The sequence below is a fragment of the Ranitomeya imitator genome, chromosome 3 (assembly GCF_032444005.1).
Source record: "Ranitomeya imitator isolate aRanImi1 chromosome 3, aRanImi1.pri, whole genome shotgun sequence".
In the NCBI taxonomy this organism is placed as follows: Eukaryota; Metazoa; Chordata; class Amphibia; order Anura; family Dendrobatidae; genus Ranitomeya; species Ranitomeya imitator.
In genome coordinates, this window is record NC_091284.1 from 384,041,963 (window position 1) to 384,114,051 (window position 72,089).

Genomic DNA, 72,089 nt, shown 5'->3' on the forward strand with positions numbered 1-72,089 from the left:
GACTGCCATACAGCTCAGTGAGGCTACAGTAAATGAAGTTATCAAAGCATCAGTAATTTTGCACAACTATATCCACATACATGATTGCTTCTCAGATTGTAATGATGAACACATGTTGCGTAGTGTAATTAGGCCAACACCACATGGCCCTCCTCCGCGCCGTCCCCTTTCTGGCCTAAAAGTTAGGGATGTTTTGACCAATTTTTTTGTTTCTCCTCAGGGTTCTACTCCCTGGCAAGATTATGCTGTTTCTCAGTTGTGATTTCATTATTTTCTAGATATCTTTGAGAAATATACTATTTTCATCCACTGAAACAGTACTGTGTGTGTTGTGTTTCCTCAATGACCATATGTTTATGTTTTCTGAATATGTGTGTGATGCAAAAATGATTTATCCACAAACATCAATTGGCTTTTGTGAAACATTTTTAGTAACATACCAAGCAACTTTAAACCATATTTTGGTCATATGGTATTTTTTAACTTTTTTTTTTTTTTTTTGAAACAAGTAACCACGACAAAGTGGAAATGGTGCCCAAACAAATAACGAACATGGTAGGCAGCTCCCAAAAAACAAGATAATGAAGCAAAACAAAAAACACATTACAGATCCCTGTAAGTTGGCGGTGGAGATGGTGGCAGCTCAGGGTCCTGGTCAGGGGGCCTTTGTTGGGCCAATGGGACTTCATCCTGTGAGGATGCAGTGGCTTGTGGGCCAGAATACTGGCCTTGTTCATATTGGCCAGTTGTGTGGTGTCCATAAACCAATTGTCTCTGTGCCTCATGCTGACGGACATATTGGCTTACATCATACCCAACCCCAAAATGGCCATGTTGTCCAAACCCAGGTTGGGACCAGCCTACATCACTGGGTCTGGAAAAGTGGCCATATTGGGATTGGGGGTTGTAGCCTGCCATATGGTAGACTGATGGCCTTTGTACATTTTGTGGTGGGAGGGGTTGAGGTGTAGGCATACGTGGAGTAGGTGCTGCAAATCCTGATTGATCCTGCTCCTGTTGAGGGAATTGAAGGCGCAAGAGGTTGGTTTGGGCAAGCTGCCTTCGCTCCCGATATTCAAACACCTCATAGGGGTTATTTGGAGGGGTGCTTAAATCAATCAGGATTTGCATACATCCTCTCACACATAGCTTCACCTCATGGGGAAGGGGTCTAAAGTAACGGGCAAGGCTGCGGGCAAAGACCTCCTCTCCATCATCTGTGGCTGCCCTGGCCAAATAATTGAGGACCCCAGCATCAACATCAGTTCTTGTGGCTTGCAGCTCTCTCCTCCGGTGGGATCTCCGTAAAGGCCCAGCTGCCTGTGGGGATGACACCAGTGGGCCTGTAGGGCTGCTGCTCTTGCCATGTTCCTCATGCCTTTCCGCATCATGTGCTGCTGAGGGTGGTGGTGCTGCATCTTCCTCACTTGCTGCTGCCTGCAGTGATGATGATGCTGATGGGTCCTCAAGGATGGATGCTGAAGATTCCAAAGATGGGCCTGCCACCTCTTCATCCACACTTACAGGATCTATCACAGCCTTCGATTCCGACCCTGTCTCCCTCTCTGTGAGGTTAGACTGTGTTCTGTTAATAAAAACAAAAAAAAAAAGGTAATTTATTTGTGGCCATTGTTTAATTACACATCTGTGAGCTATATTCACAAAAAAACATACACACAACCTCAGATCAGCACATCTCTTTCTCTACTCCCCTCTTATCTCATATTCCCACAAGAATATACAAGATTTGTCTTGGGGATCACCACAAATGTTACAAACACTAATACAACACATCATAATGTCGCGTACCATTTCAAGCTACAAAGAAACCAGGAAGACCCACCTCTTAAAACAATCAGATAACCTGCAGTAACAACCCATCCAACAAACCAATGCATGAACATCTCTAAACTCACATACTACATTCTCACCCATCCCTTGTTGTAGCTTGGGATGCTTTGCGGGCAGGGTCCTCTCTCCTCCAGGACCCTTTGGTAATTTAAGCTTGTTTACATTATTGTTTGCACTATATTGACACATCCTTACATGTAATTTGCAATGTAATAACCATAATCAACAAAACAGACTAAGAATTAGTTTCATTACAAATGTGTTTAGTGGTTTTTACTTACTGCCTAAGATCCATACTGACTGTTGTGAATTCTGTGGCTGAGTTCACTTCTGTGGTCACAAGTGGTATTGCAGTCTCTGGGCTTCCTCCCTCAGGTGTTTTGGTGAGCTCGTTGGCTGCCTTGCTATTTAGCTCCACCTGAGTCTGTCTTCCTTGCTCCTTGTCAATGTTCCAGTGTTGGATCTGAGCTACTGCATCTTTCCTTGGGCCTGCTGCTCTGCTAGATAAGTGCTTCTAGTTTGTCTTCTGTTTTTTCTGTCCAGCTTGCTATTAACTTTTGCTGGAAGCTCTGAGAAGCAAAGGGGTGCACCGCCGTGCTGTTAGTTCGGCACGGTGGGTCTTTTTGCCCCTTTGCGTGGTTTTCGTTTTAGGGTTTTTGTAGACTGCATAGTTCTCTTTGCTATCCTCGCTCTGTCTAGAATATCGGGCCTCACTTTGCTGAATCTATTTCATTCCTACGTTTGTCTTTTCATCTTGCTAACAGTCATTATATGTGGGGGGCTGCCTATTCCTTTGGGGTATTTCTCTGAGGTAAGTCAGGCTTGTATTTCTATCTTCAGGCTAGTCAGCTCCTCAGGCAGTGCCGAGTTGCATAGGTAGTGATAGGCGCAATCCACTGCTGCTTATAGTTGTGTGAGGATAGATCAGGTACTGCAGTCTACAGAGATTCCACGTCTCAGAGCTCGTCCTATTGTTTTTGGTTATTGCCAGATCTTTGTATGTGCGCTGATTACTGCACACTGTGTTGCCTGATTGCCAGCCATAACAGTACAAGGAGCCACACCAATGATTCCCAATAGAGGGAAAAAAGAAATCCTGACATCATTTTTTTTTCTTAGCTCTGTCTTCAGTCTTTTTTTTCCCCTAGACATTAGAGTGCTTCAGGACACAGCTGTGGACATGGATATTCAGGCTCTGTGCTCCTCAATGGATAATCTCGTTGTAAATGTACAAAAGATTCTAGATACTATTGATCAGAAATCGATGCTAGAACCAAGAATTCCGATTCCTGATTTGTTTTTTGGTGACAGAACTAAGTTCCTGAGCTTCAGAAATAATTGTAAGCTATTTTTGGCCTTGAAACCTCATTCTTCTGGTAATCCTATTCAACAGGTTTTGATTATTATTTCTTTTTTGCGCGGCGACCCACAGGACTGGGCGTTTTCTCTTGCACCAGGAGATTCTGCATTGAGTAATGTTGATGCATTTTTCCAGGCGCTGGGATTGCTTTACGATGAGCCTAATTCAGTGGATCAGGCTGAGAAAAATCTGCTGGCTTTATGCCAGGGTCAGGATGATGTAGAAGTATATTGTCAGAAATTTAGGAAGTGGTCAGTACTCACTCAGTGGAATGAATCTGCACTAGCGGCTTTGTTCAGAAAGGGTCTCTCTGAAGCTCTTAAGGATGTAATGGTGGGATTTCCTATGCCTGCTGGTTTGAATGAGTCTATGTCCTTGGCCATTCAGATCGGTCGTCGCTTGCGCGAGCGTAAATCTGTGCACCATCTGGCGGTATTGTCTGAGAGTAAACCTGAGCCTATGCAGTGCGACAGGACTATGACTAAAGTAGAACGGCAAGAACACAGACGTCTGAACAGACTGTGTTTCTATTGTGGTGATTCTACTCATGCTATTTCTAATTGTCCTAAACGCACTAGGCGGTTCGATAGCTCTGCCGTTATTGGTACTGTACAGTCCAAATTCCTTTTGTCCATTACCTTAATGTGCTCTTTGTCATTGTATTCTGTCATGGCGTTTGTGGATTCAGGCGCTGCCCTGAATCTGATGGATTTGGATTATGCTAAATGTTGTGGATTTTTCTTGGAGCCTTTGCGGTGTCCTATTCCGTTGAGAGGAATTGATGCTACACCTTTGGCCAAGAATAAGCCTCAGTACTGGGCCCAGCTGACCATGTGCATGGCTCCTGCACATCAGGAAGTTATTCGCTTTCTGGTACTGCATAATTTGCATGATGTGGTCGTGTTGGGGTTGCCATGGCTACAAACCCATAATCCAGTATTGGATTGGAACTCTATGTCGGTAACCAGCTGGGGTTGTCAGGGAGTACATGGTGATGTTCCATTTTTGTCTATTTCGTCATCCATTCCTTCTGACATCCCAGAGTTCTTGTCGGACTTTCAGGATGTATTTGAAGAGTCCAAGTCTGATGCCCTACCTCCGCATAGGAATTGTGATTGTGCTATCGATTTGATTCCTGGTAGTAAATTCCCTAAGGGTCGTTTATTTAATTTGTCCGTACCTGAACACACCGCTATGCGCAGTTATGTGAAGGAGTCCCTGGAGAAGGGACATATTCGCCCATCGTCGTCACCATTGGGAGCAGGGTTCTTTTTTGTAGCCAAGAAGGATGGTTCGCTAAGACCGTGTATTGATTACCGCCTTCTTAATAAGATCACTGTTAAGTTTCAGTATCCCTTGCCATTGATTTCTGACTTGTTTGCTCGGATTAAGGGGGCTAGTTGGTTTACTAAGATTGATCTTCGTGGTGCGTATAATCTGGTGAGAATCAGGCAGGGAGATGAATGGAAAACGGCATTTAATACGCCCGAGGGTCATTTTGAGTATCTGGTGATGCCGTTCGGACTTGCCAATGCTCCATCTGTTTTTCAGTCTTTTATGCATGACATTTTCCATGAGTATCTGGATAAATTCTTGATTGTTTACTTGGATGACATTTTGATCTTCTCAGATGATTGGGAGTCTCATGTGAAGCAAGTCAGAATGGTTTTCCAGGTACTGCGTGCTAATTCCTTGTTCGTGAAGGGATCAAAGTGTCTCTTCGGTGTGCAGAAAGTTTCATTTTTGGGGTTCATCTTTTCCCCTTCTACTATCGAGATGGATCCGGTTAAGGTTCAGGCCATCCAGGATTGGACTCAGCCGACATCTCTAAAAAGTCTGCAGAAATTCCTGGGCTTTGCTAATTTTTATCGTCGCTTCATCTGTAATTTTTCTAGCATTGCCAGACCATTGACCGATTTGACCAAGAAGGGTGCTGATTTGGTTAATTGGTCTTCTGCTGCCGTGGAAGCTTTTCAGGAGTTGAAGCGTCGTTTTTGCTGTGCCCCTGTGTTGTGTCAACCTGATGTTTCTCTTCCGTTCCAGGTCGAGGTTGATGCTTCTGAGATTGGTGCAGGGGCGGTTTTGTCACAGAGAGGTTCTGGTTGCTCAGTGTTCAAACCATGTGCTTTCTTTTCCAGGAAATTTTCTGCTGCTGAGCGTAATTATGATGTGGGCAACCGAGAGTTGCTGGCCATGGAGTGGGCATTCGAGGAGTGGCGTCATTGGCTTGAGGGTGCTAAGCATCGCGTGGTGGTTTTGACTGATCATAAGAACCTTACTTATCTTGAGTCTGCCAAGCGCTTGAATCCTAGACAGGCCCGTTGGTCGTTATTTTTTGCTCGTTTTGATTTTGTGATTTCATACCTTCCGGGCTCTAAAAATGTGAAGGCGGATGCTCTGTCTAGGAGTTTTGTGCCCGACTCTCCGGGGTTATCTGAGCCGGCGAGTATCCTCAAGGAAGGAGTCATTGTGTCTGCCATCTCCCCTGATTTGCGGAGAGTGTTGCAGAAATTTCAGGCTAATAAACCTGATCATTGTCCGGCCGAGAAACTGTTCGTCCCTGATAGGTGGACTAGTAAAGTTATCTCTGAACTTCATTGTTCGGTGCTGGCCGGTCATCCAGGAATCTTTGGTACCAGGGAGTTGGTTGCTAGATCCTTCTGGTGGCCGTCTCCGTCACGGGATGTGCGTGCTTTTGTGCAGTCCTGTGGAATTTGTGCTAGGGCTAAGCCCTGCTGTTCACGTGCCAGTGGGTTGCTTTTGCCCTTGCCGGTCCCGAAGAGGCCTTGGACACATATTTCGATGGATTTCATTTCTGACCTTCCCGTTTCTCAAAAAATGTCGGTCATTTGGGTGGTCTGTGATCGCTTTTCTAAAATGGTCCATCTGGTGCCCTTGGTTAAATTGCCTTCCTCCTCTGATTTGGTGCCTTTGTTCTTCCAGCATGTGGTTCGTTTACATGGCATTCCTGAGAATATTGTTTCTGACAGAGGTTCCCAGTTTGTCTCGAGGTTCTGGCGAGCCTTTTGTGGTAGGATGGGCATTGACCTATCTTTCTCCTCGGCCTTCCATCCTCAGACTAATGGCCAGACCGAACGAACCAATCAGACCTTGGAAACATATCTGAGATGTTTTGTTTCCGCTGACCAGGATGATTGGGTGTCATTTTTGCCGTTGGCTGAGTTCGCCCTTAATAATCGGGCCAGCTCGGCTACCTTGGTCTCTCCATTTTTCTGCAATTCTGGGTTCCATCCTCGTTTCTCTTCAGGACAGGTTGAGTCTTCGGACTGTCCTGGTGTGGATTCTGTGGTGGACAGGTTGCAGCAGATCTGGACTCAGGTAGTGGACAATTTGACCTTGTCCCAGGAGAAGGCTCAGCTTTTCGCTAATCGCAGACGCCATGTGGGACCCCGACTTCGTGTTGGGGATCTGGTTTGGTTATCTTCTCGTCATATTCCTATGAAGGTTTCCTCTCCTAAATTTAAACCTCGTTTTATTGGTCCGTATAGGATTTCTGAGATTCTCAATCCGGTGTCTTTTCGTCTGACCCTCCCAGACTCCTTTTCCATACATAATGTATTCCATAGGTCGTTGTTGAGGAGATACGTGGCACCTATGGTTCCATCTGTGGAGCCTCCTGCCCCTGTTTTGGTGGAGGGGGAATTGGAGTATATTGTGGAGAAGATTTTGGATTCTCGTGTCTCTAGACGGAAACTCCAGTATCTGGTCAAATGGAAGGGTTATGCTCAGGAAGATAATTCCTGGGTTTTTGCCTCTGATGTCCATGCCCCAGATCTTGTTCGTGCCTTTCATGTGGCTCATCCTGGTCAGCCTGGGGGTTCTGGTGAGGGTTCGGTGACCCCTCCTCAAGGGGGGGTACTGTTGTGAATTCTGTGGCTGAGTTCACTTCTGTGGTCACAAGTGGTATTGTAGTCTCTGGGCTTCCTCCCTCAGGTGTTTTGGTGAGCTCGTTGGCTGCCTTGCTATTTAGCTCCACCTGAGTCTGTCTTCCTTGCTCCTTGTCAATGTTCCAGTGTGTGATCTGAGCTACTGCATCTTTCCTTGGGCCTGCTGCTCTGCTAGATAAGTGCTTCTAGTTTGTCTTCTGTTTTTTCTGTCCAGCTTGCTATTAACTTTTGCTGGAAGCTCTGAGAAGCAAAGGGGTGCACCGCCGTGCTGTTAGTTCGGCACGGTGGGTCTTTTTGCCCCTTTGCGTGGTTTTCGTTTTAGGGTTTTTGTAGACTGCATAGTTCTCTTTGCTATCCTCGCTCTGTCTAGAATATCGGGCCTCACTTTGCTGAATCTATTTCATTCCTACGTTTGTCTTTTCATCTTGCTAACAGTCATTATATGTGGGGGGCTGCCTATTCCTTTGGGGTATTTCTCTGAGGTAAGTCAGGCTTGTATTTCTATCTTCAGGCTAGTCAGCTCCTCAGGCAGTGCCGAGTTGCATAGGTAGTGATAGGCGCAATCCACTGCTGCTTATAGTTGTGTGAGGATAGATCAGGTACTGCAGTCTACAGAGATTCCACGTCTCAGAGCTCGTCCTATTGTTTTTGGTTATTGCCAGATCTCTGTATGTGCGCTGATTACTGCACGCTGTGTTGCCTGATTGCCAGCCATAACAACTGACATCCAAAAAGGAAAGACGGTCATAATATATGTATTTGCGCTTCTTCAGTGGGACTGCTGACCCACTTCTAGCCCGCTGCTGTCTTTCCCGCAGGTATTGGTCCCGGATGCTGCGCCATCGTGTCATAACATCATCCACTGCAATTACATGGTCAAAAATATTGTTCACTATCATTCTGAACATAGCTTATTACAGTTGTCAGTGATATATTATTCCTATTTTTTATTTTTTTTCTTGCACCATTATTTCCATGGTGCTGCAGATGATAAAGGGGTTACATGCAGAGGTCTATATATCGGTCACAGTTAAAAACTTTTCAGTCACAGACTGGTAGAGAAGGGAGAGAGCCCTGTTCTTGCAAACACACATTAGGTAAGATTTTGGATAGGAAAAGAAAATGCCTTGTGCAATAATTAGCCTAATGTGCGAAATTAGGGTCAACACCCCTCTGGACGAGGTATGAGTCCAAATAAATCTTTAGCAGGGCAAGATCAAGATTACCTATGTACAGAAACACTTTTGCATGTTAATCAGCTTTTGAAATTGCCAAAAATGGCCATAAATGACATAGAAAGATAAAAATGATTGTTCAAGTAATCATGTAGGGAAAGCATCTTGTAAAGTTCAATCTTGTGAATACATGAGTGTACTTACATAGACTTGTCTGCTCCGTACGTGGCCGTTGGGCATAATCGGGGAATAGGAGCCCACAGATGGCCCTCCAAGCTGCCTCTTTCCTGGCCCGGTTGGAGTAGTTGGGATCCCGCTGGTCCCATATTTCTGGCCTTTCTTGGACCAGGATGAGGAGCATGTCGACGTTGATTATACAGGCCAAGATGCTTGCAACTCTGTGGAGGCGAGCACCAGACTTCCGGGATGTCTGTGTGGCTTTTTGAGCTAATTAGCATGTCTGAGATTCATGATTGAGGGATTGGCTCAATTCCTTGCACCTGGCGATGTCTGGAGATGTCTGGCGTATTTCACGCAAGTCACACTGTTGGTCCGTGTGTAATCCGTATTTTTCTGGCCCCCATAGACTTTCATTGGCAATTTTTTTGCGCAATACGGTGACAAACGCAGCATGCTGCGATTTTCTACGGCCGTAGAAGCCCATATAATACGGATCGGTAAAATACGGCAGATAGAAGCTTGGCCATAGAGATGTATTGTACCGTATGCAATCCGTATTTTCTGCACCTCTCTTGCATCCGTAAAACTCGCTAGTGTGAGGCCGGCATAATAGATATAGCTTTTCTGGGCGTCTGTGGGCTTCTATTTTTAGGCTGGGGTGCCAATATCCATAGCTCCTTACCAGACTGAGAACACCAGCCCCCAGTTGTCAGCTTTAGCTTGGCTGTGAAAAATGGGGGGGCCTCACGATGTGTTTTAAATTATTGCTTCAATTATTTATTTAAATTTAAAAAAAACAGCGCGGAGATCCCACTAATTTTGATAACCAGTCTTGCTAACACTGACAGCTGAGGGATGCCTGGCTGGTTATCAAAAATGCAGGGGAACCCTGTATTTTTTATTATTATTTATTGAGAGCGCAGGCGCCTGTTTTCGCTGTTAATATTGGCAGCAGGCATAGGCTGATGGGAGCAGTAGTCCTCCTATTAGCTGATTCCAGTCACCAGAGGTAAACTTTTTACTGCTGATCTAAGCTGCGGTCTCACGCTGTCATTTGATAGCCTGGGAACTGTAACTGTCTGACCAGGGGTAATGATTTTACCAACAATCAGAAGCAGAGTTTGACGCACCGTTATACACATGATTATGCAAGAAACACCCAGTGTTTGGGTTGCTAAACTCAAACAGTAACACTGACTTCCTGGTAAAATATATGTTCAGTGTCAGTTCCTGAACAGCAGGTGTTTGGTTTGGATGCTGAACTTTACTGTTTGGATTTGCCCATCTCTGCTCACAACTTCCTCTCTCCCCCTATCTGACCACCAGATGTTTCCTGGATGAAAACCTCTTCCAGAGTGCTCTCGACCTCAGATAGCAAAAACTCACAGTCAACAACAACACACAGCAAACCTCCTCTTCAGAGGAGCCGGAATTCTAATGTCTTGATGCCAGCCTTGAACTCACATAGCCAATATCCTCTCCGGAGTTGCCAGAATTCTAATGACACAGGGCCAGCCCTGAACACTTGCTGTCACAAATCACTGACATCCCACTGGTAATTGATGCAGTGCAAAACATGCAAAACGGAGAGACAGAGCGGTATCGAATCCACCCACACTCACTCACCAAGCACAAGTGATGCTATCACGCCTGCCCTTTATGCACCAGGCTACACACCAAACACTAACGCCCAGTCAGTGTTAAAACAGGAATTAATATCAATTTAAGCCTTTTCTATAATATAAACATTATTTATATTATATAAATACAGTATATACTGTAAATATATACTGTGCATACACACACACATGTAAAGAGAGAGAGCAGATATATGTAGTTGATGTGGTAATTATACCGAAATGTATGCATGTAAAATATTTTATATTTTATAGGTGAGAAGTGTTAGATTTTTGCAAGTATTCTGCCTATATTAAGTCGGTATTCAACTGATAAATGCAAAACAGATTACAGATTGAAAGCCTTTTTTTCAGAGTTAATCACGAAGATCCCACTGTACTATTTCATGACAGAAAAAGAATTGAAGCTTTGAACATTTTTTATCAGATAGTTTTGAAGGAAAGGCAAAAATCTCATTAAGACTTGGAGTTTCAGTCCTGCCCTCTCTCGAGTTGATAATGCCATTGACTTGCGATTTACAACCCTGGAAAATAAATTTTACCCTTGTGCTCCTCCCTTGCTTATCAGATAATCTGTTTTAGCAATGATCATTGGTAATCATGGTTATTTGATGAAACATGGAAGGTTATTCATTGAATCGCTGTACTGCTGACCGCGAGTCAATAAATTTTGCAGTTGCAAAATCAAAGTTCATTATAGCATATATAATTTAGAAGGGATATTATATTCAAACAGATTTTTTTTTCAAAATAATCCTTTCCCGTACTACACCAAAATACACTGTATGGAGAATAATTAGGAAAGTGAGTATTTTGACCATATTATCGAGACCCCTCAGCATAATAAACAATTTATGTAAGGCTACGTTCACATTGGCGTTCCGCCAATGTGCGTCGCTGTTGCGCCGGCGACGCGCCGGCGACGCAGCGGCGACGCGCCCCTATGTTTAACATAGGGGACGCGTGCGTCGTTTTGGTGGCGTTTTTCGCCACGTGCGTCGTTTCCGACGCTAGCGTCGGACGCAAGAAAACGCTACATTGTAGCATTTTCTGTGCGTCCGATTTTCGTCAAAAACGACGCACGCGTCGCAAAACGCGCGCGTTTTTGCGCGCGTTTGCGCGCGTTTTTACGTGCGTCGCGCGTTGCGTCGCCGACGCAGGGCGGCGCAACGCTAGTGTGAACCTAGCCTTACAAATAATAAAAGTTCTTAGCACTCATCTCACTGCTCACCCCATGTTCTGTTTTCTTACAGGTTCTCATGTGTGTAATGTAACATGCAGCATAACCATTCTCTGCCTTCCAAAATAAGCAGACCGTTCTGATTAGTCTAACTTGTTTATTGGTCAACAGGTTTATGTATATCAATCAAAATATATATGGATGGTTGATAAGACTGCAAGAATACAATTAACAAGTATAAATATTGAGCTTAGAATATCACATAACTATGACAATAAACAATGAAAGCACAAAGCAGGATGGAGCTTGTACATGTGAACACATGACTTAGTATTAATCAACGTCTGATTTAACGACTTGCTGACAGAGCTAATTTGGTACTTAATGACCAAGAACATTTTTACAATTCTGACCGTCATTTTATGAGGTTATTGCTTTGGAATGCTTCAACGTGTCCCACTGATTTTTAATTTGTTTTTGTTCATGACATATTGTCCTCATGTTAGTGGTAAAATGTCTTTGATATGACTTGCGTTTATTTATGAAAAACACAAAATTTGGCCAAAATTTTGAACATTTAGCAATTTTAACATTTTAATTTTTGTACCCTTAAATCAGAGAGTGGTGTCACACAAAATAGTTAATAAATAACATTTCCCATATGTCAGCTTTACCTCAGCACAAGGATGGTGGATCCTAGGATGTTATAAAGGTTAAAAGTTGACCAGCAATTTCCAACAAAATTTACAAAACCATTGTTTTTAGGGACCACCTCCCATTTGAAGCGAGTTTGGGGGTCAATATAACAGGAAATACACAAAAATGACACCATTCTAAAAACTTCACCCCTCAAGGTGCGCAAAACCACATTCAAGAAGTATGTTAAAGGGACTCTGTCACCTGAATTTGGCGGGACTGGTTTTGGGTCATATGGGCGGAGTTTTCGAGTGTTTGATTCACCCTTTCCTTACCCGCTGGCTGCATGCTGGCTGCAATATTGGATTGAAGTTCATTCTCTGTCCTCCATAGTACATGCCTGCGCAAAGCAATCTTGCCTTGTGCAGGCATGTACTATGGAGGACAGAGAATGAACTTCAATCCAATATTGCAGCCAGCATGCAGCCAGCGGGTAAGGAAAGGGTGAATCAAACACCCGAAAACTCCCCCATATGACCCAAAACCAGTCCCGCCAAATTCAGGTGACAGGTTCCCTTTAACCCTTCATGTGCTTCACAAGAAATAAAGCAATGTGGAAAGAAAAAATAAATTTAGTTTGGAAATTGTTTTATTTTCACAAGGGTAACAGGAGAAAATGGACCATAAAATTTGTTGTGCAATTTCTCCTGAATACGCCAATACCCTATATGTGGGGGAAAGCCATTATTTTAGTGAATGGCAGGGCTCAGAAGGGATTGAGCAAAGTTTGACTTTTTGCACGCAAAATTGTCTGGAATCAATGGTGGCACCATGTCAGGTTTGGAGACCCCCTGATGTACCTAAACAGTGGAACTCCCCAATTCTAACTTCAACCCTAACCCTAACTCACCCCTAACCCTAATCCCAACCCTAATCATAGGCCTAACCACAAACCTAACCCTAACATACCTGGAACCTTTATCCCAACCTTAACCATAATCTCAACCATTACCACAACCCTAATCCTAGCCCAACCCTAACATTTGACCAACCCTAACCCTAGCGCCAACCCCAACCCTAGCCCCAACCCTTACCCTAGCTCAACCCTAATAATAGCCCAACTCTAACCCTACCTTTAGCCCAACCCTAACTTTAGCCAAATCCATTAACTTTAGCCCAACCCTAACTTTAGCCCCTAGCCTAACTTTTGCCCAACCCTAACTCTAATAGAAAAATGGATATAAAGACTTTTTTTATTTTGTTATTTTTACGTAACTAAGGGGGTGATAACTGGGGGTTTGATTTATAATTTTTTATTTTGATCACTGTGATAGGGTCTATCAAAATGAACCAATAGAAGAAGTTCTTTTACTGGCCTGAGGAATAGTTAACTCTCAACAGACTTCCACACTTTGACTTCATCTTTGAGCATATTCCCATCCTTACTTTGGAACGTTTTGGTGACGAAGCCTAGTGGCCACTCAATGCGGTGGCTGTATTACATAAGCTATACATCACCAGGATTGATGTTCTGTTTGTAGCTCTGTCAATTTTTCCTTGGTTGTAAGGTAGAGAGATGCAGCTTCTTCATCTGTCCCAGAAAACATTAGATATCTTTTGCACCTGCCTCTATTTCTGACAGTAGAGGTCTTTGTCTTTAAATTCTTCAAGCGGAGAACTCAGAGTGCTGATTTTCTGAGTAACATGGCGGGATTGAGAATAGTCATATCTCTTGAGTCACTAGAAAGTGCAATCAATGGTCTGATATTCATGATAGCTGAATCTTCTTCCAAAAACGTAGTCAGATTTTCATATCTGAGACTAGCAATTCCTGCTTGCATGAAGATTGAGTCTATGACTGTGAATGTTATTCCTATAATTCTCTCCCAAGCACCTACCATGTGAGAATAACACAGTATATTGAAAGTTCATGTGCATCCTTACTCAATTAAGAATCTTTTCACATTGGGAGTGTCTAAGTTTGAAGGAATTTTAAGTTTATTTAATGCTCCAACAAAATTTGTGCCTCTACCAGAGCGAATGTGCTTCACTCTACCTCTGATGGCAACTTGATGTGTCCATGGATTCAATTACTTCAACATGTACAGCACTGATGGATATGCAAGTAAACATGACCGCCTAGAATTTTCGTTGGTATGAATCTCTCTAGTGTGCCATGCAACCACTGACCAAGGGCCAAATTCATCCAGATCTATGTCTACCAAATGGGAGATTGGCCATTTTCGGGTACTGAAAAACAACACAATATTTGCATCAGGTAACGCAGAAGATGAATTTACTCACATATCTCTTGGCTCTGATCATCCACAATTCAAAAGCTTGTAGATTCAGTAAACAATCAATCCTTGTGTTCAACTAATACTTTGTGATCTTGCACGAGCAGAGTCATAATGTGATGATGTCCTGGAATTATTACAGGATGTTTTTTCATGAATTAAACTTTGGCTTCAAGAAGACAGCCTTCTATTCTTAACATCTCATGCTCATTTTTATCATCTTTGGGTGAACCGTCACCCACTTTGTTTGAGTTACCTTCATAACTCTCAACAGGTTTATCATCTACTTGTATTTTAGCTGTAGAATCTTCTTTTTATCAGATGTTTGTTCTGTCTTCCTGTGCCTATGGTGTTAGAGGCCAGGACATCCCTTCCAGGTGGGTTGTATTGCAGGCACTGTTTGTTGCTCTGGTCTCCCGATCAGGTACAACCGCTGGGTCTGCTGCTTAGCGCAGACGTTGGTCCCAGTATCTTGCTCAGGCTCCTGTTATATGTGTGGTAACTGCTAGTTCTCCAGCTAAAGTGTATGATAAACAGTGGTTTACAGAGGCAACCCCACTCTCTGGAGTCTAAGTCCAGAAATCACCTTGCTGAGCATGTCCGTGATGTGGCGCCTGGTCATTGGTGCGCGGATGCTTTCTTCTCTGGTGATGTGACAGTACCGGACTGGCCCACGGGCGATGCCCTTTAAGAAAAGGCTTAAATTGATATTAATTCCTGTTTTAACACACAGTGAAATTTCTTTCTTACCCATCTATTTAACTCTATTTTTTATTTTTGGAAGCTCAGTTTTGTATGTCTGATAGTGTAAGTGAATTATTTAGTTGGACCTGCACGGATTTCCATAGCAGTACAGATAGTAGTTTAATGGGAACCTGTCATCTGGATTTTGCTGCCTCACCTGAGAACAGCATGATGTAGGAAAATAGACCTTGATTCCAATGATTTATCGCTTAGATTACTGGGTGCAGCAGTTGTGATGCAATCTGAGTTATTAGATTCGTCATGAAGCAGAGCTGAAAAAGCTAACCCTGCCCACACCAGGCTCTCTATGTACATTGTCTATGGACAGGGAGCTGCTTATCACGGGAAAGAGTGTGGTCTGTCCAGCAGGCATGTGAGAGCTAGCCCCTGCAATGATAATCACTTGTTGATAAAACCCTAATTGTAAGTAAACAATAACACACAGCCTGATAAGTGACATATCAGAGTTTTGTGTTTTAACGCCTACCTCCTGCTGTCCTCAGATTACATTGCAAAAATCTGCTGAAAAATTCCCTTTTGTCAGGGGAGCTGTACATTTCACACTTTTGTACTGTAAAGGGGACATTTGTGTTGACATCTGTATGCATTAATTGACTTTGGGTAAATTTAACCTATGTTTGAATTTGTGTAGTATTGTATGTAGTATATGTAGTATATGTAGTATATATAGACCGGTCCAAAGTGGTCTATATTTTTTCTTTGTTATCTGATGTTTTGGCATGGACTGCAACATTTTGCGAGTGGAATGATCCTATGATGCTTTCTCCACCATCCATTCTTCCTCACTTCCATGAAGTGTTTGATGAACCAGGTCTATTTCATCCAGTTGCTGATTAAATAAAGCAGCTCAGACAAGGAACATTATGACATCTAATTCCATGTCCTGTCTGCTGAAATGGAATAATAACACTCTCCTAGCTGTTTCATACGCTGGACTAACCAGTTGGATGAAAAATATACTTGCTGCTAGAAATTTGCATTCCCCTCTTGATGATTTGATTTGCACTAATAAGCAAAAGGGTAATAATGATTTAAACTTTTTACTTTCAGGCTCCATATGTCACCATCCACTACAGCTTTGAACTTGAGACTACTATCATTTTATAGTCAATTATATTGGCTATCTCACACATAAATTTGAATTGCAGCTATTTTGCATATGATTAGCTATGCAGATTCCTGTCCTATCACTGCATTGTTACTGTGTTTCTCCTGGTGGTGGAAAAATCATTTTCTTCCTGTATACTACCAATTACAACAAGTTCTCATATTTCCTAATTGCTCTGAGTGTTATTAGGTAGACTCTCAAGCGAAAGGTCAAAAGGTCACTGGTTCAAAATTAGGAGCAGCCATGAAGAAGATTTCCCAAGAAAAGAGAAACCACATAATCCAGCTCTTCAATAGCGGTCTCTCAGCCAAGAAAATTGCCAAACTGCATCATGCGAGTGTCATGACAGTTGAAAGAATACTAAATGATGTTCATCCATCCATTCAAAAGCCAAGAGGTGGTGGAGGTGGTTCATATGCTTTGTAATATTGAGATCACAGATGTCCATGCAACCAACGTGCGACACACGTTACACAAGTCTGGAATGGTGTAAAAAAAAAGTGAGGAAGCCTCAACTTAAATATTGTCATTAGAAGCATTGGCTCAAGCTTGTAAAAAAGTGCAAAAAGTGAATGGTAGAAGATTGGAAAAAGGTGATTTGAAGGAGCAGTCACGGCAAGGTTGCAAGATATCTCTGGTTTTTGCTCCTTCCCTATCCCTAATAGTAGAGACGTCATGGCTATCGCTGCTCCTTGGATAACTTCTGAAGACACCAGAGCTAGATACGCTCTTAACCCTCCGTCACATACAATATTCGGACTAACTAGTTCACATACAATGTGCCTGTCAGGCGCCTGCTGGAAAAATACCTATAATATCTAATGTTTGCAATTTCAGTGCTCTAAAAGTGATCAGTGACCTTCATAGGGATGTAATAAAAGAGACTACACATAATCAGTTGCAAAAAAAAACATTTACTTAACATAAAACTAATAACTATGAAATACAAACTTTTCAAAACTCCCGCCAAATAGTCCCCAGTTCGACTCTCTCAAAACAATGTACAAAGAAAATTTTTGAACACAAACTTAATTTTAAGGTACCTTAAGTACTATTAAAAACATATTCAATCAGAAGTAGATGCTGAGGTTTCCCCAGAAAAGTCACACTTGCAGAGCAAATAGCAAGAATTACACACCATTTTTGCATGTGTCAGGCAAATTGCTTTATGACATTTGAGACATTCATAATTTGAAAGCCTTCTCGTTCCGCTTTCCGTTTGGCAGGTGGTGCATCTCCTTCTTTTGTGAGGTGGTGCAGATGGTGACTTTTCACCATCATCTTCTGGGCGGAACCTTTTGAGCTGAACTTGAAGGCGAGAGGGGATACCGATTGTTTTCACGCTTCTCCTGCGTAGCTCTCCAAGTACTAGTTCATGGGCCAATTTTTTCAGATACAATCGTCTACGGAGTGGTTCAAGCTTGTTTTCAAGATAAATTGTCACCATCTTGCTCTGTTTCAGAATCCAGGACACATTCTTCCACCTCATCATGAGAATCAATCTCACTTTCCTCTCCTAAATCCTCATTCAGTGTGAGGTCTCTATCATCTAACAGCATGTTTGTTACTTCCTCAACATCAAGTTGTTTGGATAAATTGTACATTTTCCTCTCCATTTCAGCAGATAATCTGAAGCAAGAGAAGGAATATGTTAGGGAACTACTGTATATGCCTGAGCAGCACACTTTCTTTTATAAAATCTCCCTTATTTCTATGAAATATCCTCACATTTTGTGCTATACATTCATAAAACAAGCTAAATAAACTATTGTGATGAATAAAAACATAAAATACCAACCTTACTGAATGTGACGTATTCACATACAATGAGCCTGAGAGATCTGTGCAGCTATATCCTCTCCCCTGAAGCTCTGAAATCCAACTGTGATATCAGGTTTCACAGACCTTCAAGAGACAGGAGACTACCTGGAGGGAGGGGGTTTCCTCACAATCTGGTGAGGAAGGAGAAATGAAAGTAAAAGAGAAGCGCCTGTCAGATCAGTTGTATGTGACGGAGGGTTAAGTCAGCTCTTATCTGTCCCCTCCCCCAGCCAATGAAGTGGGGAGTTGTTGTGTATATGCAGGGCTGGCTTTTTGCACAGGCAGACCAGGCAGACGCCTGGGGCCCCCACCTACAAAATCCCTCCAGTGGCTCCCAATTCCCCAACGAATTCAGTTCAAGCTACTAACACTGATCTACAAAGCCATCCACAACCTGTCCCCTCCCTATATCTCTGAACTAAACTCGCACTAACTTTCCTCACGTAATCTTCGATCCTCCCAAGACCTCCTTCTCTCCTTCACACTTATTCGTTCCTCACACAACCGCCTCCAAGATTTCTCCCGAATATCCCCCATCCTCTGGAGTTCTACGCCTCAACACGTCCGATTATCCACCACCCTCGGATTCTTCAGACGGAACCAGAAAACCCATATTTTCAGGAAAGTCTACAGCCTGCAATAACCATTCTGCCGCCTCGCCAACTGCCCGAGCTGCCGCTACGTCACCGACCACCCGAGCTGCCGCCATGTCACCGACCACCCGAGCTGCCGCCATGTCACCGACCACCCGAGCTGCCACCACGTCACCGACCACCTGAGCTGCCACCACGTCACTGACCACCCGAGCTGCCGCCACCACCACCACCAGTGCTGCAGCACACCAACCTCCTGTCTCTTCCCCACTATCCTGAAGAATGTAAGTCCGCAGGGACAGGGTCCTCTTCCCTCTGTACCAGTCTGTCACTGTAAATTTGTTTACTGTTAACGATATCTGTAACCCTGTATGTAACCCCTTTTCACATGTACAGCACCATGGAATTAATGGTGCTATATAAATAATAATAATAATGATAATCTGCAACCCCTGTATGAAGTGCCCAGAGGGTGTTCAGCAGTGATTAATGCTGTGCATTGCTCTGTAGTCCCAGAGCGTCTCTCCCAAACCCCCCTTGAGACCCCCTCAGTGCAGTGATTTTCTCACTGTGGTCCCAGAGCTCTATGATGATTGCTGCAGGATCAGGTTTCACAGTCACATACAGCAGCCATCAGCATTGGCTCTGACCAGTCACTAAATCACTGCTTTTAATCTGACAGGGCGACCTCCTGTCACTACTGTCTGGATGACACAAGACAGGAATATTGTCTGCTGAATCAGGGCATTTATTATATAGAAATAAATGAATTCCCACGTGAAATAATAAGGGTAAACCATACACATATATAGTACAGGTGTGCATAGGAATCAGCGTTTTTGGTGCATTTTTTTTTTGCAGCCAAAACCTACTCTCTTGGCAGTAAAAAGTCTGCTTTCAAAGAACCCATTTTCTAGGGTATGTGCAGAGAATCCGGAAATGGCAGCCCTTTGGACGCAATGGATATGTGCTGCATCCAAAGTGCTTCCATGTTTTGAATACAGGTGATTCCGCACGTGTTCATTGAACCGAGCGGAATCACCGCGTCCTATACATTGGACGGGTGAGATTTCTCTTGTGGAGACTTGCGTCTATGCCAGATAAATTGGCATGCTGGGGTCTGGAGAGACGCACCGCATGTCCGCCTCCGCAGGTGAGGTGCCGGTGTCAGTGCACGCCTAGTAGAGATGGAATTTCTTGAAATACCATCCACTATACTGTAACATCTGGCCGCTGTGGGTTGGACGCTGTACAAGTACACAGAAGCCGACCCTTAGAGCTTTTGCTGTTTGCTTTTTACAGTATGCATTTTGTCTACAGTACATGTTTAATAAAGTTAGTTTTATTCACCAAAAATGCAGTGAAAAATAACATTGCAACATTTGCAGCATTTTTAAAACTTTTTCATTGCTTTCTACGGGTGAAAAAAAATTGCTGAAGTGACATGCTGCAGATTTAATAAAGGCTGCAGTTGTGAAATTCAGTCAGGAGAAAATAAACATATGAACATGGCAAAAAGCTGCTTTTCAAAGTGCCAGCAAAACATAGGAGATTTCCAAAATCTCCTGCAGGCGCTTGTTTGTTTCTGACTGGATTTCAGAACTGTAGGGCTTTATAAATCTGTAGCGTGTCACTTCTTTCAGTGTGTTTTCACCCGTAGAAAGCAATGAAAGAATAAAAAAGCTGCAGATATTGCAACGGCATTTTTCACTGCAATTTTTTAAGTGGTTTTGGTGAATTAAACTATTAGGTCTTGTTCACATGTTCAGTATTTCACATCAGTATTTGTAATGCAGAAACAGCAGTGGAACAATGAGGTTATGTGCACACGTTGTGGAATCTGCCGTGGATTTTTCCACCCAGATTCCTAAAAATCTGCAGGTAAAACGCAGATTTACGGCGGAATTACGGCATTTTTTGTGCGGTTTTCAACAGCGTATTTACCGCTGCGGATTCCTATTATGGAGCAGGTGTAAAACGTTGAGGAATCCGCACAAAGAATTGACATGTTCCAGAAAATACAACGCAGCGTTTCTGCGCGGTATTTTCCGCAGCATGTGTACGGCGGATTTTGTTTTCCATACAATTACATGGTACTGTACAATGCATGGAAAACTGCTGCAGATCCACAGCAAAATCCGCAGCTTGTGCACATACCCTGAGAAACACGTCACCACTTCTGTATTTCTCACCCTCCTGGTTTTGGCTTACACATACTGATGTGAAATACTGACCAAATACTGATCGTATGAATGTGGTCTTAAACATACTGTAGACAAAGCAAACATCCTCACTCCAAAAAAAGCTGAAAAAAGTGTGACGAACACCACAAAACAAGCTGAAAAACAGGTGTTTTGAACGCAACATTTTTACTGCTAAAAGGTTTTGGCTACTGAAAAAAATGCTGCATGTGAACATAGTCTTACTCTGAAACGCTATGTCTATCTGTGGTGTTACATAGGACTGCAGGTGACATCTACTACATTATCTGTACTCAGAGAGTTAGCACTCTATTATCTGTGGTGTTAAAAAAAAATAAGAGGGGGTTGGGGGCAACTCTTTGTTTTGGGGCTTGGGCCCTCAATCTTTTCTGACCCTAGCAACGCCCCTGCATACAGCTAATAGTGGCAGACCTGTTGACCGATATAAGGCCCCTAAATATGGGGGCCGCAGTGTGAGCACTGGCTCCAGGCCACTCCATCAACTGTATCGGCATCCTGCTCATGTAATGTAACCTAAATCTTTGTGTGATTTTACAATGTTAGCATTTGGGGCCCCCCTTTAATTTTTTGCCTGAGCCCCACTTTGACTAAAACCGGCCCTGTATATATGAATACACTACAGGCAAAAATGAAAATACCAGTCATACAAATATGCACTCAAAAACAACATAGTAAAACAACGGGAAGGAAAGGAAGTGAAAACCAAATAGGAGAGGATGAGGATATGCCCACAGACAAATCACCAAGCAACTGTCTCCTGAACAACTCTCCAAAACACCTCCTCAAACAACCAACACCTCCAGCTACAGAACCAGGCAGCATCAAATTAACTCTGGCAATGCCTGCTTGCCAAAGGCGAGTATATATAGCAGAATGGCCAACACTGAACAGCTGAGATCAGGAAATCTTCCATGAGTATTCAGCTAAACTGATTATCCCTGCACTGATAGCAGAAAAAAATAAAAATGTCCAGCTCCACCGAGTCCGTTAAGACAAAATTTCTTTATTCACAAACTTGTAGCATAGAGGATACAAACCTCAGCACAAACCATTTGGATGTGAATCTGAACACATTTCTGGAGACTAAGCTCCCTTAAACAAGCTGGACATTTTTCTTTTTTTGGACTTCACAAGTTTGGACACAGCGGGTCTGTGCTCCCGAAGTTCAACTAATGCATCACGGGTGAGCTGGTTTATTTCTCTTTTCCTCAAAACTGCTAGCAGAAACCTGCAATGTTTAATATGTAGGTGAAGTGCGTCTAATCGGGGCAATAGCATGAAAAATCAGAAAGCGCGATCCTCTGATTCTTCTCTGCAGTTTTTTGCAGTGTTTTTATATCAAGCAGGTCCTTCTTGTGGGTCAACTGATCTAGTCCAGCACATGAAGTCGCTCCTTCTTCAAATCTTCTAGTACAATTTGGTTCCGCTTGAATTCATTTGGCAAGCAGATGGCAGTCTCTCCTCATTTATGGCGCATCCTGGAAGAGTTCTTCAGAGATATCACAACTTCTCATTGCAGCTACACAGGCGCTTGGAAGGAGGGGTTTCTGAGCATCAGAAAGCTTCATAAATATGTCTCCTCAGATTGAAAGCAGACATTATTTGGACAATCAGTTTCTAAGAGCCATAGCACAGTATTCTGCTTTCTATGAACTAGGTCCTTATCACTAGAAGATGTCAGAACTAAGATAAAAGGGAAGTTTCAATGTTTGTAGAGACAGTCACGACAAGTTTGGTAAGCTCTCGTTGTATTCCTCTCCTTTTTTTGGGCTCTATACCTATTCTTGCCATTCTGTGACTTTTACATCTGGGGGATGGGAGAGAGTTGTAAAGACTCTTGCTGCTACAGAAAGCTTCATGAGTGAATGCACATATTGGTGTGTATATGTGTATAAACTGAGTACATTATGCGTGTTTTTTAGGATGTAAATGATTGCATCTGAATATTATATGCATTCTGTTGCATGTTTGATATTGTTTGGGTTTATTGTTTCATTGTGGGTTTGAAGAAAATGCTTAGGCTGCAGTTTTGTGTTAATGGTACATGTAGATACCAGATCGATTTTTAATATTAAACAGGAAAAAGATGTTTTCATTATTTGAAACAGTTTATTTGACTATGAAACTTCATAGGTGGAATGATCAGGACTTAAAACAGAAGAAGCAACAGTTTAGTGAAGACTGAACAACACTTTAGGATTGAATGACAGACATAACAAGAAGGTAGGATAATTAGATTAGAATTCATTTTTGAAGGATGCTTGGAGTGTTTGTGAAGAGGGCACTTCACTAATATGTTGGGACAAATTCAGTCATCCATATATCATAGTTTGATGGCAGACACAGACTTCAAGTCTGACCGCAAGTCTCCTCACCCAAACTCAACAGCCTCACATACTCGAATATTTAGTTACACACTTCACATTGAGAACAGAGAGATCTTTAGACATTCTAATGATTGACCAGATTCTAATGTTGCCAAATATTGATAGGGCAGTGACACAGAGGGGAGAAGACCATATACCTATAGGAAAACTCTTCTGATAAGCCTTCTTAGACAAGACAAGCTAGGAATTAGCAAATGGTCGCCAAAAGGAAAAAAAGGCTTATCTGTTCAACAGAGTGTCTAAATGAAAAAAAAAAACACGTTCGGAGGAGCACAGAAATTTTGGCAAGGTCACAAATTCATTTTTGTAGACACATGACAGGTCCTTTTTAAATGGCAAATTAATCAAATTAATTAAATTAATTGCCCAACCCTAGTGACATGTCACTTATTGTGGTGAATTCTAAGTAGGAAAAAAAGCAGATTCAACATGCCAGATCAACCTCATTGAATATGGATAATCCTCATGCACCCGTAGCATAACAAACAGCATATCTGAGAATTTGTCACGTTAGCAATTAGTGGCTCAGTAAAAATGTGTGTTTTGAAATTGAGCACTGGAATGCATGGAAGATGAATGGTCCCATAGAAAAAATCAAGAGATTAAGATTCTGAACAGAGGAATCTGAGAAAAACGTGGTCAAATTCCCTTTTATGGCAAGTGTGGCACAAAGTGTGGCTGAACAGAAAGAAAATATTGTAACATTAGAGCTTTAGTGGTTTAGCATTTTGTTGATGCTGCATGCATAAATGCACTAATCAGTAGCTTAGCTACCAGGGGGGCAGAGGGTGCAGTTGCCCCGGGCCCACCACTCACAGGGGCCCACCCAGATCTACACTACATTTAATTATATCAGTGTGCACAGCTCGCCAATATAGTTAAGCTCGATGGTAGAGAATGGAGACATGATCTCCCTGTACTACCATGGGCAGTGACCGAAAAGAGACAGGGGAACATACCCCGCCCCTGGGGATGCTGGATACAAGCTGGGTGCCAGGACTGTACCTAACAGCTGCCTCCAGTATACCGGAGACACATCCACATTGCACGCTGAGGGGGCGCATCTGCTGCAGAGCAGTCAGGAAGGCGCTGCTTTTTCCAGCCAGAGAGGAGCAGGACATGGGGACACAGTGGTGTAAGTAACAGCTCACACGTCTACTCTACTCTGCTGCTCCCCTGATAACACCCTGCCAGATTCTTGTCCTGTATCTGCAGTCTCTAAGGTACTGTAGATTTATGGCACCTGATTGAACTTTTGTACAGATCAGGTCACTGTCAATGCAAATTGCCCAAGCATCACCCGATCTGTAAAAAACTTCAAAGCAGCAGCCATAAATCTCAAGGTGCCTCAGATAGAGAGACAAGACTGGGCAGTAATAGGCACTGATAGACGTGTCCCCAGCTGCAGGACCTCAAAAATGAAGATATATGTCTCTTTCCCATTTATATACTGTATATGGGAAAGAGTCAAATATAGTCATCTGTGGGGTCCTGCAGCCGGGGTCACGTCTATCAGTGCACATTACTGACAATTCTTTTCAATGTGTGTATATATATATATATATATATATATATAATATATATATAATATATATATATTTACACACAAAGACACTGGTCTGACAGGACCACGACCTTGGCTATAGGATAGATTTTATATATAAATACAGTTAGGTCCATATATATTTGGACAGAGACAACATTTTTATAATTTTGGTTATAGACATTACCACAATGAATTTTAAACAAAACAATTCAGATGCAGTTGAAGTTAAGATTTTCAGATTTCATTTGACGGTATCCACATTAAAATTGAATGAAGGGTTTAGGAGTTTCAGCTCCTTAACATGTGCCACCCTGTTTTTAAAGGGACCAAAGTAATTGGACAATTGACTCCAAGGCTATTTCATGGACAGGTGTGGGCAATCCCTTCGTTATGTCATTCTCAATTAAGCAGATAAAAGGCCTGGAGTTGATTTGAGGTGTGGTGCTTGCATTTGGAAGGTTTTGCTGTAAAATAAACATGCGGTCAAAGGAGCTCTCCATGCAGGTGAAACAAGCCATCCTTAAGCTGCGAAAACAGAAAAAACCCATCCGAGAAATTGCTACAATATTAGGAGTGGCAAAATCTACAGTTTGGTACATCCTGAGAAAGAAAGAAAGCACTGGTGAACTCATCAATGCAAAAAGACCCGGGTGCCCACGGAAGACAACAGTGGTGGATGATGGCAGAATAATCCCCATGGTGAAGAGAAACGCCTTCACAACTGCCAACCAAGTGAACAACACTCTCCAGGAGGTAGGCGTATCAATATCCAAAGCTACCATAAAGAGAAGACTGCATGAAAGTAAATACAGAGGGTTTACTGCACAGTGCAAGCCACTCATAAGCATCAAGAATAAAAAGGCTAGACTGGACTTTGCTAAAAAACATCTAAAAAAGCCAGCACAGTTCTGGAAGAACATTCTTTGGACAGATGAAACCAACATCAACCTCTACTAGAATGATGGAAAGAGAAAAGTATGGCGAAGGCATGGTACAGCTCATGATCCAAAGCATACCACATCATCTGTAAAATACGGTGGAGGCAGTGTGATGGCTTGGGCATGCATGGCCGCTAGTGGCACTGGGTCACTAGTGTTTATTGATGATGTGACACAGGGCAGAAGCAGCCAAATTAATTCTGAGGTATTCAGAGCCATACTGTGTGCTCAGATCCAGCCAAATGCAACCAAACTGATTGGTCGTCGCTTCATACTTCAGATGGACAATGACCCAAAACATAAAGCCAAAGCAACCCAGGAGTTTATTAAAGCAAAGAAGTGGAATATTCTTGAATGGCCAAGTCAGTCACCTGATCTAAACCCAATTGAGCATGCATTTCACTTGTTAAAGACTAAACTTCAGACAGAAAGGCTCACAAACAAACAGCAACTGAAAACCACCGCAGTGAAGGCCTGGCAGAGCATCAAAAAGGAGGAAATACAGCGTCTGGTGATGTCCATGAGTTCAAGACTTCAGGCAGTCATTGCCAACAAAGGGTTTTCAACCAAGTACTAGAAATGAACATTTTACTAAAAAATTTTTAATCTGCCCAATTACTTTTGGTCCCTTTAAAAACAGGGTGGCACATGTTAAGGAGCTGAAACTCATAAACCCTTCATCCAATTTTAATGTGGATACCCTCAAATGAAAGCTGAAAGTCTGAACTTCAACTGCATCTGAATTGTTTTGTTTAAAATTCATTGTGGCAATGTCTATAACCAAAATTAGAAAAATGTTGTCTCTGTCCAAATATATATGGACCTAACTGTATATCAGAGCTGTGCAAGTAACAGTGTAACACCCCATTTAACCGGTTGTTACAGTGGCATTACTTTCCTCATGGGGAGAGTGATGTCATGCTTGGAAGTGAGGAAGGATCCCTTTTTCAAGTTTCACAAACATGCAACATGCTCTTACTCCAGGTCAGAAGGGGGAGCTCTGATCCAGTTTGTGGGTGGCTCTCCTATTTATATTCTGGCTGGAGGGAGAGTTAGTCAGTCTGTCAGAGACAAAGAAAGAGATCAGTCTCCCAGAGGGAGTAGACAGAGAGAGTCTGTGAGAGGAGAGGAGTAAGGAAGACTGAGGGGCCGTGCAGCCACGTGAGGTGCTGCAGCTCCTGGAAATGAAAGAAAGAATGTAACAGTTTGAGCATGAAGGAGGAAGTAGCAAAGTAGAGCAAAGAGCTGGAGATAGAAGCTACGACTGAGCTTCCTCCACGCTGAAGAGCAGAATACCGGTAGTCGGAAGACCAAGGTTGTAGGGGTAACTTCACGCCCCACGGCAAAAACTGGTGGACAGCTGGATTTCAAATCACCTGTCCACCATTAACACCCGAAGGCACAGTAACACAAAGAGCCTGGGTCATGATAGAGACTCTGTAAAAAGGCTTGGGTTACCTGCCATGCAGGTTAGGCCGGGTTCACATTGCGTTAGTGCAGTCCGTTCAATGCATATGTTAAACAGACTGCGCTAACGCAAGTGCCAACTTTGGCACATCGCTAGCGCAGATAGAGCATCTGCTAGCTCTATCTGCACTAGCGGTGACGGACCCGGAAATGTTGCAGCCCGCGTCTCGGGGTCCATCACTCAATGACGGCACATCGCTAGCGCACTGGGCGTGCGCTAGCGATGCGTCTGCCATAGGAAGTAATGGCGGCATTAACAGACCACGTTACACCGCGTTATGCCACGGTGTAATGTAGTCCATCTAACGGATCACACTAATGCAGTGTAAACCCGGCCTTAGTGTCGTACCTAAAGGGGGACACAGAGAAAGTGAGGACCTTGTGTGAGTTCTAAGGCAGTAAGAGACTACAACACTGCACTTGAAGGATGGCTTCCAACCCCACCTGGTTAGGAGATTCCAGGCTCACTTCAATGCCAGCTGGACCATACCAACACCTGTGATCTAGTACCCTGGACTGTGGCTGCCTGAATTCTACAGTAAAGAGGTAAAGAGACTGCAACTTGTGTACTCTGTTTCTTTCTACACCATCTTCCATCTTTATCTACTACACCAGGAACCCTGGGGACCCAGATTTACCTGTGGGAAGCCATACCATTCCAGCTGCCATAGCATCACTCCAGCAGAACCTTTTAAGCAGTGTTAGTCATCCCTGACTGAATAAAACAGGTGGCGTCACGAACATTTCTTATTTCACAAACCACTTTAAAGACCTTTCCTTTAACTTGGGTGCCCAGGGCCACAGACCAGGTCACCGCCGCTGAGTACCCCACGGACCTGGCTGACGTTCAATTTTGGCATCACAAACAGGATGGACCGACCCAGCAAACAGGTTCTTGTGCGCCTAAGAGACTGTGCTTTATTGAGAGACTATTGAACTGTTAATTTGTGGCCAAAACTGCTGCCATTATAGCACTATGTGTTGTGCAGGAGGAGAAGGGTGTTTTGTCAAGGGTGGAGACTGTAGAAACAGAGCAAGAGCCATGGTCGCCCCTCACCAATACTACTATCTGAGAGAAGTATGCCCATCAATGAATGGTCCACCTCCTGGTCTGGGATGGCAGGAAGAAAAAGAGGACCAGCCCACGAAGACAGGCGTGGTGGAGTGAAACCATGGGAAATCAGACCGAGGAGGAAATGCCGGAAAGCAGTATGGCAGAGGGAGGTGAGCAAGAAACGGAGCTTGGGGTGGAGCAAGAGGACTCCCCCAGCCAGAACCTGCAAGAACTGAACTGACCAGCCACCAATGTTGGATCCAGACCTCCTGCGGAAAGAAGTGGAGGAACTTCCTCGGGAGCTCATGCAGATTCAGCTGAAGGCTGTGACCGAGTGGAAGGAGGCCTTCCTCGGGAACCTTACCGGATGACTGCCTAGACACTGACTAGTCTAGACACTGCTTGTGTCGGCGATTCACACGTTACCTCCAGCTGCGGACTATGTAACCCCGGACCGTGCCTCCACTGCATCACCTATGACTGCACATATGTCTTTACTAAGGTGACAGACACGGCATGAAGGAAGTTTAATATTCCCGGCCTCACCCCATTCACTCTGCTGGAACCCTCGAGTCTGCAGGGCCACATAGGAGCCTGCATAATTATCCAGCCAACCTGACCCTTGACAGATGTCTCAAATTTATCGCTGGACTGTACTATAGCTTCCGACCATTGAATAATAAGACAGTTTATTCGTCATCTGGGTCACAGCCGGACTACCCTTACCTGGCTACATATACAGTTAGGTCCATATATATTTGGACAGAGACAACATTTTTCTAATTTTGGTTATAGACATTGCCACAATGAATTTTAAACAAAACAATTCAGATTCAGTTGAAGTTCAGACTTTCAGCTTTCATTTGAGGGTATCCACATTAAAATTGGATGAAGGGTTTATGAGTTTCAGCTCCTTAACATGTGCCACCCTGTTTTTAAAGGGACCAAAAGTAATTGGGCAGATTAAATAATTTTAAGTAAAATGTTCATTTCTAGTACTTGGTTGAAAACCCTTTGCTGGCAATGACTGCCTGAAGTCTTGAACTCATGGACATCACCAGACGCTGTATTTCCTCCTTTTTGATGCTCTGCCAGGCCTTCACTGCGGTGGTTTTCAGTTGCTGTTTGTTTGTGAGCCTTTCTGTCTGAAGTTTAGTCTTTAACAAGTGAAATGCATGCTCAATTGGGTTTAGATCAGGTGACTGACTTGGCCATTCAAGAATATCCCACTTCTTTGCTTTAATAAACTCCTGGGTTGCTTTGGCTTTATGTTTTGGGTCATTGTCCATCTGAAGTATGAAGCGACGACCAATCAGTTTGGTTGCATTTGGCTGGATCTGAGCACACAGTATGGCTCTGAATACCTCAGAATTAATTTGGCTGCTTCTGTCCTGTGTCAAATCATCAATAAACACTAGTGACCCAGTGCCACTGGCAGCCATGCATGCCCAAGCCATCACACTGCCTCCACCGTATTTTACAGATGATGTGGTATGATTTGGATCATGAGCTGTACCACGCCTTCGCCATACTTTTCTCTTTCCATCATTCTAGTAGAGGTTGATGTTGGTTTCATCTGTCCAAAGAATGTTCTTCCAGAACTGTGCTGGCTTTTTTAGATGTTTGTTAGCAAAGTCCAGTCTAGCGTTTTTATTCTTGATGCTTATGAGTGGCTTGCACTGTGCAGTGAACCCTTTGTATTTACTTTCATGCAGTCTTCTCTTTATGGTAGCTTTGGATATTGATACGCCTACCTCCTGGAGAGTGTTGTTCACTTGGTTGGCGGTTGTGAAGGCGTTTCTCTTCACCATGGGGATTATTCTGCCATCATCCACCACTGTTGTCTTCCGTGGGCACCCGGGTCTTTTTGCATTGATGAGTTCACCAGTGCTTTCTTTCTTTCTCAGGATGTACCAAACTGTAGATTTTGCCACTCCTAATATTGTAGCAATTTCTCGGATGGGTTTTTTCTGTTTTCGCAGCTTAAGGATGGCTTGTTTCACCTGCATGGAGAGCTCCTTTGACCGCATGTTTATTTCACAGCAAAATCTTCCAATGCATGCACCACACCTCAAATCAACTCCAGGCCTTTTATCTGCTTAATTGAGAATTACATAACGAAGGGATTGCCCACACCTGTCCATGAAATAGCCTTGGAGTCAATTGTCCAATTACTTTGGTCCCTTTAAAAACAGGGTGGCACATGTTAAGGAGCTGAAACTCCTAAACCCTTCATTCAATTTTAATGTGGATACCGTCAAATGAAATCTGAAAATCTGAACTTCAACTGCATCTGAATTGTTTTGTTTAAAATTCATTGTGGTAATGTCTATAACCAAAATTAGAAAAATGTTGTCTCTGTCCAAATATATATGGACCTAACTGTAACTTTATCCTTGTTTTTACATGACGTGTCACAAACAGTTCCTAAGGCACCATTTGTGAACAAGGCCACTGAGTGGCCGAAACGTTAAAGTTGTTGCCTTACTGTTTTTGCTCTCACATCTTCAATAAACTTTTTCACATTAGCAAATTTGAACTAGATGAGTGCAGTGTTTTGACTTTTCCCCCAAAATCCTTTGGGCAGAAAGGGGACCACTATGGCAGGGGGAAGTAGTGGTCTTCTACCAAAAGAGAGGCTTGGGTTTCATTAAGGAAACGGAGATGATAAACAAGATTTTTGCTAACCGGAGAGACGTTGAATCTCAATTAATGGAAGGACACCCTGACACCGACCTGCACCCCTGTGACAGAGTGACATATACCCGCCATATCGACGACAAAGGATGGTACACTCTGGACTGCAGAAAGTGCATACCAGTGCAAAAGCAGTCAGAGCAAACAGAACAGGCTGTAATATCAGTCCCTTCAGGAGCAGCAGCAGCAGGCCAGGCTAGGCCAGTTACTAAATGCCACCAATCCACCTAGACACCAGTGGTGGAACCAGCTAATATGCCTTGGTATGCCATACAAGTTGACAGGTACGATCCTGAATTTTCCTGGTCAAGGAGTAGCAGCAACCAGGAGCTACCTTGGCAGAGGAAATAGACAGTTTCTAAATGTTCCAATGTTTGCTGAAAGTTTAAAATAACTGTTGAAGTTAAAGGTTTGTTTGTTTAAAGAGACACTGTGGCCATGGACAGTAAATGGTCCACAAACTGTCATGTAAATAGTTAGCACTTCTTAAGGCGCTTCCTACTGGTTTTACATATGGCCAAAGAAGATACCATTCATTTTACACTAAAGCATAATTATCTTAAAGTGACCTGAAGAAAAACTATTTGGTGTGGCCGAACACAAGGTCTGGATGTTATGCATTGTAGCCCACCCAATACCTACATTGGGGGTTTAGAACGGATCCCCCGCTTTAATGATTCACTACTGTTGTTGGTGAGAAAAGTCTCACAATTTGTTGAAACTGAAACAGCTGCTGATAAGATGTTGAATTACTTAAATAATGTTTGTACTTTTAAAGGTTGCACTACCTCAGAATGGAAAATGTTGACCTTATTACACTGTATTAAAGTATTAGTCTTTAATATTGATAGAGGAGTTAGCCCGTAAGGGGATTGAATAATAGTCTGTATATCAAATAGTCAAAATATGCATAAATAATATTTTGTATAGACAGTTTCATATCTTTTTGGTGAAGCTAATGTTTTGCACTTTAGTGTAAGAAGAGTTCTAAAAATAGTATACTCGTAAAGGGAGATTGTCATTTCATATTTAATATTTAGTCTCATAGAAAGTTCTATTTTTGAAAAAGGTATTTTCTACCATGTATTAAAGTTTTGCAACATTTAAGGTAATAACCTTCCATAAAGGGAAGTAAGAGTTATTTTACCTGTTGTTCTGCATTTCAAAATTTTTGCATGTTTTTTAACCTGGTATTATTTTTTTTCCCAGTCCGGGAGTACTGGATTTAATAGGGGGGAGTGTAACACCCCAGGTGTTGTTACAGTGGCATTACTTTCCTCACGGGGAGAGTGATGTCATGCTTGGAAATGAGGAAGGATCCCTTTATCAGGTAACACAAACATGCAACATGTTCTTACTCCAAGCCAGGAGGGAGAACTCTGATCCAGTTTGTGGGTGCATCCCCTATTTATATATTCTGGCTGGAGGGAGAGATAGTCAGTCTGTCAGAGACAGGGAAAGAAAGCAGTTTGCCAGAGGGAACAGACAGAGAGAGTCTGTGAGAGGAGAGGAGTAAGGAAGACTGAGGGGCTGTGCAGCCAAATGAGGTGCTGCAGCTCCTGGAAAGGAAAGAAAGGTCGGAACAGTTTGTAGAGAGCGTGAAGGAGGAAGGAGCAAAGGAGAGTAAAGAGCTGGAGAGAGAAGCTGCGACTGAGCTTCCTCAACGCGGAAGCGCAGAATACCGGTAGCCACAAGACCGAGGTTGTGGGGGTAACTTCATGCCCCACGGCAGAAATCGGCAGACAGCTGGATTTCAAATCACCTGTCCACCATTAACACCAGAAGGCACAGTAACCCATAGAGCCCGGGAAGTGAAACAGACTATTTAAAAAGGCTCACGTTACCTGCCATGCTTGTTAGTGTCCTACCTATAGGGGGACAAAGAGAAAGTGAGGACCTTGTGTGAGTTATAAGGCAGCAAGGGACTAAAACACCGCACTACAAGGAAGGCTTCCAACCTCACCTGGTTGGGGGGATTCCAGACTCGCTTCCATGTGGCCCAGACCATACGAGCACCTGTGATCCAGTACCCTGGACTGTGGCTACCTGAATTCTACAGGAAAGAGGTAAAGAGATTGCAACTTGTGTCCTCTGTTTCTTTCTACACCATTTATCATCTTTATCTACTACACCAGGAACCCTAGGAACCCAGCTTCACCTGTGGGAAGCCATACCATCCCAGCTGCCATGACATTACCCCAACGGACCCCTTTAAGCAGCCTCGGTCATCCCTGATTGAATACCACAGGTGGTGTCACGAACATTGCTCATTTCACAAAACCCCTTTAAAAACCTTTCCTTTAACATGGATGCCCAGGGGCACTGCTGCCGTGACACATCCCTTTAAGTACCGGACCCTGTACTGAGTACCCCACGACCCTGGCGGGCGTTCCAACAGCTCACAGAAAGGGATGGGCAGAGACCAGAATCTAAGGAGTTGGAGTTATTATGGGTTCTATTATACAGCATTGCAGCTAATGCAGGAGTCATTATACAGCATGAGAGCTAATGCGGGGGTCATTATACAGCATCGGAGCTAATGCAGGGGTCATTATACAGTGTGAGAGCTATTGTGGGTTCTATTATACAGCGTGAGAGCTAATGCGGGGGTTATTATACAATGTGGGAGCTAATGCGGGGTCATTATACAGTGTGGTAGATAATATTGGGGCCATTATGCAGCAGTGGACCTAATGTGGGAGTCATTATACAGTGTGGGAGCTAATGCGGGGGTCATTATACACTGTGGGAGCTATTGTGGGTTCTATTATACAGCGTGAGAGCTAATGCGGGGGTCATTATACAGCATCAGAGCTAATGCAGGGGTCATTATACAGTGTGAGAGCTATTGTGGGTTCTATTATACAGCGTGAGAGCTAATGCGGGGGTTATTATACAGCATGGGAGCTAATGCAAGGGTCATTATACAGTGTGGTAGATAATGTTGGGGCCATTATGCAGCATCGGACCTAATGTGGGAGTCATTATACAGTGTGGGAGCTAATGCGGGGGTCATTATACACTGTGGGAGCTATATGCAGAGGTCATTATACAGTATGGGAGGTATTGTGGATTCCATTATACAACGTGGAAGCTAATGAGGGGGTCATTATACAGTTGGGGGATAATGCAAGGGCCGTTATACAGTTTGAAGGCTGCAATCATCATCATACAGTGTAGTGCCTATATACAGGGTGGGAGCTACTGCGGGGGCTATTATACAGTGTGGGGACTACTGTGGGGGCCTGTAAAGAGATTGGGGCTACTGTGAGAGCAAAAAGAAGACATTTTACTATGTAAGGGCACAGTGGTGGCATTAGTATGTGCAGCAGTATTAGGAGCACTGCTTTTGTACCACACAGTGGGAGCAGTAATAAGGGAAACAACAGCAGCAGCTCAGTATTAGCCTATAGGCAAGATGAGGAGTTTGTGCAGGTCAGGGATAGATATAGACAGTGCTGGAAATGTGAGATGTCATACAGTATGTGTCTTTGATGTAATTTCTGCAGCTGAGTCGTGGCTGGAAGAAGTTGTCATGTCGGTCAGGGCCAGATGGAAAAGATGGGAAAGTGAACAATTCCATCAGAAAGAACATCAGCGGTAAGTCACCATCCATAAGTGTACTGTATTCACTTTTATGCTTTGTAGAACTGGTGTCTACCACTATATGGTCACAATATTGCAGTATTATCAGTATTGGTCTTTGTGGAGATGCTTTTTTAGTTACAGCAGGATCATCTGCTGAGGTTCTCCTACATCCACTATTAGGGTGCCCTGTTATGATCTGGTGGTTTAGGAACAACATGAGACAAGCTCTGAAGGAGGTGGTATCTGTACTGACCGCAAACCCTGAACCTAGCAGCGCAACTAAAAATAGCCGTGGGGGTTACCTGACGCTCCCTAGACCCCTCGGCACAGCCTAAGATCTAACTTCCCCTAAAGATGGAAACAGGAAACCTATCTTGCCTCAGAGAAAATCCCCAAAGGAAAGATAGCCCCCCACAAATATTGACGGTCATCCTGACCTGCTTCACATGAGACTCCCAATCATTGGAAAAAATCAAAATATCATCCAAATATACGACCATGAATTTATCAAGATAATTGTGGAAAATATCATGCATGAAAGACTGGAACACAGATGGAGCATTAGAGAGCCCAAATGGCATTACAAGGTATTCAAAATGGCCTTCGGGCATATTAAATGCAGTTTTCCATTCGTCACCCTGTTTAATACGAACAAGATTATATGCCCTTCAGAGGTCAATCTTAGTAAACCAACTAGCCCCCTTAATCTGAGCAAACAAATCAGTAAGCAGAGGCAAGGGACGATAATCAATACAGGGTCTCAAGGAGCCATCCTTCTTAGCAACAAAAAAGAAACCCGCTCCCAATGGTGATGAAGAGGGCCGAATATGCCCTTTCTCCAAAGATTCCTTAACATAGCTCCGCATGGCGGCATGCTCTGGCACAGACAGATTGAAAAGTCGGCCCTTAGGGAACTTACAACCAGGAATCAAGTTAATAGCACAATCACAGTCCCTATGTGGAGGAAGGGAACTGGACTTGGGCTCATCAAATACATCCTGGAAATCCGAAAAAAACTCAGGGACCTCAGAAGAGGGGGAAGAGGAAATTGAAATCAAAGGAACGTCACTATGTACTCATCGACAACCCCAACTAGTCACCGACATAGTTTTCCAATCCAGCACCGGATTATGTTCCTGTAACCATGGAAATCCCAGCACAACAACATCATGCAGGTTATGCAACACCAGAAAACGGCAATCTTCCTGATGTGCAGGAGCCATGTACATAGTCATCTGTGTCCAGTACTGAGGTTTATCCTTGGCCAAGGGTGTAGCATCAATGCCCCTCAAAGGAATAGGGCTCTGCAAAGGCTGCAAGGAAAAACCACAGCGCCTGGCGAATTCTAAGCCCATTAAGTTCAGGGCAGCGCCTGAATCCACAAATGCCATGACAGAAAAGGACGACAATGAGCAAATCAGGGTAAACAGATAAGAGAAATTTAGGCTGTATAGTACTAATGGTAACAGACCTAGCGACTCTCTTAGTACGCTTAGGGCAATCAGAGATAACATGAGCCGAATCACCACAGTAAAAACACAGCCTATTCTGACGTCTGAATTCTTGCCGTTCTATTCTAGTCAAAATCCTATCACGTTGCATAGGTTCAGGACTATGCTCAGAGGATACTGCCATATGGTACACAGCTTTGCGCTCGCGCAGACGCCGATCAATCTGAATGGCTAGAGACATAGATTCGCTCAAACCGGCAGGCGTAGGAAAGCCCACCATAACATCTTTAAGGGTTTCAGAAAGACCTTTTCTGAAAATAGCAGCCAGAGTCTCTTCATTACATTTAGTGAGCACAGACCATTTTCTAAATTTCTCACAGTATAACTCTGCCGCTTCCTGACCTTGACACAAGGCCAACAGGGTCTTTTCTGCATAATCCACAGAATTAGGTTCGTCATACAATAATCCGAGCGCTTGAAAAAATGCATCTACATTCAATAATGCCGGATCCCCTGTTTCAAGAGAAAAAGCCCAGTCTTGAGGATCACCACGCAGCAAGGATATGATGATTTTCACCTGCTGAATGGGATCACCAGAAGAACGGGGTTTCAAAGCAAAAAACAATTTGCAGTTATTTTTAAAGTTCAAAAACTTGGATCTGTTCCCAAAAAACAAATCAGGAGTAGGAATTCTGGGCTCTAAAGCCGGAGTCTGGACAACATAGTCCTGGATATTCTGTACTCTTGCAGCAAGTTGATCCACACGAGAAAACAAACCCTGAACATCCATGCCAAAACATATATCCTGAACCACCCAGATATCAAGAGGAAAAAAAAAAGACAAACCAAAGCACAGAAAAAAAAATTGTTCAGAACTTTCTTTTCCTTCTTTTGAGATTAGTGTTGAGCGATACCGTCCGATACTTGAAAGTATCGGTATCGGATAGTATCGGCCGATACCCGAAAAATATCGGATATCGCCGATACCGATATCCGATACCAATACAAGTCAATGGGACATCAAGTATCGGAAGGTATTCTCATGGTTCCCAGGGTCTGAAGGAGAGGAAACTCTCCTTCAGGCCCTGGGATCCATAGGGATGTGTAAAATAAAGAATTAAAATAAAAAATATTGATATATTTACCTCTCCGGCGGCCCCTGAACTCAGCGCGGGTAACCGGCAGGCTTCTTTGTTCAAAATCAGCGCGTTTAGGACCTGAGAATCACGTCCTGGCTTCTGATTGGTCGCGGGCCGCCCATGTGACCGTCACGCGACCAATCACAAGCCGTGACGTCATTCGCAGGTCCTTAACGCGCTCATTTTTTAAAAATGAGCGCGGTAATGACTTTCAAAGACGTAGCGGCTTGTGATTGGTCGCGGCCACGCGACCAATCACAAGCCGCTACGTCTTTGAAAGCCATTAACGCGCTCATTTTTAAAAATGAGCGCGTTAATAGCTTGCAGTGACGTCGCGGCTTGTGATTGGTCGCGTGGCCGCGACCAATCACAAGCCGCTACGTCTTTGAAAGTCATTAACGCGCTCATTTTTAAAAATGAGCGCGTTAATAGCTTGCGGTGACGTCGCGGCTTGTGATTGGTCGCGGCCACGCGACCAATCACAAGCCGCTACGTCTTTGAAAGTCATTAACGCGCTCATTTTTAAAAATGAGCGCGTTAATAGCTTGCGGTGACGTCGCGGCTTGTGATTGGTCGCGTGGCCGCGACCAATCACAAGCCGCTACGTCTTTGAAAGCCATTAACGCGCTCATTTTTTAAAAATGAGCGCGTTAAGGACCTGCGAATGACGTCGCGGCTTGTGATTGGTCGCGTGGCGGTCACATGGGCGGCCCGCGACCAATCAGAAGCCGGGACGTGATTCTCAGGTCCTAAAAGCGCTGATTTTGAACAACGAAGCCTGCCGGTTACCCGCGCTGAGTCCAGGGGCCGCCGGAGAGGTAAATATATCAATATTTTTTATTTTAATTCTTTATTTTACACATCTCTATGTATCCGATACCGATACCCGATACCACAAAAGTATCGGATCTCGGTATCGGAATTCCGATACCGCAAGTATCGGCCGATACCCGATACTTGCGGTATCGGAATGCTCAACACTATTTGAGATACATTTAATTCATTTTCGGCCACTTGTACTGTTATTATCTGGTGGTTTAAGAACAACATGAGACAAGCTCTGAAGGAGGTGGTATCTGTACTGACCGCAGACCCTGAACCTAGCAGCGCAACTAAAAATAGCCGTGGGGGGTACCTGACGCTCCCTAGACCCCTCGGCACAGCCTAAGATCTAACTTCCCCTAAAGATGGAAACAGGAAACCTATCTTGCCTCAGTGAAAATCCCCAAAGGAAAGATAGCCCCCCACAAATATTGACGGTGAGAGGAGGGGAAAATAACATACGCAGAAATTAAATCAGATTTTAGCATAGGAGGCCAGTCTAGCTTGATAGATAGGACAGGAAAGGATACTGTGCGGTCAGTATAAAAACTACAAAACAATCCACACAGAGTTTACAAAATCTCCACACCTGACTAAAGGTGTGGAGGTTAAATCTGCTTCCCAGAGCTTCCAGCTAACAGAAAAAATCCATACTGACAAGCTGGACAAATATAGAATGCACAGAACAATAAGTCCACAACATGTGGACTGAAATGAGCAAAGCCAGAACTTATCTTTGCAGAACTGGTCAGGAAACCAGGAGAATCCAAGCAGAGATTTGAATCCAGCCAGGAACATTGACAAGTGGCACAGGCTGAAGAAAGAGCCAGACTTAAATAGCGGACAATAAGTGGAGGCAGCTGATGACAGCTAACTCCAAGGAGCAGCCATACCACTAGAAACCACAAGAGGGAGCCCAAGAGCAGAACTCACAAAAGTGCCACTTACAACCACCGGAGGGAGCCCAAGAGCGGAATTCACAACAGTGCCCCACCATAGTTGTAATCAGAGGTTAGGGGCCCACTCAGATGTCTCACCCCCCTGAGCTGAACCCCTAGCTAAGCCTCTGGCACTAATAAAATATAAAATTATTTACCTCATAATTTGAGTGCCAAATCTAAAGAGGAATCAACACCAGAATTGCTATTTTTTGTCATTGCACACACACACCAAAAATGCAATGAAAACAGATCAAATCAAGAAATATACTAGAAAAATAGTAGCAACAAAAACTTCAGTTTGATGCACAAGAAAAAAAGTCCTCATACAGGCTTATCGTTAGAAGAAAATAAAAGTTACTAGATTCAGAAAATGGAAGCACAATCCATTTTTCTTTACAAAGTTTAAAAAAAATGTTATCCACTGACATATAAAGATTTTATTAGTTTAGCGGTGCCAAATTTGTATTTGCAATCAGGTTCATCTTAACAGCATTATTGGCATCGGCTGGGGTCTATACGACAACCAATCACAGGAATAAAAAGTAAATGCTCTATAATATTACATATATATTTATTTTATTGGCACTTCAACCAACTGGTGTTAAAATATTAAAAGCAAGCTGTACAGCATCATCTAGTCAACAAGCTAAACCTTTCAACAATACACAAGACTTGAAAAACACAATAATGCTAAGTAAGCCACACACATTAGATGGCACAGCACGAAAGTACAAACTTCTTATTATAAAAAGCATTTGCAGCATTTTTTCAGAGAATTGCTTTATTATTGGCTTTAAAGTCAATGGTGTTCAGGATTTCATTTTCCATGCTCATGAGTGAAAGCCAGTTCAAGTGATGCTGCCCCATTGTGCTACAAAGCTATTTTTTATGAGCTTTAGTGTTGAACAAGAACATTCTCCAGTACAGATGGTTACCATATTGCACATGAACAATCTGAGTGCAATTTCAACATTCGAGAAAACAGATTTCAAATTGTCTGAAATTATTTTTCTGTACAATGCAGGGAGAGTGTGACAATTTTCTTCAAGAGCCGTGTAGTGCTTAAGATGCTCACGTTTATTTAAAAGGTTATCATAATTGAGGTCTTTGAGTTACATATTAGCCAGACGATCAAATTTTTTTCTTTAATGCATCAGAAGCAATCGTTTTGAATTCACTGAAGAAAGAAAGCAGATTTCCAAGCTGTGAATAAACCTGTCCATTTATTGTCAGATCCAAGATTAGAGTGTCCAGAATTGGGAAGAAAGTTTCCACCTTGAACTTTTCAGGTTTACCAAGAGGTACCTCTTCTTCTGCTGATTAGTGATGAGCGAGTGTACGTCTTGCTCTGGTTTTCCCAAGCACGCTCAGGTGGTCTCCGAGTAATTATGACTGCTCGGAGATTACGTCTTCATCGCCTCAGCAGCATGATTTACAGCTATTAGCCAGCTTGATTACTTGTGGGGATTCCCTAGCAACCAGGCAACCCCCACATGTACTCAGCCTGGCTAATAGCTGTAAATCATTCAGCTGCCGGGATGAAAACTAAATCTCTGAACACTAACAAATACTCGGAGGTCAACCGACCGTGCTCGGGAAAACCTTAGCAACGAGTACACTCGCTTATCACTACTGCTGATCCATCATTATCATATCTACTAAGTCGCACACTTCATATTCATTCCTATCACTGTAATCTCTATCTGGACACATACTCCTGGCTTTTATTTCATATTCACTATGTATTTAGTTTCCTGAAGATAGGTTTTCATAGACTCAAGAAGATTAGTGGCAACAAGGATATTCACATCATTTGATTGCAGGGCTTCGCTTGTTTTTTTTTTTTCATTCTTTATAGAATGCCATTCCAATGAATTGTGAGAAAGATTGTTTCTAGGTTCTCCATTTTATTTTTGCTCAACTCTTCTGCCTCTCGCCTTGTATCTTGTATTCACTTGCTGTTCAGTGTTAAATAGAGAATCCAGTGCAATTTTTATTTTCTCGACCTTCCCATACAGAGCAAGAACAGCATCAAAATGTGTTGACCATCGTGTGTCAGACAAACGTTTGACCATGAAATCTTTTCCTAAAGATGATGCCAATATTTTCCAGAGATGAGTAGAAGCAGCAAAAAATGTACACATATGCTGCACAAAGTCAAAGAATTTTAGTTTGTAGACAACACTCTGTTACTATTACTCCCGCCAAGTTCAGGCTGTGTCCAGCACTGGGGACATAGATGGCAAACCCATTAAGTTGCTGAATCCGTGCTTTCTATCCAGTATATCTTACTGACATAATTGAGGCATTATGATATGACTGATGATGACAGTTTGATAGTGGAAATTTATTCTCATTCACAAAAACCACAGCAGTGTCTGTTAGCTCCTTTGCTCCATGAAAACATATGGGAATGATCATCAAGAAAGTTCCACAGGCTCACAGCCTTTAATCTATCAGACAGTAAATGTCAGTTGATCTGTGTATGATGTCAACAAAGGCTACTTTCACACTTCCGTCTTTTGTCCTCTGTCGCAATCCGTCATTATGGGCAAAAAACGGATCCTGCAAATGTGCTTGCAGGATCGTGACGGATCGTGACGGATGGGCACATGTGGCATCCATCGTGCGACGGATCCGTCATGTTTTGGCGGACCTGACACACAAAAAAAGTTCAATGTAACTTTTTTTGTGCGACATGTCCGCCATTTTTGATTGCGCATGTGCGGCCGAAACTCCGCCCCCTCCTCCCTGGACAGCAGAATGGGCAGCGGATGCATTGAAAAACTGCATCTGCTGCCCACGTCTTGCAGTTATTTCACAACGTCCGTCGGTACGTTGGCCCGACGCATTGCGACTGGCCCGTACCGCCGGAAGTGTGAAAGTAGCCAAAGACACATCTGACTTCTCACGTTTCCAGTATTGTCCCTATCTATTCCCAATCTGTTCAAACTACTCATTCTGCTGATACCCCAATACTGAGCCATTGCTACCATATGTGTCCTACAGCATGTGATGTGTGTTACAATAATGGCTCCTCTTACCGCACCACATAGTAATGCCAGTGCTATGATGATCCCTCAGCTCCCCTATGCACAGTATAATGCCAACAGAACTCCAATATAGAAAGTATTATGCCCCCCAGAGCTCCCCTATATACAGTATAATGGGTCAACTACTCCCCTATGCACAGTATAATGCCTTCACAGCTTCCATAGTCACAGTATGGTTGGTCCACAGCTCCTGTACATGCAGTATGATGTCAACCACAGTTCCCCTGTACACAGTATAATGGGCCAACTGCTCCATTATACACAATATAATGTCCCTACATGTCCCCTATACACAGTATGATAGTCTCACAGCTCCCTTATACACAGTAGGAAGGGCTCGCAGCTCACGTATATACAGTTTGATGTCCAACAGAGTTCCCAGCTACATAGAATGATGTCCCCACTGCTTCCTCAAAAACATTGTAAAATAGTTAAAAGCGTTCTCACACCATGCAGCGCCTGCACTGAGAGTCCGACTGCCAGGAGGAAATGAACCTCCTGGCAGCCTTGCTGTTCCAGTCATAAGGGGTGGTGCTGGCACTGTTTCTGTCGCCACTGTATAGGGAGTGGCTCCTGTAATCGTGCCCTAGCACTTACTGACAGCCAGATCAGCATTCTCTGCCACCCGATAGATATGCTACTTGTGCCCCTATAAACAATTATGCTTCTTAAGTGCTCCCTTGACAATTAATAATGTATACTGAGTTTCCCCATGTACAGTAACAAAGGCCCCAGCATCGGTGATGTCAGCAGGGGGTCGCGTGACAACTCTTTTGGCTTCTTTCAATTCTCTTCTATTGAGAGAAGCAAAACCTTTCTAGTGAACACATGCACATTGCAAACATAGTTGTATGAACACCTGATATCTCTCATGCAGCAGGTGCTTCCTGTCATGTTTTGGCAATCTGCAGTCACATAAAGTGACTGCAAACATTTACTCCAAGCCTTTATTAACTTTATAATAAATCGCTTATTAAATTATTAAAGCACCACTCCAGCAGGGTTTTTTTCATAGCTGGAGTGGAGCTTTAAGCACAAGTCCCTTGCCCTGGTCACATACTCATACTGGCGTATTCACTGGTTTTTGGCACAGCTCCAGTACTACGTCTCTATCTTGAGAGCGCAGCTTCTTACTGGCCAAAAGTTAGAAGCTACATCACAAACGCTCAATGTAAGTCTATGAAAGGCAGAAAGAGGCCAGAATGAGGTCAGAATGAGGTGAGAATGAGGCCAGAATGTGGTCTTCTTATACTAATACTTGTAAAAGACGCAGCTGGTAAGAATAAAAATCCCCCGACCTCCCCATCTCCAACCTCCCCAAACAGCAACTATTACAGTGGGTACGGAAAGTATTCGGACCCCTTTAAATGTTTCACTCTTTGATTCATTGCAACCATTTAGTAAATTCAAAAAAGTTCATTTTTTCACATTAATTTATACTCTGCACCCCATCTTGACTGAAAAAAAAACAGAAATGTTGAAATTTTTGCAAATTTAACAAAAAAAGAAAAAACAAAATATCCCATCGTCATAAGTAGTGTTGAGCATTCCGATACCGCAAGTATCGGGTATCGGCCGATATTTGCGGTATCGGAATTCCGATACCGAATTCCGATACTTCCCGCGTATCGGATACCGGAATCGGAAGTTCCCAGAATTCAAACTGAACGCAGCAGCCAATGAGGAATGATTGGAAGTGTGGGCACATCCTGTTTAGCATGGTGGGCATGTAAGTACTGGCAAGGCTTGGATTGGCTGCTGAAATGATGTCACTCTGCACTATAAAAAACGCTGCCGCCATTTTGCGCTCACTCTGCTGTGATTTCAGTTAGGGACAGGACGCTGTGTTCTAACTGAGGGCCAGTCGAGCTAGCTAATTGCTTTATTTTCCTTTCCAAAGGCTAATTTAGCAAAACGCTGTGTGTTCTTCACTGTTCACCTTGCTCTTGCCTTGCAGCGCTGTTTTAACAGCGTTCTGCAAGGTCTCTGTGTGTGTGTGTGTGCAGCTCACTCTGTAGTCTGTGTGCAGCCATATACCCGGTTGTATTCAGCTCAGGGGGGGTTCACACTGCCTCACACAGTTGTCCTTTTTTGCTCTTAGTGCAGCCTGCTGCACATTTTTTCTCAAATTTCCTATTAGTGTTTTTCCACCAGTCTCCAGCTCTATTGTGGAAAAACACTACATAGGATAACCTAGAGGGGGGTTTTTGGGCCTTGCAGCGCCGTTTACGGCTGTCTGCACGGTCTCCGTGTGAGCCCAGCTCGCCCTGTAGTCTGTGTGCAGCCATAGCCGGTTGGATTCAGCTCAGGGTTCGTTACTGTCTCATACCTTGAGAAAAATTTTACTTTTTTTTCAAATAGTGCAGCCTGTTTAAAATTTGAAAAAAAAAAATTCCTATTAGTGTCTTTCCACTCGTATCCAGCTAAATAGTGGAAAAACACTATATAGGATAACCTAGAGGAGGGTTTGTTGGCCTTGCAGCGCCATTTACGGCTGTCTGCACGGTCTCCGTGTGAGCCCAGCTCGCCCTGTAGTCTGTGTGCAGCCATAGCCGGTTGGATTCAGCTCAGGGTTCGTTACTGGCTCATACCTAGAGAAAAATTTTACTTTTTTTCAAATAGTGCAGCCTGTTTAAAATTTGAAAAACAAAAATTCCTATTAGTGTCTTTCCACTCGTATCCAGCTAAATAGTGGAAAAACACTATATAGGATAACCTAGAGGAGGGTTTTTTGGCCTTGCAGCGCCGTTTACGGCTGTCTGCACGGTCTCTGTGTGAGCGCAGCTCGCCCTGTAGTCTGTGTGCAGCCATAGCCGGTTGGATTCAGCTCAGGGTGCGTTACTGCCTCATACCTTGAAAAACTATTTCCTTTTTTTCAAATAGTGCAGCCAGTTTAAAATTTGAAAAAAAAAATTCCTATTAGTGTCTTTCCACTCGTATCCAGCTAAATAGTGGAAAAACACTATATAGGATAACCTAGAGGAGGTTTTTTTGGCCTTGCAGCGCCGTTTACGGCTGTCTGCACGGTCTCCGTGTGAGCCCAGCTCGCCCTGTAGTCTGTGTGCAGCCATAGCCGGTTGGATTCAGCTCAGGGTTCGTTACTGCCTCATACCTTGAGAAAAATTTTACTTTTTTTCAAATAGTGCAGCCTGTTTAAAATTTGAAAAAAAAAATTCCTATTAGTGTCTTTCCACTCGTATCCAGCTAAATAGTGGAAAAACACTATATAGGATAACCTAGAGGAGGGTTTGTTGGCCTTGCAGCGCCGTTTACGGCTGTCTGCACGGTCTCTGTGTGAGCGCAGCTCGCCCTGTAGTCTGTGTGCAGCCATAGCCGGTTGGATTCAGCTCAGGGTGCGTCACTGCCTCATACCTTGAGAAAAATTTTACTTTTTTTCAAATAGTGCAGCCTGTTTAAAATTTGAAAAAAAAAAATTCCTATTAGTGTCTTTCCACTCGTATCCAGCTAAATAGTGGAAAAACACTATATAGGATAACCTAGAGGAGGGTTTGTTGGCCTTGCAGCGCCATTTACGGCTGTCTGCACGGTCTCTGTGTGAGCGCAGCTCGCCCTGTAGTCTGTGTGCAGCCATAGCCGGTTGGATTCAGCTCAGGGTGCGTTACTGCCTCATACCTTGAAAAACAATTTCCTTTTTTTCAAATAGTGCAGCCAGTTTAAAATTTGAAAAAAAAAATTCCTATTAGTGTCTTTCCACTCGTATCCAGCTAAATAGTGGAAAAACACTATATAGGATAACCGAGAGGAGGGTTTTTTGGCCTTGCAGCGCCGTTTACGGCTGTCTACACGGTCTCCGTGTGATTTAAACTAGCTCTGTAGCCCGATCTGCACCAAAAAAAAAAGTTAAGTTCACCAAACACAACTTAACACTTGTGTAGGCCACATTTGAAAAATAATAAAGTTTAGTCCACAATTTACAACATTAGTGTTTCTTACACCTGTTAGGAGGAGCATTTCAGGAATAAGCACACTAAGGCCTTAGTACTTTTCTGCTTATCTTTATCTGTCAACCAAGAGGAAGAGGGCAGGGAGTAAGGCACGTGGGCGTGGGCGCGGAGCAGGGAGAGGAGCAGGGAGAGGACGTGGTGATTCTGTGCCTGCTGCGGGCGCCGGTGACTCGTCGTCACTCAGTTTCAGCAGGGAACAGTCCTTCATGCGCAGCTTTGTCGGAGAGCGCCGTGCACCGCTGCTACGTGAAGACCAAATTGAAGCCGTTGTCGGGTGGATGGCAGCTAACGCCTCGGCATCGACTTCAGTTAGTGCCACATCCTCTCAGGCACAGAGCACTGGAGAGCAGCCATCTGTCTCTTCACCACCTGCCAAATTGGCCAGGCAGTCAGAGAGCCCAGGACAGGAGCCGTCTCTACTTCTGTTCTCTGAATCTCTTGGCTTGGAAACAGGGGGCCAGCCAAGCAGCATTGGAGAAATGGAAGAAGAGGCAGTGTGCAGTGATGCCCAAAAGCTTTATCTCTCTGACTCTGAAGAGGCAGGTGGGCCAGTGCCTCCGGTGACCACAGCGCAGTACGCATCTGATGATGAAACTCAGGTGCCGCTTTCTGATGCGTACTGTGCTGCCGAGACTACCCAGGAGGAGCAGTTGGTGGCAGAGGGTAGTGGAGATGATGAGGTCCTTGACCCATCGTGGCGTGAGGAACAGGAAGGTGGTGGGAGCAGCTCTGAGGAAGAGCTTCCCCTTACGGGCCAAAGAGGGAGAGGGAGGGGGAAGACTGCGGAGCCTGTAGCCTCCACTTTGGCACCCGTTAGGAGCCTGTCTCTTTCCAAAGCCAAAAAGGGCGCTCCCAAGACTTGCAGTGCCTGGTCCTTTTTTGACACAGTTGCAGATGACATTTGTTTTGTCAAATGCAAGCTGTGTCATCAGAAAGTAAAAAGAGGTAAAAGTGTCAGCAACCTCAATACCACAAATATGTGGAAACATGTGCGGAACAGGCACGCGGTGGAGTTACAGAAACACAGTGAAGACGTAGGCCAACCAACAGCGGCAGCTACCACCTCTTCATCTCGTGTTGCCTCTTCCTCCACTGTTGTCCAGAGACCTAGTGTAATTCCACCCACAGCACCACCTTCCCAGTCATCCTCACACTCCCAGTCTACTCTACAGCCATCGGTAGTCCAGGCATGGGAGAAAAGGCGGGCATTCTCGGCCAACCACCCCCGAGCACAGGCTCTGAATGCAGGCATTGCCAAACTGTTGTCCCAGGAAATGCTCTCGTTCAGGCTGGTGGAGACTGACAGCTTCCGTGACTTGATGGCATTGGCAGTCCCACAGTACAAGGTGCCCAGCCGCTTTTACTTCAGCAGGCAGGCTGTCCCTGCCCTGCACAGGCATGTTGAGGCAAACATAAAACATGCGCTACTGAACGCCGTCAGTAGCAAGGTCCACCTCACCACCGATGCGTGGACCAGTCAGCATGTACAGGGGCGATATGTTTCCCTCACTGCCCATTGGGTTAATGTTGTTGAGCCAGGTACAGATCGTGCGAGTGGCGCAGGACGTGTCCTGCCCACTCCAAGGATTGCAGGAATCCAGTCTGTACGCATCGACTCCTCCTCTTACACCAGTTCCTCTGATTCCTCTCTGCAGGATCCGTCACAGTCCACCTCCACATGGACCCGTGAACGTTTACCTATGACCGACATGAGCACAGCCGTGGCCAAACGTCAGCAGGCCATCTTGAAACTAGTTTCATTGGGGCATCGAAGCCACACAGCGCAGGAGCTCTGGAATGCCATCAAGCAGGAGAGCGATGTGTGGTTACTGCCAGCGAATCTCCAGCCAGGCATGGTAGTGTGTGACAATGGCCGAAATCTGGTGGCAGCTTTGGCCCTTGGCAACCTCACTCACATCCCATGTCTGGCACATGTGCTCAATTTGGTTGTGCAGAGTTTTCTGAGGGACTATCCGGATCTTGATGCCCTGCTGCACAAGGTCCGCCTAGAGTGTGCTCACTTGCGGCGTTCCAGCTTGGCCAGATCCCGCATTGCTGCTCTGCAGCGCCGATTCCGCCTTCCGGAACACCGCATCATATGTGACCTACCTACCCGGTGGAATTCAACGTTACATATGTTGGAGCGGTTGTGTGAGCAGCAGCAAGCAGTTATGGAGTACCAGCTGCATCAGGCGCAAAGAAGTCGCAGTCAGCGCCGATCAGACTTCACAACCACAGAGTGGGCCACTATGAAGGACGTCTGCCAGGTTTTGCATCCTTTTGATTATTCCACGCGGATGGCAAGTGCAGATGATGCACTAGTCAGCATGACTGTCCCCCTTATCTGCCTGCTTCAGCAAACTTTGCAAGGGTTAAGGGATGATGTGGTGGAAGAGGTGGAGGATGAGGAGTCACCTTTTCCATCAGCTTCTGGAGAGTCAGCGCCACGTGGTTCCTCACAAAGGGGTACGCAGGGGCCAATTTGTGAGGAGGATGAGGAGGAGTCAATGGAGGAGGAAGAGCTCCGTCCAGAGGAGGGAGCGACACAATTGTCCAGTGGTCAGTGTGTACAGCGAGGGTGGGGTGATGACGAGCGGGCAGAGATCATGTCTCAAGCAGGGGACAGCGTTTCTGGGCCAGTTGGCACTCTGCAGCACATGGTGGATTTCATGCTGCAGTGCCTGAGAAACGACCGCCGCATCGACCACATTCTCAACATGCCTGATTATTGGGTGTTCACCCTCCTCGATCCTCGCTACCGGGACAACGTCCAAAACCTCATCCCTGCGTTGACCCGGGAGCGTAAATTGCGGGAGTACCACGACACACTGGTGAATTCCATCATCTTCTCCTGTCCAACTGAGAGGAGTGCTGCTAGTGCTTTACAAAGCAGCTCAGTGCGTCGAGGCAGTGGGGGAGGCTCTGCCCAAAGAGGGAGCAGAAGCAGTGCCTCTGCCCAAGGCAAGCCCAGTATGGCACAACTCTGGCACACTTTTGTGTGCCCGCCCCAAATGTCTACACCATCACCGGCGGCTCCAGTCAGCAGGAGGCAACGGTTCCGTCAGATGGTGACAGACTACATGGCTTGCCCTCTTACTGTACTCCCAGACGGCTCTTCCCCGTTCAAGTTTTGGGTCTCTAAGCTGGATACATGGCCAGAGCTAAGCCAGTATGCATTGGAGGTGCTGGCTTGCCCTGCGGCTAGTGTCTTATCGGAACGTGTCTTTAGTGCCGCAGGTGGTGTACTAACAGACCGTCGCATGCGACTATCCTCCGATAACGTTGACCGGCTTACTTTCCTGAAAATGAACCAGGCCTGGATCTCGCAGGAATTTGCCACTCCTCTGCCTGATTAAGTAATTGGGTGTCATCCAGGTCTCCTGCTGTGTTCATCTTTCTACCATCTGAACTGCTATTCCTGGGCTCCAACACCGCCAGTTGCGGCTCAGAAGTGCAGGCTGCACAGTAAAAACATACGACCCAGTGTTATTGGGTTTCAGTAACGTCAGCTGATCCCCAGCTGTGTAGCCGGCAATGTGTCCTGCGACCGCCACGCTGGCACAACAACCTAAATGTAAGGGAACCTGTCCCCCCCCCCCCGTCGTTTGTTACTGAAAGAGCCATCTTGTGCAGCAGTAATGCTGCACAAGGAAAAGGTAGCTCTTTGTTTTTAGCTCTTTGCACACGCAGAACTTAACACTTATAAAATGTGTTCACTGATACCGTTATACCGTCCTGGAGCTGGGACTTTCCTTCGTAATGTGACGCAGCACAGCCGTCATTCCTACCCCCTTGGTGCCATGCGCTGCCTCCTCAGCGTTGTTTTAAGCTGTCACGGAGCCTGCGCTGTTCTGTTATCCCTTGGGCATGCCCTATTTGCGCTGCCTGTCTTCTGACATAATTTGGTGTCAGGCTGGCTGCGCCTGTGCGGCCGCGCTGCCCGAGATCCCGCCTCGCAGTGTTTTCTGATTGAGTCACACTGCGGGCCTGGGATCCATGGGCATGCGCAGTGCATATCTTCCCCTCGGGCTCTCGCTCATTTCCCTCCGCCTTCTTTAGACTGTGCGCCGTCAGCTGATCCCTAGCATGCCATGGCCGTGACACCGCACAGTCTGAAGAAGAGGGAAGGAGGGGAGTGAGAGTCGAGGTTATGCACTGTGCATGCCCATGGTTCCAAGGCCCGCAGTGGGATTACGTTAGACGAGACTGCGAGGTGGGATCTGGAGCAGCGTGGACGCACAGGCACTGACAGCCTGACACCAAATTATGTCAGAAGACAGGCAGCGCTAATTGGGCATGGCCAAGGGCTAACAGAACAGCGCAGGCTCCGTGACAGCTTAAAACAACGCTGAGGAGGCAGCGCACGGCATCAAGGGGATAGGAATGACAGCTGTGCTGTGTCCCATTACGAAGGAAATTCGCACCTCCGGAACGGTTTAACGGTATAAAGGGACACATTTTTAGTGTTTACTTCGGTGTTTGCAAGGAGCATAATTAAAAGAGCAACCTTTTCCTTTTGCATCCTTAGTGCTGCACAAGATGGCTCTTTCAGCTACAAACGTCTTGGGGGGGGGGTTAAAGGTTTCCTTTCAACTTGCTCCAATCAGGCTTCGGCCTACACTCTGTTCCTCTGCTCCTCCTGCTGTCCCTGGGCTCTAACACCGCCAGTTGGTGCCTGGAAGTGCTGTGTGCACAGTCAACAGTCGCTCCTCTGTTATTGGGGTTCAGTAACGTCAGCTGATCCCCAGCTGTGTGTGCGGCAATACCTCCAATCTGCTCCTCCTGCTGTCCCTGGGCTCTAACACCGCCAGTTGGTGCCTGGAAGTGCTGTGTGCACAGTCAACAGTCGCTCCTCTGTTATTGGGGTTCAGTAACGTCAGCTGATCCCCAGCTGTGTGTGCGGCAATACCTCCAATCTGCTCCTCCTGCTGTCCCTGGGCTCTAACACCGCCAGTTGGTGCCTGGAAGTGCTGTGTGCACAGTCAACAGTCGCTCCTCTGTTATTGGGGTTCAGTAACGTCAGCTGATCCCCAGCTGTGTATCCGGCAACGTGTCATGCGACCGCCACGCTGGCACAACTAAAATGTAAGGGGACCTGTCCCCCCCCCCCTAGGCGTTTGTTACTGAAAGAGTCACCATGTGCAGCACTAATACTGCAAGGGAAAGGTCGCTCTTGAAATTATGCTCCTTGCAAACGCTGAACTACACACTCATGTAATGTGTCCCCTCACACCGTCCAACCGTCCCGGAGGTGGGACTTTCCTTTGTAATGTGACGCAGCACAGCCGTCATTGCTACCCCCTTGGCACCGTGCGCTGCCTCCTTAGCGTTGTTTGATTCCGTCATGGACCCTGCGCTGTTAGGTTATCCCTTGGCCATGCACAGTTTGCGCTGCCCGTCCTCTGACATCATTTGTTGTCGTCCTGGCTGCGCCTGTGCGTCCACGCTGCCCGAAATCACACCTCGCAGTGTCGTCTAATGTGATCCCACAGTGGGCCTGGTATCCATGGCCATGCGCAGTGCATATACTAGCCTCTCACTCCCCTTCTTCACGCTTCTTCAGACTAGGCGGCGTCAGCTGATCCCTAATAGCATGCCACGGCCGTGACGCCGCACAGTCTGAAGAAGCAGGAAGGAGGTGAGTGAGAGGCGATGATATGCACTGCGCATGCCCATGGATCCCTGGCCCGCAGTGGGACTACATTAGATGACACTGCAAGGTTGGATCTCGGGCAGCTTGGACGCACAGGCACTGCCAGCCTGACACCTACATGATGTCAGAAGACGGGCACCGCTAACTGTGCATGGCCAAGGGATAACATTACAGCGCGGGCTCCGTGACAGAACCAAACAACGTTGAGGAGGTGGCGCCTGGCACCAAGGGGGTTGGAATGACGGCTGTGCTGTGTCACATTACAAAGGAAAGTCCCACTTCCGGGATGGTTTGACGGTGTGAGGGGACACATTATATGAGTGTGTACTTCAGCGTTTGCAAGGAGCATAATTTTCAGAGCCACCATTTTCCATGTGCAGTATTACTGCTGTACAAGATGGCTCTTTCAGCAACAAATGCCTGGGGGGGGGGGGTTAAAGGTTCCCTTTCAACTTGCTCCACTGCAGGCTTCGGCCTACACTCTGCTCCTCTTTGATTCCCTGGGTTTCAACACTGTCAGTTGCCACCTGGAAGTGTTGTCTACACAGAAAAACACTAGGTGATGTGTCAGTGGGGTTCAGCACCGCCAGCTGTTCCCCTGCTGTGTAGTCGGCAACGTGTCCAGCACAAGCCACGCTGGCACAACAGAACAAAAGCTGCCACCAGTGCAGGCTTCGGCCTACACTCTGCTCCTCTCCTCCTCCTGCTGACCCTGGGCTCAAACACCGCTAGTTTTTGCCCGGAAGTGCTAGCTGCACAGAGAAAAACACCAGCCAATGTGTTAGTGGGGTTCAGCAACGCCAGCTGTTCCCCTGCTGTGTAGCCGGCAACGTGACCTGCAAACGCCACGCAGGCACATGAACTGAAATTAAAGGGAACCTGGCCCCACCCCCCCAGGTGTTTCTATGTATAACAGCCACCTAGTACAGCAGTACTGCTGCATTTGTACAAGGTGGCTGACTTTTTCTCCTTGCCCACGTGGAACTCAACACGTACAAAATGTGTCTCATTGAGACCATTCCACTGTCCCTGAGGTGTGACTTTCCTTTCTAATGATACGCAGCACCCCCCTTGGTAGCGTTTCCCGTCTTTTGTCATCATGGTTAGCTGGCTGCACCTGTGCATCCGCCCTGCTAGAAACAACGCCCCTCGTTGTCATATTTATTTTGTCAGCGAGGGTGTGGTTTATGGGCACGAGCAGTGCATATGTTCGCCTGTCTTAACTCATCTCCTTCCGCCTTCTTCAGACTGTGCGGCCTCCTGGCCGTGGTAGGCGATAAGGGATCAGCTGAGGCCGCCCAGTCTGGAGCAGGTGTAAGGACATGTGTAAGCGGCAAACCTATTTACTGCACAAGGCCACGAATCACAGCCACGCAGTGTGATTTTTTGAAAACACACTGTGGGTCTGGGATTCATGTCCATCGCTAACCGCAACGGCCGAAATGAAATGAGGTCAGAAGACAGGAAGCGCTCACAGCGCATGGCCAAGGGATCACAATAGCGCAGACTCCTGTACAGCAAATAACAATGCTCAAGAATCTGCGCCCAGTACCTAGGTGCAAATTTTGACACCTGTGCTGCGTCTCCTTAAAAAGACAAGTCACGCCTCCACAACTGTTTGACAGTATAATGGGCTAAATAGTGTACGTGTTTTAGTCAGCGTGTGCAAGGAGCAAAACAAATAGAGCAACCTTTTACTTGTGCAGCATTAATGCTGCACAAGGTGTGGCTCTTGTACCTTGCAACACCTGAGGGGGGTTAAAGGTAACCTTTGAAATTGGTTCAACTAGGCTTCGGCCTACACTCTGCTCCTCTCCTGCTGACCCTGGGCTCAAACACCGCTAGTTTTTGCCCGGAACTGCTAGCTGCACAGAGAAAAACACCAGTCAATGTGTTAGTGAGGTTCAGCACCGCCAGCTGTTCCCCTGCTGTGTAGTCGGCATCGTGTCCAGCACAAGCCACGCTGGCACAACTGACCAAAAGCTGCCACCAGTGCAGGCTTCGGCCTACACTCTGCTCCTCTCCTCCTCCTGCTGACCCTGGGCTCAAACACCGCCAGTTTCTGCCCGGAAGTGCTAACTGCACAGAGAAAAACACCAGCCAATGTGTTAGTGGGGTTCAGCACCGCCAGCTGTTCCCCCGCTGTGTAGCCGGCATCGTGTCCAGCACAAGCCACGCTGGCACAACTGACCAAAAGCTGCCACCAGTGCAGGCTTCGGCCTACACATTGCTCCTCTCCTCCTCCTGCTGACCCTGGGCTCTAACACCGCCAGTTTTTGCCCGGACATGCGAGCTGCACAGAGAAAAACACCAGTCAATGTGTCAGTGGGGTTCAGCACCGCCAGCTGTTCCCCTGCTGTGTAGCTTGCAACGTGACCTGCAAACGCCACACAGGCACATGAACTGAAATTGAAGGGAGCCTGCCCCCCACCCCCAGGTGTTTCTATGTAAAACAGCCACCTTGTACAGCAGTACTGCTGCATTTGTACAAGGTGGCTGACTTTTCTCCTTGCCCACGTGGAACTCAACACGTAGAAAATGTGTCTCATTGAGACCATTCCACTGTCCCTGAGGTGTGACTTTCCTTTCTAATGATACGCAGCACCACCCTTGTTAGCGCTGCCCGTCTTTTGACATCATTGGTTAGCTGGCTGCGCCTGTGCGACTGCCCTGTTCGAAACAACGCCCCTCGGTGTCTTATTTTTTTGAACAGCGAGGGTGTGATTGATGGGCATGTGCAGTGCATATGTTTGCCTGTGTTCACTCATCTCCTTCCGCCTTCTTCAGACTGGGTGTCCTCATGGCCGCGGCAGGCGATAAGGGATCAGATGAGGCCGCCCAGTCTGAAGCAGGTGTAAGGACATGTGTGAGCGTCAAACATATTTACTGAACAAGGCCACGAATCCCATCCACGCAGTGTGATTTTTTGAAAACACACTGTGGGTCTGGGATTCATGTCCATCGCTAACCGTAACGGCCGACATTAAATGAGGTCAGAAGACAGGAAGCGCTCACAGCGCATGGCCAAGGGATCCCAATAGCGCAGACTCCTGTACAGCAAATAACAACGCTCAGGAATCTGCGCACAGCAGCTAGGTGTAAATTTTGACACCTGTGCTGCATCTCCTTAAAAAGACTAGTAGTCACGCCTCCACTACTGTTTGACAGTATAATGGGCTAAATAGTGTACGTGTTTTATTCAGCGTGTGCAAGGAGCAAAATTAAATAGAGCAACCTTTGACTTGTGCATCATTAATGCTGTTCAAGGTGTGGCTCTTGTACCTTGCAACACCTGAGGGGGGGGTTAAAGGTAACCTTTGAAATTGGTTCAACTAGGCTTCGGCCTACACTCTGCTCCTCTACTCCTCCTGCTGACCCTGGGCTCAAACAACGCCAGTTTCTGCCCGTACATGCTAGCTGCACAGAGAAAAACACCAGCCAATGTGTTAGTGGGGTTCAGCACCGCCAGCTGTTCCCCTGCTGTGTAGTCGGCATCGTGTCCAGCACAAGCCACGCTGGCACAACTGACCAAAAGCTGCCACCAGTGCAGGCTTCGGCCTACACTTTGCTCCTCTCCTCCTCCTGCTGACCCTGGGCTCAAACAACGCCAGTTTCTGCCCGGACATGCTAGCTGCACAGAGAAAAACACCAGCCAATGTGTTAGTGGGGTTCAGCACCGCCAGCTGTTCCCCTGCTGTGTAGTCGGCATCGTGTCCAGCACAAGCCACGCTGGCACAACTGACCAAAAGCTGCCACCAGTGCAGGCTTCGGCCTACACTTTGCTCCTCTCCTCCTCCTGCTGACCCTGGGCTCAAACAACGCCAGTTTCTGCCCGGACATGCTAGCTGCACAGAGAAAAACACCAGCCAATGTGTTAGTGGGGTTCAGCACCGCCAGCTGTTCCCCTGCTGTGTAGTCGGCATCGTGTCCAGCACAAGCCACGCTGGCACAACTGACCAAAAGCTGCCACCAGTGCAGGCTTCGGCCTACACTTTGCTCCTCTTCTCCTCCTGCTGACCCTGGGCTCAAACAACGCCAGTTTCTGCCCGGACATGCTAGCTGCACAGAGAAAAACACCAGCCAATGTGTTAGTGGGGTTCAGCACCGCCAGCTGTTCCCCTGCTGTGTAGCTGGCAACGTGTCCTGCAAACGCCACGCAGGCACATGAACTGAAATTGAAGGGAGCCTGCCCCCCACCCCCCCAGGTGTTTCTATGTATAACAGCCACCTTGTACAGCAGTACTGCTGCATTTGTACAAGGTGGCTGACTTTTTCTCCTTGCACACGTGGAACTCAACAAGTACAAAATGTGTCTCATTACAGACCATTACAATGTCCCTGAGGTGTGACTTTCCTTTTTAATGACACGCAGCACCCCCATTGTTAGCGCTGCCCGTCTCCTGACATCATTGGTTGGCTGGCTGTGCCTGTGCGTCCCCCCTGCCCGACACAACGCCCCCCGTTGTCTCATATATTTTGACTGCGAGGGTGTGATTGATGGGCACGAGCAGTGCATATGTTCCCCTGTCTTCACTCCCCTCCTTCCGCCTTCTTCTGACTGTGCGGCCTCATGGCCGCGGCATGCGATAAGGGATCAGCTGAGGCCGCCCAGTCTGAAGCAGGTGTAAGGACATGTGTGAGCGGCGAACATATTTACTGCACAAGGCCACGAATCCCAGCACCGCAGTGTGACTTTAGGAAAAGCCACTGTGGGTCTGGGATTTATGGCCATCGTTAACCGCACCGGCCAACATGAAATGAGGTCATGAGACGGCCTGCACTAACAGGGTATTGCCAAGGGATAACACAAGAGCGCAGTTTCCTGTACTGCAAATAACAACGGTAAGGAATCTGCGCACAGCACCTAGGTGTAAATTTGTACACCTGTGCTGCGTCTCTTTAAAAAGACTAGTAGACTAGTCACGCCTCCACTACTGTTTGACAGTATAATGGGCTAAATAGTGTACGTGTTTAATTCAGCGTGTGCAAGGAGCAAAATTAAATAGAGCAACCTTTGACTTGTGCATCATTAATGCTGTTCAAGGTGTGGCTCTTGTACCTTGCAACACCTGAGGGGGGGGGGTTAAAGGTAACCTTTGAAATTGGTTCAACTAGGCTTCGGCCTACACTCTGCTCCTCTACTCCTCCTGCTGACCCTGGGCTCAAACACCGCTAGTTTCTGCCCGGAACTGCTAGCTGCACAGAGAAAAACACCAGTCAATGTGTTCGTGGGGTTCAGCACCGCCAGCTGTTCTCCTGCTGTGTAGTTGGCATCGTGTCCAGCACAAGCCACGCTGGCACAACCGACCAAAAGCTGCCACCAGTGCAGGCTTCGGCCTACACTCTGCTCCTCTCCTCCTCCTGCTGACCCCGGGCTCAAACACCGCCAGTTTCTGCCCGGACATGCTAGCTGCACAGAGAAAAACACCAGTCAATGTGTTAGTGGGGTTCAGCACCGCCAGCTGTTCCCCTGCTGTGTAGTCGGCATCGTGTCCAGCACAAGCCACGCTGGCACAACTGAACAAAAGCTGACACCAGTGCAGGCTTCGGCCTACACTTTGCTCCTCTCCTCCTCCTGCTGACCCTGGGCTCAAACAACGCCAGTTTCTGCCCGGACATGCTAGCTGCACAGAGAAAAACACCAGCCAATGTGTTAGTGGGGTTCAGCACCGCCAGCTGTTCCCCTGCTGTGTAGCTGGCAACGTGTCCTGCAAACGCCACGCAGGCACATGAACTGAAATTGAAGGGAGCCTGCCCCCCACCCCCCCAGGTGTTTCTATGTATAACAGCCACCTTGTACAGCAGTACTGCTGCATTTGTACAAGGTGGCTGACTTTTTCTCCTTGCACACGTGGAACTCAACAAGTACAAAATGTGTCTCATTACAGACCATTACAATGTCCCTGAGGTGTGACTTTCCTTTTTAATGACACGCAGCACCCCCATTGTTAGCGCTGCCCGTCTCCTGACATCATTGGTTGGCTGGCTGTGCCTGTGCGTCCCCCCTGCCCGACACAACGCCCCCCGTTGTCTCATATATTTTGACTGCGAGGGTGTGATTGATGGGCACGAGCAGTGCATATGTTCCCCTGTCTTCACTCCCCTCCTTCCGCCTTCTTCTGACTGTGCGGCCTCATGGCCGCGGCATGCGATAAGGGATCAGCTGAGGCCGCCCAGTCTGAAGCAGGTGTAAGGACATGTGTGAGCGGCGAACATATTTACTGAACAAGGCCACGAATCCCAGCCACGCAGTGTGATTTTTTGAAAACACACTGTGGGTCTGGGATTCATGTCCATCGCTAACCGTAACGGCCGACATTAAATGAGGTCAGAAGACAGGAAGCGCTCACAGCGCATGGCCAAGGGATCCCAATAGCGCAGACTCCTGTACAGCAAATAACAACGCTCAGGAATCTGCGCACAGCAGCTAGGTGTAAATTTTGACACCTGTGCTGCATCTCCTTAAAAAGACTAGTAGTCACGCCTCCACTACTGTTTGACAGTATAATGGGCTAAATAGTGTACGTGTTTTATTCAGCGTGTGCAAGGAGCAAAATTAAATAGAGCAACCTTTGACTTGTGCATCATTAATGCTGTTCAAGGTGTGGCTCTTGTACCTTGCAACACCTGAGGGGGGGGTTAAAGGTAACCTTTGAAATTGGTTCAACTAGGCTTCGGCCTACACTCTGCTCCTCTACTCCTCCTGCTGACCCTGGGCTCAAACACCGCTAGTTTTTGCCCGGAACTGCTAGCTGCACAGAGAAAAACACCAGTCAATGTGTTAGTGGGGTTCAGCAACCCAGCTGTTCCCCTGCTGTGTAGTCGGCAACGTGTCCAGCACAAGCCACGCTGGCACAACAGAACAAAAGCTGCCACCAGTGCAGGCTTCGGCCTACACTTTGCTCCTCTCCTCCTCCTGCTGACCCTGGGCTCAAACAACACCAGTTTCTGCCCGGACATGCTAGCTGCACAGAGAAAAACACCAGCCAATGTGTTAGTGGGGTTCAGCACCGCCAGCTGTTCCCCTGCTGTGTAGCTGGCAACGTGTCCTGCAAACGCCACACAGGCACATGAACTGAAATTGAAGGGAGCCTGCCCCCCACCCCCCCAGGTGTTTCTATGTATAACAGCCACCTTGTACAGCAGTACTGCTGCATTTGTACAAGGTGGCTGACTTTTTCTCCTTGCACACGTGGAACTCAAAACGTACAAAATGTGTCTCATTGAGACCATTCCACTGTCCCTGAGGTGTGACTTTCCTTTCTAATGATACGCAGCACCCCCCTTGGTAGCGCTTCCCGTCTTCTGACATCATTGGTTGGCTTGTTGCGCCTGTGCGTCCGCCCTGCCTGAAACAATGCTCCTCGTTGTCTTATTTTGACTGCGAGGGTGTGATTGATGGGCACGAGCAGTGCATATCTTCACCTGTCTTAACTCATCTCCTTCCGCCTTCTTCAGACTGTGCAGCCTCATGGCCGCGGCATGCGAGAAGGGATCAGCAGAGGCCGCCCAGTCTGAAGCAGGTGTAAGGACGTGTGTGAGCGGCCAAAATATTTACTGCTCAAGGCCACGAATCACAGCACCGCAGTGTGACTTTATGAAAAGGCACTGTGGGTCTGGGATTTATGGCCATCGTTAACCGCACCGGCCAACATGAAATGAGGTCATAAGACGGGCAGCTCTAACAGGGCATTGCCAAGGGATAACACAAGAGCGCAGACTCCTGTACAGCAAATAACAACGCTCAGGAAGCTGCGCCAAGCACCAAGGCGTTATTTGGGACACCTGTGCTGCGTCTCCTTAAAAAGCCAAGTCACGCATCCACTACAGTTTGACTGTAGAATGGGCTAAATTGTGTACGTCTTTCATTCAGCGTGTGCAAGTAGACAAATTAATAGAGCAACCTTTCACTTGTGCAGCATTAATACTGCACAAGGTGTGTCTCTTGTACTTTGTAACACCTGAGGGGAGGGTTAAAGGTTTCCTTTGAAATTGGTTCAAATAGGCTTCGGCCTACACTCTGCTCCTCTACTCCTCCTCCTGCTTCAACACGGGCTCTAACATCGCTAGTTTTTGACCGCAAGTGCTAGCTGCACAGAGAAAAACACACGCCATTGTGTTAGTGGGGTTCAGCAACGCCAGCTGTTCCCCCACTGTGTAGCCGGCAAAGTGTCCTGCAAACGCAACGCAGACACAAAGCTGCCTCCAGTGCAGGCTTCGGCCTACACTCTGCTCCCCCTGCTTACCCTTAGCTCCAACACCGCTAGTTGGGGCTCTAGGAAGACAATCTTTAATAGGCAACGCATCTGGGTTCCAGCACCGCGAGCTGGTTCTCGGCAGTGTTCTTGTCACAGGTACTCCCTCGTGCCAAGCCTGGTTTCAGCACCGCCAGCTGTTTCCGGGTTGTGTCAAGCTCACTGAGACGCCTATGCTTGCCCCGTCGTGGTGCGGTCGGGTTAGCCAACTCCAGGGTGCCTCCAGTTTAGGAGCTTCCTATGTGGGCTGCGTGAACTGGTAGTCAAGGCTGGTTCTGTAGTGCCAGTAGGCCCAGCTCCCCCTGTAGGACTGTTGGGGTTCGGTAACTGCGGCTGCCTCGCGGCCTAGCTGTTCTCTCCTCTCCTGTGGGCCTTGGGGTCCACCACCTGATTCCAGCACCGTCAGCTGGTTCCAGGCCGAGCCTTTGGCTTAGGTGCCTCCTCCTGGGTATCCGAGTTCCGCCAACGTCAGGCGGTCCTTGGTAGTGCTTTTAAGCGCGGGCACCTACAGCTTAGTAACCGTGTTCCAGCACCGCCAGCTGGTCCTCGGTCGTGCCATTGGCTCTTGCACACTGGGGCAACGCATCTGGGTTCCAGCACTGCCAGCTGGTTCTCGGCAGTGTTCTTGTCACAGGTACTCCCTCGTGCCAAGCCTGGTTTCAGCACCGTCAGCTGTTTCCGGGTTGTGTCAAGCTCACTGAGACGCCTATGCTTGCCCCGTCGTGGTGCGGTCGGGTTAGCCAACTCCAGGGTGCCTCCAGTTTAGGAGCTTCCTATGTGGGCTGCGTGAACTGGTAGTCAAGGCTGGTTCTGTAGTGCCAGTAGGCCCAGCTCCCCCTGTAGGACTGTTGGGGTTCGGTAACTGCGGCTGCCTCGCGGCCTAGCTGTTCTCTCCTCTCCTGTGGGCCTTGGGGTCCACCACCTGGTTCCAGCACCGTCAGCTGGTTCCGGGCCGAGCCTTTGGCTTAGGTGCCTCCTCCTGGGTATCCGAGTTCCGCCAACGTCAGGCGGTCCTTGGTAGTGCTTTTAAGCGCGGGCACCTACAGCTTAGTAACCGTGTTCCAGCACCGCCAGCTGGTCCTCGGTCGTGCCATTGGCTCTTGCACACTGGGGAAACGCATCTCGGTTACAGCACCGCCAGCTGGTTCTCGGCAGTGTTCTTGACACAGGTACTCCCTCGTGCCAGGCCTGGTTTCAGCACCGCCAGCTGTTTCCGGGTTGTGTCAAGCTCACTGAGACGCCTATGCTTGCCCCGTCGTGGTGCGGTCGGGTTAGCCAACTCCAGGGTGCCTCCAGTTTAGGAGCTTCCTATGTGGGCTGCGTGAACTGGTAGTCAAGGCTGGTTCTGTAGTGCCAGTAGGGCCAGCTCCCCCTGTAGGACTGTTGGGGTTCGGTAACTGCGGCTGCCTCGCGGCCTAGCTGTTCTCTCCTCTCCTGTGGACCTTCAGGTCCACCACCTGGTTCCAGCACCGTCAGCTGGTTCTCAGCAGTGTCTTTTGCTCTTGTACCTTCTGCTCCCCATCCTGGTTCCAGTACCGTCAGCTGGTTCCGGGCAGAGCCTTTGGCTTAGGTGCCTCCTTCTGGGTATCCAAGTTCCACCAACGTCAGGTGGTCCTTGGTAGTGCTTTCGGGCACGGGTACCTCCTGCTTAGTAACCGGGTTCCAGTAACGTCAGCTGGTCCTCGGTAGTTCCATAGGCTCTTGAACCTTCGGGTAGCCATCCGAGTTCCAGTTCCATCAGCTGGTTCTTGGCATTTTCTCAGCCTTCTTGTACCTTCTGCTACATTTCCAAGTTGAAGACCCTAAAGTCGACGACCCGGAAGACCACCCCGATGACGACGACGACGACCCGGAAGACCACCCCGATGACGACGACGACGGAGACGACGATGGCTGAGACGACGACGGCGGAGATGACGACACTGGAGACGACGACCCTGGAGACGACGACATGGAAGACCGAGAAGCAGAAGAACAAGAGGCTGCAGAACAAAGAGCAGAAGAACATTAAGCATAAGACTTAATATCAGAGCAAAAGATATTATCTAAATTATATGCAGAAGAAGACTAAGCAGTGTATGGGGGTGAGTCCGTTCCTCCTCGTGGTGCCCCTGGATAAAGCCTGATGCTGCAGGCCAAACTGAACGCGGACAAATGTAACTTTTGTGACTGGCAGAACGGAAGGTGTAATCTTCCAACTTTTATAGATAACAACTACGGGAATGCCTGTCACAAATGAGAATATGATGAAGAAGTAGAATAGGAAGAATAATAACAGTGGAATAAAAAGAATATGTAGAATAGGAAGAATAATAATAGTTGAATAAAATGAATATGAAGAATGTAATAAAAAAAAATAGGTAGAAGATGAAGAAGAAGATGAATAAGGTGAAGAAGAAGTTGATGTCAAAGATGCTGATGATGATGAAGATGAAAGTGTGGGAAAAGTAAAAAAAAAAAAGAAAAAAAAAGAAGGGGAAGGGCGTGGAATAGTGAAACATCAATATCTGACAAAATAAAAAAAAATTTACATACTCAATATCTTTTTCACTCCGAACGTCTTAAAAAAAAAAAAAAAACATGCTATTCTATTTGATTGGGCTAAACCTCATTGCCTTTAATGTCTCCGCCACCTCCCACAATACATCCTACATTATTCTTAGTTGTTTTCCTTGATGTAGAATGAACCTACAAGGCAAGAAAGGGTTTATTTTAATTCCGATATTTTGGTCCCATTGACTTGCATTGGGATCGGGTATCGGTATCGGCGATATCCGATATTTTTTGAATATCGGCCGATCCTATCCGATACCGATACTTTCCGATATCGGAAGGTATCGCTCAACACTAGTCATAAGTATTCAGACCCTTTGCTCAGACACTCATATTTAAGTTGCATGCTTTCCATTTCCTTGTGATCCTCCTGGAGATGGTTCTACTCCTTCATTGAAGTCCAGCTGTGTTTAATTAAACTGATAGGACTTGGTTGGGAAAGGCACTCACCTGTCTGTATAAGACTTCACAGCTCACAGTGAATGTCAGACCAAATAAGAATCATAAGGTCAAAGGAACTGGCCAAGGAGCTCAGAGAAAGAACTGACCTTTCTGGCGCCTGCGCACTGCACTACTTTGTTCTGCCCTCAACAGGGCAGACAAAGTACGCCTGCGCCGGAGCCGTGGCTGAAGATCAGAAGAGGACGTCTTGGAATGAAGATGGGAGGCGCCGCAGCGGACCAGAGACACCCATCCGACCGGACCAGCAGCGGGACCGCCCCTGGGTGAGTATAATCTAACGTCTTTTTCTCCTCTTTCAGGTAACACTGGGGGCTTATCTACAGCATTACAGAATACTGTAGATAAGCCCCTGATGCCGGTGGGCTTACCTCACCCGCGATTTTTGGGGTGACAGGTTCCCTTTAACAAAGGAGTGGCTTCAGAACAACTCTGTGACCATTCTTGACTGGCCCAGTCAGAGCCCTGACCTAAATCCAATTGAGCATCACTGGGGAGACCTGTAAATGGCTGTCCACCAACGTTCACCATCCAACCTAACGGACCTGGAGAGGATCTGCAAGGAAGAATGGAAGAGGATCCTCAAATGCAGGTGTGAAAAACTTGTTGCATCATTCCCAAGAAGACTCATGGCTGTACTAGCTCAAAAGGGTGCTGAATATTTATGACCATGTGATATTTCAATTTTTCTTCTTTATTAAATTTGCAAAAATTACTGCATTTCTGCTTTTTCTCAGTCAATATGGGGTGCAGATTGTACATTAATGAGAAAAAAATGAACTTTTTTGAATTTACCAAATGGCTACAATGAAACAGAGTGAAAAATTTAAAGGGGTCTGAATACTTTCCGTACCCATTGTACAGTACATGTGATGGAGTGCATATAATAGCATAACAAAACAGTGTAATAATCAGCCCCCAGTGGCCTGTTAAGCCCCCACGATACCACCATCATCTCACATTCACCCCTCAGAGCCCAGTCTACCTCAACCACCTCAGCCCCCACAATAGCCTCATCATCTCACATTCACCCGCCAGCATCCTATCCTCCTCACCCACTTCAGCCCCTACAGTACCCCCATCCTCTCACATTCATCCCCTGCACCCTGTCTCCCTCATCCACCTCAGCCCCACACAATACCCTCCTCCTCTCACACTCACTCCACAGTACCCTGTCCCCTTTGCCCCTCTTCAGACCCCACAATACTCCCACCCTCTCACATTCATTCCACAGTGACCTGTCTCTCCTCCCCCATTTCAGCCTCCACAATACCCCATCCTCTCACATTCACCCCACAGTGAACATGACATGCCTGCATTTAATCAATCTAATAAATTTCATCCCAACCTACCGATGCATTTGATTGCAGGATCAGGAAGTGTCTGAGTGAAATATAATGTGGACACTAGGACCCAGCGTGCCTGCCCTGAACCAAGCAAAGCTTGCACAGAGTGAAGAAAACTGCAGCCTGGCAGAAGCTCCTCAGGTCAGACAGCACCATACAGTGCAGGAGGGAGACTATGCAACTGGCCACTGTGCTGGTCAATGTGCAGAGTCTCCATCAGACAGGAGCAGGCATTTAACTGCTCTCCTCATGTGCTGTGTTCTGCCTCCTGACAGAACTAACAGCAGCTCCCGGTTGGCCCCTTCATGTGACGGCCCGGGTCAACGCCCCCTCTGTCCCCCAGTAGCTATGCTACTGCTCTGGAAGCAAGAAAGTGAATTACATAAACCATACATGTCAACACTTTATGCCAATATGGCTGATCTGAGCGATGTTGCTCAAGTAATAGCAAATCTAAACGTCCAGTTTCTTTATACCTGATGAAATATGCTGTCATGCACGTTCGATGATCTTGCCAATGTTCATTATCTACAATAACATTGCTGTGCTTCCAGTCATTTTATCCTGATACAGTAATATGAGATTCTTTCTTGGACAATAGGCAACATGCAAAGCTGTACAAACTATCTTGGGATGATGAATAGAGTAGCCATTCACGTTTCAAACACTTGTCATTCTTCAGTTCTGATTTGAGCACATTGTTACATACCGTGCCTTCATATTCTCTACTCCATCTGTTTTATATACTGTGCGCAAATTTGAATGGTTGCCATCATGATTCTGACATGATGAGGGCCCACTACGAATCCAGCAATCTATAGTGTCAGTATCATGACTGTAAACTCCTTTACTGTTACAGATTTGGGTATTTCCTCTTGCAAAATGTCACCAGCAACAGCAACAACAACAGGCAAGTGTCTGCTGAAACTGAATGATTGGTAGCAGGATTGGATGTAGATGTGGATGCTATATCTGAAGGAACAGTACTAGTGGCTGATATTGCAAGAGTGGATGCTGATATGGATGCTATATCTGAAGAAATGGTTTGAGTGACTGTCGCACCTGTGTTGGACCAAGATGTTAATTTTGGAAGTTTATCTATTTTCTCCTTCACCTCTGCAGCTCTCTTCCTCTTCTGTGCTCCTTTCAAAACATTATGTTTCACTTCTGCTGCAAGGGTAGTTCATCTAGTGAAAAACACCAAAAAAGGAAAAATTCAAGAAAACACACCAAAAACAGGCAGAGATGCTTATCTGTCTAAATGGGCCTCAATACTATTGCACAGACAGGGTGCAGCGGACCCAAATAAAATGGCAAATACACAGGTGCAATACCTAATGAACAGCCAGCCTTCAATCAGGGATTGGCCGTGTGGTACACCAATGCACTAAGATACAGTATATACTCTGTATGTGGCGTGTTCACACAAGGAATAGAGAGCATCTGGCTCCAGCCTATTAGTAACGCCCTATGGCGGGCTGCCCAGTGCTACAATGCATCCTGTGCGAACAGAGGCCACAGTGTACACAACCATTTGGGCCCAACTGCACCCTGCAAAAACTACAACGTGCACAACGTGCACAACAAAATCCCTGATTGAAGGCTGGCTGTTCATTAGGTATTGCACCTGTGCATTTGCCATTTTATTTGGGTCCGCTGCACCCTGTCTGTGCAATTGTATTGAGGCCCATTTAGACAGGTAAGCATCTCTGCCTGTTTTTTGTGTGTCTAGTTCATCTAGTGGCAGAAAGAGAGTCTATATATTCTAGGTTTCAAGCACATTAAGTAGTGAGCAGACTGCTCCTTTTTCTCTTCTCTGACTTGCATAACATGTTACAATTTCGGAGTTTGCTTGTGGGACCGAAGATGGTTGAAGCTGGAATTTTATCTGACCTCTGTTAGGTGAGATAAAAATCTCTTCTTTTTCAGGCTATATTTCACTGTTTTTAAAGGCAGCGCACTACTAGGTCACCAGTATGAAAAATGCTCAGCCAAATGCTGCCATTCTTCTAGTGTAAAGTAGTCTGAGAGTTAAGGTATAACACGCACAGATTAGCAGGGGGCCCTATGCTCGTGGGGCAACTGGGCAAGTGCCAATTGGACCCACGCGTTAGGATGAACCTGCTTGCAATCATGTTGCTGAGTTGTTTTTTTTTATTATTATTCCCCAGTCCTCACAAGCCTGCTCTGTAGCACTACTCCAGTCTGGTGATCTTCTTTGGTCAGGTGTAGCTTCTGATTCAGTCCGGTATTGTGTCTTCCTGGAATCTTTAGCACTAACTAGTCCTCTTATCTTCATGATTTTGCAATGCACATGGTATCACTATTAGGCCATATGCAATGTCTTGACATGGGTTATAAAGCCTTTATGTGTGTAGCAAAGTCATGCTGACACGGGTGTGACCAGTGCTGAAGATACCAGGAGCCAAAGGAAGACATTGCATGATTGGAGCGGGGGACAGGTTAAGGCCAGGCAATCAATTTTTATCTATTTTTGTGTTATCTGTGCTTGTGGTCTGGAGATGCTGATGGATTATAATTCACATTAGATCATTAGATTCATAATTTGCCTTCAAATTCTAATTTTGGCAAATTCGCTCATTCTTAGAATGGCAACTTTGCTTTTAGGGTATGTGCACATGTTGAGTATTTGCTTGTAGAAATTTCTGCAAGATCTCTGCATATCTTGGCAGCAAAAACGCGCTTTTTGTTGTTTTTTTTGCATGCGTTTTTGTACAGCAATGAATGCTATTTTGAGCTAATTAACGATATAAAAAATGTTTTGTGATGTAAATACTTGGTTCAACGCCTTCTTTTTCATTCTGATGCATTGGCATCAAGGTAATGGGATTAGGGCTTGGTGTCCCTAGCTGTCTCTGACACCAAGCCCTAGCTTTAGTAATGAAGAGATGTCAGCCAGACACCCTCATTACTAAACAGGTAAGTAAAGAGTAAAATAAACATACACACACATTGTCACCAGCCTATGTAGGAGCGTTAACACAATTAACCTACTGTGACAATCTGACTGCACTCTGATGTAATCTGAGCGCAGTCCTATAGTGACCGTGAGGACGGAAGACTGAGACAATCTGACTGCACTCTGATGAAATCTGAGCGCAGTCCTATAGTGACCGTGAGGATGGAAGACTGTGACAATCTGACTGCACTCTGATGAAATCTGAGTGCAGTCCTATAGTGACCGTGAGGACGGAAGAACCGGACAGAGAGTGGACCCTCTGGGTCACGGTACTGATACACCCAGGGGCGAGCGAACCCGAGATGACAACCCCTATACAGGGATAGTTGGGGAGCAGGCCCGAGGGGAACAATACCGCAACAGCTGGCACCAAGAGGGACGGCTCTGGAAAGGACAGAAGGGAAGGACGGAAGTGGAGGAGAAATCCTGGGAATGAAAGTAACAGGGAGAGGGGAGGAAGGGACGAACCAAGGGAGACAGGCTGGGAAAACGGAGGGAAGACAGGAGGATAATGAGCCTGAGAAAACGGACCAGACTGGAGCAGAAAAGGATCTGAACCAGACAGGGCCAAACGAAGGTACAAACTGCACACAACAATCAGGCACCTCCATTATGGAGGCGAGGCCTGATATAGCCCAAAGAAGTGCCTGATTGGAGGAGACAGGAGCAGGGAGGGTCCGAAATGGTTAACTGGAGGAAGAAGTGCACGCCCGCGTCCTAAGGCGCATGTGTGGAGCAGGTACAGGACGGGAGGGAAGAGGAGCGCGCACCCCACGCCGAAATCCCCGAGCAGCAGGAAGAGGACGCGGGCAACTGGCGCGACACTGAGAGCGGCGAGGAGAAATGGAGAGAGCGGGACTGATAGGAGAAGCGGCCACAGCGTCAGAGGAGGCCGGTATGACACCTACATAGTATTAAACCAAACATCAACCTGCAAAAATCAGAGTGCACTGCAATAGCTGTTAATTTTTACAAAAAAATAAAAAAAATTGCTTGGACTCCCGAGTAAGTTTCATAACCAGCAGAGGTAAAGCCAGTGGCTGAGGGCTGATGTTGATATTCTAGGAAGGAGCCAATAGCCATTAAGGTTCCCAGGCTATTAATTTCAGCTCACTGCTGTTTGCTTAGTCATTACTGGTGAGTTTACAGAGGGACCCCAGAAAAAGATTGACTTAGGGTCCCCCTATAAAAATACAACCAGCAAAGACAAGGCAGACAGCTGCTGGATAATATTAATAGCCTAGGAAGGGGCCATGGCTATTTGCCCCTTCCCAGACTAAAAACATCAACTCTCAGCTGCCCCATAAATGGCACATTAACTATATGTGCCAATTCTGGCACTTAGCCTAACTCTTCCCACTTGCCCTGGTGCAGTGGCTAGTGGGGTGATAGTTGGAGGGGTTGATGTCACCTTTGTATTGTCAGGTGACATCAAGACGAGAGGTTAAAAATGGAAATATATCTATAATGCTCCCCCATTACTAACCCCATAGTGATATTACAAAAAAACACACACTCATATTAAAGTCCTTTTGTAAATTAATCAAAATAATAAATCACAATATTCCTCACATGTCCGCCAAGAAGATAATAATCCATAATGTCCCACCATAATCCTGATGACTTTAAGAGCAGTCACTGATGAGAATGCTCTAGAGGATAGCCAGCTACACACTGACACAAGAGGTAATTGCTCTTGTGTCAGTGTATAGCGCTGAGCTGCAGTGAGGAAGTTCACCAGAGTTCATCAGCTAATGAGATCAGGTAATCTCACTGCACCTCCGCTGTGTGAGAAAGTTCTCACGCAGCTGTAATGCCATAGCTGAGATCACCAGATCTCATCAGCTGATGTACTCGTGTGACCTCTCTCATGGCAGCTCAGCACTATACACTGTGGGAACAATGATGCTCCTATCAATGTGTAGATGGCAGCCGGTTAGAGCAGTCACATATCCTGATGTGACTGTTCTTCAAGTGAAATCGCCGCGAGACAGTCTGGATTAGGGTTGAGCGACTTTTACTTTTATAGGATCGAGTCGGGTTTCACGAAACCCGACTTTTTCAAAAGTCGGGTCGAGTGAAATCGGCCGATCCTATAAAAAAGTCGGGGTCGGCCGAAACTCGAAACCCAATGCAGTGCATTGGGTTTCCAATGGTTCCCAGCGTCTGAAGGAGAGGAAACTCTCCTTCAGGCCCTGCGATCCATATTTAAGTGTAAAATAAAGAATTAAAATAAAAAAATATCGCTATACTTACCCTCTGACGCGCCCTGGTACTAACCGGCAGCCTTTCTTCCTTCGAATCAGCGCTTGCAGGACCTTGCGGTGACGTCGCGGCTTGTGATTGGTCGCGCGACCACCCATGTGACCGCTCGCGTGACCAATCACAAGCCGCGACGTCACCGCAAGGTCCTGCAAGTGCTGATTCTTAGGAAGGAAGGCTGACGGAAAGAAGCAGGGCGCGTCCGAGGGTGAGTATATTCTTATTAGGTATATACTCACCCTCGGACGCGCCCTGCTTCATTCCGGCAGCCTTCCTTCCTAAGAATCAGCGCTTGCAGGACCTTGCGGTGACGTCGCGGCTTGTGATTGGTCGTGCGAGCGGTCACATGGGCGGTCGCGCGACCAATCACAAGCCGCGACGTCACCGCAAGGTCCTGCAAGCGCTGATTCGAAGGAAGAAAGGCTGCCGGTTAGTACCAGGGTGCGTCAGAGGGTAAGTATAGCGATATTTTTTATTTTAATTCTTTATTTTACACTTAAATATGGATTCCGATACCGATTTCCGATATTGCAAACATCGGAACTCGGTATCGGAATTCCGATCCCAGATTCAGAAGATCGCCGACCTCATGGCCGACCCCACACAGGGGTCGGGTCGGGTTTCATGAAACCCAACTTTGCCAAAAGTCGGCGACTTCTGAAAATGGCCGACCCGTTTCGTTCAACCCTAGTCTGGATTACATGGACTATGGCAAACATGAGTGTATATCATTATTTATTATTTTTGATTATTTACAGGAGACATGGGCATCGGAGATTGGGTCTTAAGGTTAGTATATGTTGTTTTTTTATTTTACATTTTTTATAGGAGACAAGGGCATAGGGGACTTGGTGTTAGGTGAGTATAATGTTTTTCATTTTTATTTGAATATGTAATTAATTATTTTAAATGTTTTTTTTTTCATTTTTCTTTAAGTTTGAGCACAGGCACCATCTGACGAGAGACTAGTTATCCCATAAGCGGCGCATGCTATCACTGTTAACAGTGACAGCAGGCGTCGGCTGATGGAAGCAGAAGTCTCTTATCAGCTGACACCTGCTGACCTGCAATAAGCTTTTTACTGTGGGTCACAGTGTCTCTGTGACGTCACACTGACATCTGAAAACATGAATACCGTCAATCAGAACCGCGATAGGAAATCCATAAAAATCATTTTTGGCCCATTTTTGCAAGGAAAAAAATGCCCCGAAAGTGCAAAAGAAAAAATGCAACGAGCACACTATCTAAAACCTCATGCAGTCAGTTGGACACAGGAGACACAAAATTTTAAAAGCTGCATGAACTTTGCTAAAATCATGTCAGATGAGAAATCTTGTGACATTTCTAATTCTTATAATTCTTACTTTTCTTTTTATGAGGACATTTTGTTAAACTGAAAAAAAGTTATGCTCAAATTATGTAACTTTCATTTTTTTAAATCTGTATATCTACCTGACATCCTGTCTTTTCATAATTAAACATTGGTGATATGCTCTGCATTTACTTACTGATACCAAAATTTAAGAGAACAGTCTGTCAGAGCTTGATTTATTTAAATAGGTTTTTCATCATTTTAAATCATAGTCATGTAAAAGTATAATCTATACTTCCACAACATTCATCCTGAAAGATAGAAATTGATAGACCTGAAAACGTATCCAGTCAATTATCTGAAAAAAAACATACACTTTCTTTTTTGCAATACAATGCTATTAAAATGATGTCACATAGTACTGTCATATCAGCTGTAAGCACATCTTCACCATTTATATGCAGACATAGAGGTCTACCAGGAAACTTTTTTAAAACTTATTGAATTAGAAATACATAAACTGCTACATTGAAAAGATTAAGATATTACAATATGACCATGAACCAATCAACTACTTATTTTCCCCACTGCATATTATTACGGTTATAGTCTTAGCCACATTGACTATACTGCATTATAGTATTTTTAAGAAGAAAATTTATATCATGTGGAGGCAATCATTATAATATTAGAGCTGCCAACGTATTTTACAAGAAAATCCTCCTAACTGTGATCATAGGGGAATTCATAATGGCAAAGCAATTCTAGTTAAAGAATCCACTCCATGTTAACTGCATATATATACTATACCTATAGATGCAGTGGGGAAAACAATATTTAGTCAGCCACCAATTGTGCAAGTTCTCCCAGTTAAAAAGTTGAGCGAGGCCTGTAATTGACATCAGAGATAGATCACAACTATGAGAGTCAAAATGAGAAAACAAATCCAGAAAATCATCTCATGCTTTTCTCGATATCTGACATGAAATTTGACAAATGCCAGAATAATGAGAGAGCTAATGTTTTAAGGCATTTTTATTACTTACTGCAAAGTGAAAAGTTTACTATGCCTTTAAACAATTCTGGAGATGTTGCCAAAAAAAACGGAAGCTTCCAAAACACATGACATCATCATATGGGCAGTCCAGAATTGTTTAAAGGCATAGCAATCTTAGTGCATGTAAACGTTTGACTTTGCAGTAAGTAATAAAAATCCCTTAGAACATTCTCTCGCATTATTCTGGCATTTGTCAAATATTAATAATTATGGTAATCCTAAATGACCTAAAACGGGAAATGTTTATTCCGATTTCATTTCAGCTATTGATAAAAACATGCATATGTGTCATTTTATATAGTGCATGTAAACTTCTGGTTTTAACTGTATATAAAAATGTATTGAACATTTATTCTGCAACTTTTTGGGAAATTATTTCCTTTTCCTTTTATCTTCAAAGCTTGATACCTTTTCCTTGTAGAAGGCTTGTG